Consider the following 72,089-nt stretch of genomic DNA (forward strand, 5'->3'; position numbering starts at 1 on the left):
TAAGACTGATCACTCACTGAGCATGCTGTCCTAACAAATATGTATCCTATATCAGAGGCATGGAAGGCTAAGCAACTGTGGACAACACACACTAATCCCACCAATGCCTTCCTCCATTCCCTCTGGGTTTCTGGGTTTCTGGGCACATCTGGACACCACAGGCAGCAAGAGCTTTTTGAGAGACATCTCAAACTTCGGAGAGCTAAAAAGTGAAGATCGTTTCTGTTCTAATTCTCTCACTCAAGATGAGAAACAAACCTTCTACAGTAGGCATGCTTTGGGCATTCAACCTTAAATATCAGGATTCCCTTGACCTTCTCCTTAGAGCTTTATAAAAAATGCTTGATCTGGTTTTTGTACCACAGCATGGCCTGCTTACAAGCAAGGGAAGTGTTGGCCTAAATGGGAAGTATTTAAATAGTTTTGATCGAATTGACTCAGCTAATTTTCTGGCCCTACCTCTATGATGATTACAAAATAGACTTTCTGAATACACCTACTGCCTTCCTTTTCTGTTTCACTTATAGCTGATGTCTCTTGGCTACACCCACGCAGGCCCTTTCGGGAATATCCAGCAAGAGGTGGGAGTTCATTCTTTGTCTCTGCTCCCTTTGCTATTGTTTAGAATGGAAGGGGGAATGCCTATAGCTACAGCTTGCCAAACTTGTTCCCCACCTTCACTAGAGAAAGACCTAACTCCATTAACCCGTTCTAGCCTGGGGGACATTTTCTCCCTTCTCCGCAGTTTACACTGGCATCTTCCCTTGGTTCTTGACCACAGGAATGTGATTCTATGCTCCTTTGTCTCATGGTATATTTCACCATCATAAATAATGTTCATTTAATGAATCATATTGTGTGTTATTGCAAATGACTTGGATAATGAGAGATTTGACGTTTCTTAGGTTTTGTACATTTTTCTGTCACTTTTATTGAGGATTTTTTTTATTGCATTTAATTTTATAACAACATTTCATAGGCTCTGATGTTCCCCCTTCCCCTCCCTTTGCCCTCCCCCCATGGTGGATTGCTCCACCTTATTGCAGTATTACAGATCAAATCTAGTCTTCTTTCTTTCAGCGCAAGCATGTGCCTTGTATAGTGACCAGTATCTTGTTGCCCAGCTAAATGCAACAGTTTCTTGAGGAGACTAACTCTGGTCTGGAGACGTAGCTGGCAGATTATCATTCTGACCAATTAAATGCCATAACATAGCATCAACAACCATTTCCAACATTATGGGGCTAATTAACAATGTAATACTACATTTCACAGGTACCCTTTTACAAATTGACAACATTTCAACTTAAATTAAAGCAAACATGTGGTATCTGACCTTTTAGGATTGACTCATTTCCCTTAGCATGATGGTTTCCAGTTGGGCCCATTTGGCCACAAACAACTGCTGTTATTGAATTTTAAATGAAGTTAACGTTATCTGTTTAACTGCATATTTTTTATGGTAATCTTAAACTCTTACCACATCTGGCCTGAAGTGTTTGTTAAAATGCTTGGTAAAATGTATTATTTTGGAGGGTCAAGATGTGGGAAAATGGTAAGGATACATTTAAGGATACATTAAGGATACATTTAATCAGAGACTCAATAGCCAGGGTGATGCGGAGAGGGCATGTTTCAGGAAATAGTAGAGAACAAGCCAATGACAGAGATTGATAGACACAGAAAAGCATCAGAGACAACAGAATGGTGTTGCAGTGACCAGACAACCCAGCAGCATTCAGCAAGCCATGACATTAGCTCCACTGGCAGCTGGAGCTCCAGTGGCAGCAAGGTGGGCAGTGAGTTCACTGGGAGCTGAGGCGGTAAATCCAAAGAACTGCCTACCCTGCTGATTTGTTTGATTTGACCAGGAACATAGACAGAGCAGCAGATCCCAAACAGGCAGTGCAGGAACAGGGTGGATCTCATAGTCCAGACATACCCCACATCTGCATCCAGTGCTATTTTGTGTAAGGATGCAAAAGTTACAGGGACAGGACTGTACATGCACTGTGCTTGGAATGAACTCATTTCTGGCTCAGTGCATTGCACTGACATGAAAAAGTATAGGATCTACCCACAATAGGTCCAGGTAGTTCCTAGACCTAATGGCCAGCAGATTCAGAACCCCACCAGTGGCATATCAGGTACCATTCTGTACAGTGTAACAAAAGCTGTGTGCATGTGCTGAGCTGGGAGTGAACTCACTTCCAACTCAGTGTATTACACTGGTCCCACAGGGAAAACAATACCAACTTTAGCATCTTACAACTCAAAATAGGTCCATGTGGTCCTCAACCTAACACCACCAATAACCTAGTTATTTGGGACACCTGATGTCTTCCTAATCCTGGGAACTGCCAGAAGCAGAATTGGGAGAAAGGTTATAAAGACAATGGTGCAAGCACAGCACAGGGTCACAGGGAATGGAGAGTGGTGATCCGGTTGTTGGGCTTTGGCGACTCACAGCTGATCTCACACAGGAAACCACTGGCCAGTATGGTGTGACATACTCCAGATTCTAAAAGCAAAAACTTGTCAGCACAGAAATTGTATCCAGCAACGCTTTCCTTTGTCTTTGAAAATTCAATAAAAATTTTCCACAGTAAAGAAAGCTCAAAGAATACACCTCTTCTAGGTCTGCCCTACAAATGATACTTCAAGTTGTTCTCTTGGGATGGGCGCTATAGCTTAGTGGCTAAAGTCTTTGCCTTAGACGCACTGGGATCCCATGTGGGTGCTGGTTCTAGTGGCCACTGGTTATAGTCCTGGCAGCCCTGCTTCCAATCCAGCTCCCTGCTTGGGGCCTGGGAAAGCAGTGGAGAACAGCCCAAAGCTTTGGGACCCTGTGCCCATATGGTGGCTTCTGGTTTCAGATTTGCTTAGATCTAGCTTTTGCAGCCACTTGAGATGTGAATCAGTGGACAGAAGAACTTTCTCTATGTTTCTGTTCCTCTGTGTATCTGACTTTCAAGTGAAAATAAATAAATCTTTGAAAAAGTATTAATGAAGAATTGCATTTTAATGAGCAGTGAAGCAGGTATTAATGAACAAACAGCCAATAATGAAGCAAGTATCTATGAATGGTCTAATAGATATTAATGAACAAATAAGTATTCAAAGGCAGTTAAGTATTAAGAAGAGCGAACAAAATTATCCAGAACATACAAATGGGTACTTCAGAACAGAAAATGGTTACTTTTGAAAAGTCAAAAACATATGAACACATGAATATTAAAGAACAATCAAGAAGGTATTACTGAACACACAAGATATTAATGTATATACAAATAATATTAATAGGAAAAAACTGTTATTAATTCATATATAAATACACAAATCAATAGTAATGAAAAGCCATACAAGTGTTCATGAGTATTAGTGAGCAGTCGAATATGTATTTGTGAACTGGAAAATAGGTATTACCGTATTGACAGGTACTAGTAAACAAATAAATATCAATGAACAAACAGGAATCAGTATGGAAACAGATACCAATGAACAACTAGGTACTAACAAGTAAGCAATTAATTGTCAGTGAATGGGTAAATAGATATTAGCAAACAGACATTATTGTCTTGGTTTGCATTGAGCAGCCTGGGGTGGTGGTGCTGCTGTTACCACGGCAGTTAGTGCATGGCCTCACGTGCGCTCTGCAGGTGACCGGCGGTTTGTCTGTTTCTTTTGAGCAGCACGTGGTGGTTCTAATGGTAACGAGTACCTGCAAGTGAGGGAGGGAATGCCCAACGCCCTTGCCAGAGTCCCAAAGCGGCCATGCAGTAAGTGAGCAGAGTGCCTCAGGCTGGGACCTGCGCCCTGCCCCGCCCCTGCCCTGCTCCTGCCCCGCTCCAGCCGCTCACACCTTCCATCTGGTTCCCTGCCCCATGCAAGTCATGAGCTTTCTCTGGCGTGATGCCGTGGGTGAAGGCGGAGACCAGGGGGCGAGGACGCAGGGAAGCTGAGCTCGGTGCTGTGGATCTTGGCCAAGCCCTCGCAGGTAATGCTTCCCGGATAGCCAGGCCCTGGACATGTAGAATGTCACAGAGGCAGGACTAGGGCGTGGGGGCCTGGCATGCCGATATGCTGCCCAGGCTACCAGTGGCCCAAGGATCAGGCCTCTTAGGACCCTTCTCGTGGTCGCCCCCTGGAGCTGTGCGATGGGCGTGGGCAGGCAAGGGGCAAAAAGCCAGGAGGCGCCTCCCAGGACCCAGCCTGTTTCCTGCACAGTTCTAAAGTGTGCCACCTGCTGCCCTCTCGTGGTGGCGTCCGCACACTGCTTGCTCCAGGGACTGGCCTTTGTGGATGCCTCAAGTGTGCTTGCCAAAAAGGGCTGGAGTCCCACCAGGGCCCAGCTGACCGCGGACCCCCCTGCAGTGAGGCTCCTGGAGAAGGCTGTGGTCCCCAGGGCCCACAAAGGGCAAGACTTGACCTCATCTCCTCTCTAAAGCGTCTCTGTCATCCTCTTTCCATGTCTGTGGAAAGCCATGAGCTCAACCTCCAGAATAGAGAGCTGTAACTAGCAAAGCCCTCGTGGGGCCCCCACGCATGCAGGAAAATCCAAGCTCTTGTGCTTGGGTACAAGATCTGAGCTGCCCCTTGGGAAACTGCTGAATGCTGCAGCTAGTCCGACAGGCTCTCATTCTCACTCTCTCCCTGTCACCCTCCCCTCCTTCTGCTTTCACTCAACACCCCCTTTCTTTTTCTCCATCCTTCCTTTCCTTGCCTCATTCCTTCCAATAAATGCATTTAGTATTTTTTTTTACAAATTTTTCTTCGAAGAGCAGATTCACAGAAAGTGAGAGACAGAAACACAGCATGTGAAGAGCGAGAGCAAGTGAGAGAGGGGGGAATCCATCCATTTTCTTGTACACTTGTGACATAGCTAGTGACCCAGGCTGGGTGAGGAGCCTGGAACTCTAAGCTCATGGGCCATCCTTCACTATCTTCCCAGGCCAGAAGCAGGAGGCTGGATCAGTAGTGAGGCGGCGTCAACTAAACCCAGCACCCATGTGGGAAGCTGGCACCTTCCGGGGCAGGCTTAGCCAGTTGTGCCACGGCACCAAACCCAACCCTCTGTTTGAGTTTCAGTTTACATGAGCTGTTGAAGATGCCCATGGACAGCCTGGTTGTTAGCCAAGTGCCTGACGAGTCTTGGTTCTCGAGTGCTGTCGGCTAAGGAGTTAATACTAACGCTCATTAAGCTGAGCAGTAACAGTACCTGGGCTTGCGGCTACAGCAGAAGCACAGACTGAAAAACACCTAGACTAATTGGAGTCAGCTGCACCCACTTGCTTGGCTAAAGGACTTTGGAGGAAGAGTATATAAGGAGAAGCAAAGGCGTAATCAAGAGGAACTTTGGAGCAACTTCTACCATTACTGGTCTCCTGTTGGTGCTTCATCCCCAGACACTCTCCCTGTCCACATTGCTGGCTCTACTGGCCAGAGCAAATGGTGTCCAACGTGGGGCACAGCACAAGGGACAATCTGAGGGACCCCTGGAACTTCAAAGGTAAGCTTAGAATTTAAAAAAAAAAAATTGCAGGGGCATAAGTGATTTCATCCCCAGACCCTCTCCCTGACATGGGGCCTGAGGGATAATGTGAGGGACCCCTGGAACTCAGGAGGTAATTTAGAATTAAATATTTTTGCAAGGGCATAATAAAAGTTATCATGGAGCAAGAGCTCACTATAGTGCAGGTGATTAAGGGGATCTGAGATCTGCTCCAACACAAGGCACCGACACTAAGCCTAAGACAGTGCAGGAGTTCATTAAAACGGAAATGTTCCCATGGTTTGCTCTCCTTGTAGCCACCTTTTTCCTCTGGTGCTTGGTAAAAAGTGCTTTGTCTTCTCCTCAAGCAGTGGTGCAACCCTTCCTTGAAAAATTATCTGTAAGAAGAGGGAGGGAACCACAAACCAGAGTAAGAGACAGAGGGGACCCCAAATCAGAGTAAAAAAGGAGAAGGAATCCCAAACCAGACTAAGTCTGGAGAAACTGTGCAAAGAAGATCCATGATTTTCTGAGGAGGAGGAGGAAGGGAAAGAGGATGGAAGTAAGTTTGTTGAGGATCCCCCACCTGTAGAGCAAGTGCCCATAGAATGTGTGCCAAGCAAAAATCTCTGTTGGCCAGGCACAGAGCCCTCTGCGCTGCCTGTGTAATCGGTGCCATTAAATCTGGACACAGCTGTGAAAGATTTACAGGAGCAACTTCAGCGTCCCTCCCTTCAGTTGAGGCTGGATGAGCTATAGCCCCCAAAATACGTCTTGTTTCTCTGTTTCATTATTTCGGATTTCAACTTTTTCAGACTTGTATTAAACCCCCCAAAATGTCCATATCCACAGTGAAGTTGCAAACTCTTAATTTTCAAAACTTGTTGGGGGACATAAATTGGATGAGTTTGAAACTCACTAATGCAGATTTGAAACCTTTGCTATCTTAAAAAGTGACTCCTCTCCAGCTGACTGTGGAAGGATGTCAGGCCCTATGCAAGGCTGAGATGGTCATTGAACAAACCCATCTGACCAGAATCGATTACAGTGCCCTGCTTTTATTTATTGTTGTACCATCCTCATATATGCCTACAGGGTTATCAATAGGGGCCAATAGTATGAGAACATTTACACATCTCGCCTGCTAAGACAATTGTGTCTTACTATTTGGCCATAACAGAGTTGATACAGAAACCCATTTAGAGCAGCCTAAGACATTTTGGGAAGGTGCCAGATACCATTATCACTCCATACACTTGGAAGCAGCTTTTATGCTTACAAAATATGGAAGAGACCTGAGCAATACTTTTGAGCACTTTAAATGTTAATTTTGAAACCACTACCGCAAGGATCCCAATGTACAGCTTTTTATTTTACATCCTGTTTTTCCACTTGTAACCTCTCTTCCACCATTGCCAGAAGCATTACCTGTTTTCACTCCTTGGTCATCTAATGGTCAGGTGGCTTTAGTAATAAATGGCCAAGTGACCCCCACCTTCACATCCTTTGTCTCCACACAAATTGTGAAATTGGTGGCAGTTTGTGTGGCCTTTCAAACATTTTTCACGCAGCCTTTTAATTTGTATACTGAGAGTGGATGTGTTGCCCATTCCCTTCCCATGATGGAGATTGTGGGCCAAATTACTTCACACTCTACAGCAGTGTCCCAATTTGCAAAACTGAAAACTGTATTTGGGCCCGCAAAAAAAATTTCTTTGTGACTCATATTTGAGCCCATCCTGGTTTGCCTGGGCCCTTGACAACAGGAAGTGCAGCTACAGATACTGCCACAGCTATTGGTGGCCTCGGCCCTGAGGAAGCACAAAATCCAAAATGCAATGTATCAATTAAATTCCAACACCCTTCGTTTATGCTTTAGGTTCACAAAGGAACAAGCAAAAACCATCAAGGAGCAATGCTCAGTGTGTCCTCCATTTTTGCCTGTTCCCCATTATGGCATAAATCCACAAGGACTGTTACCTGATTATGTCTGCCAAGTAGATGTTACACACATCCAAGAGTGTGACACTGAACTATGTCAGTGTTACTGTCACTACGTCATCTGGATTTATTCCAGTTACTACTCAGAGAGGGGAACAAGTCAGGCACGTTGGCCCACTGCAATGCGTATTTTTCCATCTTGGGAATACCAAAGTTATTAAAACTGTAAAGACCCCTGCAAAGCCAAGAGTAGGTTTTCTGATTCTGCAGCCTCCTAACATATACAAATAATACAGGAATTCGATACAATCATCAAGGACAAGGTATTGTGAAACATGCTTACTGTACATTCAGGATGCCCTTTTAAAACAAAAGTAGCTTAGCACAGAATCAGATGATTTAAACCTTGTATTCTTTATCTCACGTTATTACCATTGGATGCAGAATGACAACAGCTACACATGATCATGGCAACACTAGGAAAACGAAGGGTTACCTGATGTACACAGCTCCAATGACTGCTCAGGAGAAAGGGAAAGATGCATTCGAATTTCTCTTTCAAAATAGAGAAATATACCTATCAAACAAATGCTGGGACTAGCACTTATACAGGAAAACATAAAATAATTCCATGGTGGACAAGATATCAATTGTGCCTTAATAAACCATTGAAAGATACAAGAGTTTACTCTGTCATAAACACAGTCCTTATCACACTGTCCTCCCACTGCCCTCCCTCCCCTCCCCTCCCCACCTCTCTTTTTCCCTTTGGCCCATCCTTCCTTTCTTTACCACCTCCCTCCTTGCAATAGCTCATGGAAAGCTCCTTTTCACATAAGATTTAGTCAAAAGGTAGGCAGAGAGACAGACACAGAGAGAGAGAGAGAGAGAGAAAGAACGGGAATTGTTGTTGTTTTGGCTTGCACACCAGTCAAATGGCTAGAGTGAGCCGGGCTGGGTGAGGTCTAGGCCAGGAGCCTGGAACTCTAAGCACAGGGGCCATCCTGCAGTAGCTCCCCAGCCCATCAGCAGGAAGGTGAATGGGGAGTGGGGCAGCAGTGACTGCAAGCGGCACCCTGTGGGGCAGGCTTAGCCAGCCCTGCCCACAGCGCCAAGCCCAAGGCTGTCTTTGAGTTCCATTCTCCTTGGGCTTTGCAAAGTCCCCCCAGATGCTCTGGTGTGGAGGCGAGTGCTTGGTCAGTCTTGGTTGTCAGGGTGACCCTGGAGGAAGCCCCTGTTAGGTGAAAGTCAGCGGGTGGAGTGAGAGCAGGTGCTGGGCTGGTAGGAGACCTGTGCCAGGAGGGCTTGGTGCGCTGGTGCTTCCCTCTGGGCGGGAGGCAGCGTGCAGCTTGGCGTGTTTGTGCTGACACTGAAGAGCGCGTCCCTGCCCTCTGCCTTCCCAGGGCAGTGAGTGCCCAGACGCACGTGCGCCCTGCAGGCACAGGCAGAGCAGCGGTTGGTCTGTTCCCATTGTCCAGCACGTGCTGCTGGTTGCCAGCGTTGCCATGGCAGTGAGTGCGGGATGGCGGTGGTACTGGTGGTTGGTGTGTGTTGCCATGGAGCTCCTAGTGATGCGACCCTTGGTACTGTGGTCAGTGCGTGGCAGTAAGAGCGTGGAGGCTGGTGTGTTCAGTCGCGGAGCCGCGGAGCTGCGGAGCCGCGGGCCCCAGCCCCGCCCGCGGCTTGTATTTGTTTGCATTGAGCAGGGCGCTTTTGGTGTTGGCGGTGCTGCTGTGGTTGGTTCCCAGGGCAGTGAGTGCGTGCGCCCTGCAGGCCAGCTGCGCTTGGTCGGTTTGCATAGCGTGGCACTGAGTGTGAGTGAGTGAGTGAGTGATGGTCGTTGCCCAAGTGCAAAAGCGCCCATGACCATGAGAGGCATGGGCGTGCCCAATGCAGGGAGTGAGTGCGTGCCTCTGTCCTGGCCCCGCCCACCGTTCCGCTGGCTGCCCAGAGCACACGCATGGCACATGGGGAGGGTTGGCGTGGTGCCCTGGGTTTAGGCTGGGGGGACGAGGACGCAGGAAGGGTGGTGCTGGTTGGTGGTGGAGGTGCTGAGCTTGAAAGCTGTTGATGTTGGCTAAGTGCTGGGAGGTAGCGCTCAGCCGCTGGCCATGTCCGAGAAAACCAGCCAGTGCAGAGGCGCCTCTGCCTCCTGGGCTGGGCAGGGGGGCGTGTGATAGGCAGCCTGCCCACCCGCCCGCCTGTCTGTGCTGCCTGAGCTGCGCTGCGCGGGGCTGTGCTGTGCGGCTGCCTGGACTCCCTGTGGGCCGAGCCGCAGGCCCCAAGCTCCCCTTCCTTGCTGGTGGTTTCCCTGGTGGCCGCACTGTGGGCAAAGCCGGCAGGGGGCAAAGGGCCAGGGGGTCTGTCCCAGAACCCAGCCTGGTCCCTGTCCAGTGCTGGGAGCTGGAGGGTGCCACCTGGTGGCCACGATGGCGCCTGCAGAGCAGGGCGTTGCACGGCAGAGCTGGGCCTGTTCCTCTGCTGGTGAGGGGCTGGCTGGGCACCTGCCCCCCTGCACTAAGGCACTGGGGTCCAGCCAGGCCCTGCTGACCTCGGGCGAAGCTCCCTGGCGAGGGCGTGAGCAGAAGCTGAAGCTGGCCACTTGGGAGAGTGTTGAGGGTTGGAGCTAGTCTGGCTCTGTCTCACTTGTCTCTCTCTGTCCCCCTGTCCTCCCGCTGCCCTCCCTCCCCTCCCATCCCCTCCCCACCTCTCTTTTTCCCTTTGGCCCATCCTTCCTTTCTTTACCCCCTCCCTCCTTGCAATAGCTCATGGAAAGCTCCTTTTAACATAAGATTTAGTCAAAAGATAGTCAGAGAGAGAGAGAACGGGAATTGTTGTTGTTTTGGCTTGCACACCAGTCAAATGGCTAGAGTGAGCCGGGCTGGGTGAGGTCTAGGCCAGGAGCCTGGAACTCTAAGCACAGGGGCCATCCTGCAGTAGCTCCCCAGGCCATCAGCAGGAAGCTGGATGGGGAGTGGGGCAGCAGTGACTGCAAGCGGCACCCTGTGGGGCAGGCTTAGCCAGCCCTGCCCACAGCGCCAAGCCCAAGGCTGTCTTTGAGTTCCATTCTCCTTGGGCTTTGCAAAGTCCCCCCAGATGCTCTGGTGTGGAGGCGAGTGCTTGGTCAGTCTTGGTTGTCAGGGTGACCCTGGAGGAAGCCCCTGTTAGGTGAAAGTCAGCGGGTGGAGTGAGAGCAGGTGCTGGGCTGGTAGGAGACCTGTGCCAGGAGGGCTTGGTGCGCTGGTGCTTCCCTCTGGGCGGGAGGCAGCGTGCAGCGTGGCGTGTTTGTGCTGACACTGAAGAGCGCGTCCCTGCCCTCTGCCTTCCCAGGGCAGTGAGTGCCCAGACGCACGTGCGCCCTGCAGGCACAGGCAGAGCGGCGGTTGGTCTGTTCCCATTGTCCAGCACGTGCTGCTGGTTGCCAGCGTTGCCATGGCAGTGAGTGCGGGATGGCGGTGGTACTGGTGGTTGGTGTGTGTTGCCATGGAGCTCCTAGTGATGCGACCCTTGGTACTGTGGTCAGTGCGTGGCAGTAAGAGCGTGGAGGCTGGTGTGTTCAGTCGCGGAGCCGCGGAGCTGCGGAGCCGCGGGCCCCAGCCCCGCCCGCGGCTTGTATTTGTTTGCATTGAGCAGGGCGCTTTTGGTGTTGGCGGTGCTGCTGTGGTTGGTTCCCAGGGCAGTGAGTGCGTGCGCCCTGCAGGCCAGCTGCGCTTGGTCGGTTTGCATAGCGTGGCACTGAGTGTGAGTGAGTGAGTGAGTGATGGTCGTTGCCCAAGTGCAAAAGCGCCCATGACCATGAGAGGCATGGGCGTGCCCAATGCAGGGAGTGAGTGCGTGCCTCTGTCCTGGCCCCGCCCACCGTTCCGCTGGCTGCCCAGAGCACACGCATGGCACATGGGGAGGGTTGGCGTGGTGCCCTGGGTTTAGGCTGGGGGGACGAGGACGCAGGAAGGGTGGTGCTGGTTGGTGGTGGAGGTGCTGAGCTTGAAAGCTGTTGATGTTGGCTAAGTGCTGGGAGGTAGCGCTCAGCCGCTGGCCATGTCCGAGAAAACCAGCCAGTGCAGAGGCGCCTCTGCCTCCTGGGCTGGGCAGGGGGGCGTGTGATAGGCAGCCTGCCCACCCGCCCGCCTGTCTGTGCTGCCTGAGCTGCGCTGCGCGGGGCTGTGCTGTGCGGCTGCCTGGACTCCCTGTGGGCCGAGCCGCAGGCCCCAAGCTCCCCTTCCTTGCTGGTGGTTTCCCTGGTGGCCGCACTGTGGGCAAAGCCGGCAGGGGGCAAAGGGCCAGGGGGTCTGTCCCAGAACCCAGCCTGGTCCCTGTCCAGTGCTGGGAGCTGGAGGGTGCCACCTGGTGGCCACGATGGCGCCTGCAGAGCAGGGCGTTGCACGGCAGAGCTGGGCCTGTTCCTCTGCTGGTGAGGGGCTGGCTGGGCACCTGCCCCCCTGCACTAAGGCACTGGGGTCCAGCCAGGCCCTGCTGACCTCGGGCGAAGCTCCCTGGCGAGGGCGTGAGCAGAAGCTGAAGCTGGCCACTTGGGAGAGTGTTGAGGGTTGGAGCTAGTCTGGCTCTGTCTCACTTGTCTCTCTCTGTCCCCCTGTCCTCCCGCTGCCCTCCCTCCCCTCCCATCCCCTCCCCACCTCTCTTTTTCCCTTTGGCCCATCCTTCCTTTCTTTACCCCCTCCCTCCTTGCAATAGCTCATGGAAAGCTCCTTTTAACATAAGATTTAGTCAAAAGATAGTCAGAGAGAGAGAGAACGGGAATTGTTGTTGTTTTGGCTTGCACACCAGTCAAATGGCTAGAGTGAGCCGGGCTGGGTGAGGTCTAGGCCAGGAGCCTGGAACTCTAAGCACAGGGGCCATCCTGCAGTAGCTCCCCAGGCCATCAGCAGGAAGCTGGATGGGGAGTGGGGCAGCAGTGACTGCAAGCGGCACCCTGTGGGGCAGGCTTAGCCAGCCCTGCCCACAGCGCCAAGCCCAAGGCTGTCTTTGAGTTCCATTCTCCTTGGGCTTTGCAAAGTCCCCCCAGATGCTCTGGTGTGGAGGCGAGTGCTTGGTCAGTCTTGGTTGTCAGGGTGACCCTGGAGGAAGCCCCTGTTAGGTGAAAGTCAGCGGGTGGAGTGAGAGCAGGTGCTGGGCTGGTAGGAGACCTGTGCCAGGAGGGCTTGGTGCGCTGGTGCTTCCCTCTGGGCGGGAGGCAGCGTGCAGCGTGGCGTGTTTGTGCTGACACTGAAGAGCGCGTCCCTGCCCTCTGCCTTCCCAGGGCAGTGAGTGCCCAGACGCACGTGCGCCCTGCAGGCACAGGCAGAGCGGCGGTTGGTCTGTTCCCATTGTCCAGCACGTGCTGCTAGTTGCCAGCGTTGCCATGGCAGTGAGTGCGGGATGGCGGTGGTACTGGCGGTTGGTGTGTGTTGCCATGGAGCTCCTAGTGATGCGACCCTTGGTACTGTGGTCAGTGCGTGGCAGTAAGAGCGTGGAGGCTGGTGTGTTCAGTCGCGGAGCCACGGAGCTGCGGAGCTGCGGGCCCCAGCCCCGCCCGCGGCTTGTATTTGTTTGCATTGAGCAGGGCGCTTTTGGCGTTGGCGGTGCTGCTGCTGTGGTTGGTTCCCAGGGCAGTGAGTGCGTGCGCCCTGCAGGCCAGCTGTGCTTGGTCGGTTTGCATTGAGCAGGACATTGTGATTAGTGTGGCTCTTAATGTGTGAGAGAGTGAGTAAATCCGCTGTCTGTGAATGAGTACAACAGTTTTATGTTTGTGTCATCTGTTATATTTCCTCTGCTGATCCTGGCTTATTGTTTATTTTCTTTTAGCAGGTTGTGGTTATTTCCTTATGAGCTAGTACTTGTGCGTGAGGGCATGCTGCTCTCCCTTACGATAGCCCCAATGAGTGATCGCAGTAAGTGAATGAGTCCTTTCCCTAGCCCTACCCCTGCCATGCTAGCTACCCTAGCTGTAGCTCTCTGTTGAAGCAAGTGGTTAGGTCTAATGTGGTGCCATGGGTTGAGGTGTTTACCTTGGTTCAAAGTATCAGGTAGGCTGGAGTTAATGGTTCTGGGTTTGATGCTTTGGAACCTTGCTGAGCCCTTGTAGGTGGTGCTCCTCCAATGGCCAGGTCCTTCAAAAAACCATGCGGAGCGCCACTGAAGCAGTGCAGGGGAATGTGTGGCAGACAGTTACATTGCCCAGCCTGCCATTGGCCCGAGCCTCAGTCCTCTTCTAACCATTATCATGCTGTGCAGTGCGCATGATAATGGTTGTGGGCAGGTGAGCGCAAAGTGCCAGGGGGAGCTGCTCCCTGCAATCAGCCTGTTACTCTCCCATTCCTAAAGTGTGCCACCTGCTGCCTTCTCGTGGTGGAGTCCTGTCACTTCTTGCCCCAGGGACTGACCTTTGTGGAGTCCTCCAGGGTGCTTGAGTGATTCCTTAGGTGCTTGGAATAAAAGGGCTGGAGTCCCACCAGGGCCCACTGACTGCGGAGCCCCCTGCCGTGAGGCTGCTGGAAGAGGCTGTGGTCCCCAGGGCCCACAAAGGGCAAGACTTGATCTCATCTCCTCTGTAGTACGTCTCTGTCATCTTTCCGGCTCTGTGTACAAGCCATGAGCTCAGCCTCCAGAATAGAGAGCTGTAAGCAGCAAAGCCCTAGTGGGAACCCCACGCATGTAGGAAAACCCAAGCTCTTGGGCTTGGGGGCAAGATCTGAGCTGCCCTTTGGGAAACTGCTAAATGCTGCAGCTAGTCCAACAGGCTCTCATTCTCACTCCCTCTCTCCCTGTCACCCTCTCCTCCATTTGCTTCCATTATCATTCTCTTATTTCTTTTTCTGCATCCTTTCTTTCCTTCCTTTCCCTCCTTCCAATAAATGCATTTTCTGAGCATTTTTATTTACATTTACCAATATTTTATTCAAATGGCAGACTTACAGAAACAGAGACAGAGAAAAAGTGTGGAGAGAAATAGAGAAAAACAAGAGAGAGCGAGCGAGTGAGTAAGCGAGCTGGAAGCATTCTTCCATTTTCTTTTTTTTTTTTTTAAAGGATTTATGTATTTATTGGAAAGTCAGCTATACAGAGATGAGGAGAGACAGAGAGAAAGATCTTCCTTCCGATGATTTACTCCTCAAGTGAGCACAACGGCCGATGGTATGCCAGTCTGAAGCAGGGATCCAGGAACTTCTTCTGGGTATCCTACACAGTTGCAGGGTCCCAAAGCTTTGGACTGTCCTTGACTGCTTTCCCAGGCCACAAGGAGGGAGCTGGATTGGAAGTGGAGCTCCGGAATTAGAACCGGCGCCCATATGGGATCCCAGCTCGTTCAAGGTGAGGACTTTAGCTGCTAGGCCACACCGCCGGGCCCTATTCTTCCATTTCTTGTACTCTTGTGAAATGGCTAGTGACCCTAGCTGGATGATGTCAAAGCCAGGATCCTGGAACTCTAAGCTCAAGGGCCATCCCTCACTACCTTCCCAATTCATAAACAGGAGGCTGGATCAGAAGTGGGATGGCATCAACTGCACTCATCAACCATGTGGGAAGCTGGCACCTTCCGGGGCAGGCTTAGCCAGCTGTGCCACCGCACCAAACGCAAGCCTCTCTTATAGTTGCAATTTCCATGAGCTGTTGAAAATCTCCACGGACAGTCTGGTTGATAGCCAAGGGCCTGGAGAGTCTTGTTTCTGGAGGTGCTTTTGGAGCAAGCTTTGATTAGAAGGCAGTCAGCGGGTTCAGTGAGCGACCACAGGTGTTGGAGTGCCAGGACACCTTGGCCATGTTAATCCTTCCCTCTCAGCTGGAGGAAGCAGGGTTTGTTTGTGCTTCCATTGAGGAGTGGGTCCCTGCCACCTCCCTTGCCATTGCAGTGAGTGCCTAGATACACGTGTGCTCTGGTGGTGGAGCATGGCTTGTGTGAGCATTCCTACGTTCCATCAGGCTGTCTGCCCCAAGCAAGGGGTGATGTCTTGTGTGGTGCCAAGGGTTCAGGTGGGGACTAGGAGTCAAGGTCGCAGGGAGACTTGATCTGGTGGTGCTGAGCTTGGTTCTGTGCATCTTGGCTAAGATTTGTCCTGTGCTTGTGAGGAGCAAATGGCCATGGGATGACTTCCAGGACCCAGGCTGGTCCCTGCCCATTCCTAACGTGTGCCACCTGCTGCCCTCTCGTGGTGGCGTGCGGACACTGCTTGCTCCGGGGACTTGCCTTTTTATGCCCCAAGTGAGTTTGTTGGAGTCCTTGGGTGCTTTCAACAAAGGGCTGGAGTCCCACCAGGGCCCAGCTGACCTCCGAGCCCCCTGCTGTGGCGTTGCTGGAGAAGACTGTTGCTCCCAGCATCCTCAAAGGGCAAGACATCTCTTGGCTTCCTTCTCAAACTTCTCAGTCTTCCTATTTGTGACTGTATGGACAGTTTGTTCAGCCTCCACAATATTTAAATGCAAGTAGCATATCACTGCGATATATGTGATGTTGAAGACTAAAGTTACATGTAGTTGAATAAAGTAACCTAAATGAATGTGCTAATTTTTGTTTTCCTGGTTTTACCTTCGAATAGTACTCTTGATTGAATCCGATATTTCCCTCGTAAATTGATCACATCTTCAAATACTGTTTTTGTTTACATGTTGCATTTGATTTATCGTCTGTAATTTTACCACTCCTTTGTACTGTTAGTCTGGTTTTAATAACTATTTCATTTGTTATTGCAATTTTTGGAAACATTTTATGTTTGCATCCTTTTACTTTCATCATATCCTTGTTCCTGCCATGTTATGAATGTATGTGGCTGCTCACGCTAGCACTACATTTTATGGTCTATGAATATCTGATTAATTTTGTCCATCACTCTGACTTGCATTGATTTCTTTTTTGTTGCTATTAATCCTGATTCACCATTATTAAAACTTAGCGTCTTGATGTTTACAATTACCTATTTTATATTTTGTGATTTTTCTACCTAAAGACTTAAAAAGAAACGCTTTTTAGAAAAAGTGTCCATTATGAATTTGTGACTAAGACTTGAAAGTGTAATAGACAACAACAACAAAAATGATGATTTAGCAGATCAAACATGTTTGTACAATTTTGCTTGGTAAAATGAACAGCCGCTATTGATAAGTCAGCAATGAACTGTCCCCTGCAGTGCTGGTGAACTGGTCACAGCCAGAGAGGAGGTGTTTGAGGAGTGCACGTGGGACCAAAACAACAGATTCGTCATTGAAGCTGATGTATCTGTGACTTCAGCCCAGACTCCACACAACAGTATGTCAGTTCTGATTGTGTATTTGTGTTACAGGGAAGATAGCACAAGGGGTGTGCAAGGTATTAGTGCCACGTGCATGTTCAAGTTGGCAGAGTCTTTGTGCATCACCATTTCAAAGAACTTCATTTTCAGAAGAAAACCTCTGCCTCACTTGATATTTTTCTTCTTATCTTTTTTTCTTTCCTTAGATTTATTTTTGTTGGGAAGTCAGATATACAGAGAGAAGGAGAGACAGAATGTAAGATCTTTGTTTGTTGATTCCCTCCCCAAAGGTCCTCCATTGCTGGAAATGAGCCGATCACCCATGTGTGATCCTAGTGGATGCAAGGCAAGGATATAGACAGTAGGCCTGTGTTATTATCTCTTGTTAAATATCACATTCTACAAGAAATAAAACAGTAAATGAAATAGGTATACAATTAGTCTCTGAAAGAGATCACTTAAGATTCATGCATTATGGGCAGGGCCCAGTAGCCTAATGACAAAAGTCCTCATTTTGCATGCGCCAGGATTACATGGATGCCAGTTCCTATCCTGGCTGCTCCACTTCCCATCTAGCCTGTGGCCTGGGAAAGCAATGGAGGATGGCCCAAAGCCTTTGGACCCTGCACCCATGTGGGACAACTGGAAGAAAGCTCCTGGCTCCTGGCTTCTGGCTTTAGAACAGCTCAGTTTTGGTCATTGCAGCAAGTTGGAGAGTGAACCAGTGGATGCAACATCTTTCTGTCTCTCCTCTCTGTAAATCTGATTTTCCAATTAAAAAAAATTGCATTATTTGTAAAATGTAGCTTACTATTATTTGAGATAAAGTATTATCTTAATAATGTAGCTTTATGATGCCATCTGGTGTATCTATGCTTACATATTTTAAAAACATATTGCGTATTTTATTTAAGAGTGTGTGTGAGAGAGCAAATGAGAGAGAAACAGAGAGAATTGTCTATCCACTTATTCACTCTCCACATTCTGCCAACTGTATAACTGGACCAGGAAGTAATGGCGTGAGTCACCTACATAAGAGTCGAGAAGCCAGGCACTTGGGTCATCATCTGCTGCCTCGCAGGTACATTAGCAGAGAGCTGAATTGTAGAAAAGGGCACAACTCAATCCCAGACACTCCAGTAGAGGTTGTGGACATCCCAACTGGTGGCTTCCTACACTCACCACATATGTGTTTTGCTCTAAACGTTTTGTTTTGCTGATATTTTTAAAGTTCTTCAGGATTACCTGAAGAAACAAGCATAAGAGTTTAATGTTCATAGATTAGACTAAATTTATGGGGTTCTAGTGATCATGAATTCCACGTTTTATGATTTATGTGAATGGTAACTTCCTATTACATGCCTATCACTGTGATAAGAAACTTGCCCACATGTAGCCTGTTTTCCATCTGCTTGGATTATGGCAGTAGCTGAGCCTAGGATCCATGCTTTGTCTTCGCTCAAGAAAATGTAGTGACGCCAATAGGCAAAATGCACTGTGTTTTACCTACCCAGTCTGAGCAATTTTCCATTACCACAAAATTGAATGGGATCTTTCCTTAACTACCTAAAGCTCACTTTATATTTCCTTAAAGATATCATCCAATTGGTCATGTAGTTGTTTCAAGGTTAGTCTGTACAGCACTGCTCTTTACATATTGCAGCGGTCTGAAAACATTACCTTGCACACTTTCACAAGAATTTAACTAATTTTTCTGAAAAGGACAAATATGATCCATATAAATATGTTCAGTCAAATATATGGGTATTTCTGAATATGCACACACAAAATAAGGCATTTTCTTAACTCTAATAATCTGAGTTTTCAGTGGGTCTTGTTTTGTATTTTGTTTTATAGAATTATATTAGTATGACTAAGTCAGCATTAAAATAGAACTGTATGAAAATTTCTGTAATTAGCCTTATGTATTCCTCAATGTTTATTTGAAGCTTAAATAGATCAATAAATCAAGAAGGCACACTTCTCATAAAACATGCAGCAAAAAAACTTGCCACATCTTGATCTCTAGAGCATGAATTAAACTCAAGTATCATCTGTCAGACACTTGCAATGTGAAAGAACTCTTAATCACTCTTTTTCTTCTTTTCTGTCTTAACAAGCTTTTGATAAACAAACAGAAAGATTTTTATGGCAAGATAAGTAGGAATTGTCACACAGGCCAGCAGGAACCCAATCACATCCAGAGAGTGGTACTGGTACCAGGTGAGGTCGTGGGCTGCAACCCGCAGGTGTTTGGCTCCTTTGTGGCGCATGACATGCTCGATCCAGAAGGCTGCTCGATCCAGGGGCTTCATGGGCTGATCGTGGTGAATTCTTGATAATGTCAGGACATTCTCTTTATAGCTGAAAGAAAATTAAGCAAACAAGAAGTTGAAGGACAAACCAAGGATAGATATCTGGAAACGTCATAGACTGTTTAATGAATGACACATAAATGAGGAAAACAATTATTCTGTGCATATCCCATATAGGTGTTAGGCCTAATCCTGGTGGCCCTGTTTCCCATCCAGCTCTCTGCTTGTGGCCTGGGAAAACAGTTGAGTACGGCCCAATGTCCTGGGACCTGCACCCATGTTGAACACCTGGAAGTGGTTCTGGATCGGCATAGCTCTGGCCATTGTGTTCATTAGAAGAGTGAATAAAGAAACAGAAGATCTTCCATTCTGTCTCTCCTTCTCTCTGTATATGTGACTTTCCAATAAAAGTAAAATAAATCTTTAAAAAATAGATAAATCGTGAAAAGAAATATAGTGGTAACAGTTTAACTGAAGTTATTATATATGTTGAAACTATATAAATCTATTTGTTATTTTTAAAAAGCATTATTATTCAGGAAGTTCCAGGTTAATTTTTAGTCAATATTTACAGTTTTATAGCTTTTCTGGAAACAAAACATATATATGAAATAAGAATATGCTTGCATGCATAAATAGCACTCTTTCAACAGCTTTGAGAAAATGAAAAAGTTTCACCTGTTTACAAATATCGCTGACAAGATCACAATATTAGCATTGAAATCTAACAAAAAATAATGTAAAGAAACAGTTGATTACAGGTTGTTGTTTTATGGCAAATAAAATAAAACATTTGAGAGATGTCTAATAAAACAATCTTAACAATGTGAGATATTTATATTACTTAGCATCACTCTAGGAATCTCTTTACTGTTTACATATAACCCATAAAATGTTGTGTCTCTGAACTGCACGTGAACAATTTCATCTTAAAATATGACATGAGTGCTCAGGCTTTAAGGAACCCATAGTGTGCTGAAAGTAGGTTAGCACTTTTATATGTTGATTGCTTGATTCAGTTGCATTCTTAATGCTTTCTTTTAGTCATTTTTCTTTTATTCTTTTAGTCCTCTTGTGGTCATCTTCAGGGACACATCTCATTCAATTTATACACTGCTTCCCAATCTGTGCACCATCCAGACAACTCTACTGAAATCAATGAGAAATCATGGCAAAACTCAGAAGACGTAACTCACAGTTGCCTTCCAGCCTTAAGGGAATCTGTGCTCAACATTTGTTCTTGCTTAGACTCAACTGCTACCCTCTTGGCCTTCATCTGATAACTTCTGGGTAAACGCTTTCTAGTCTTAAAGAAAGTAATACTCACGAAGGATCATGAATGACTGTCCTCAAGGCATTGAGCAAATCTGCACTTGACATGGTTTTCCAGTTCAGTCTCACAGCTGCTCCCTTGGCTGTCATGTGGGCAATGTTATCAGGTTGGTCTCCAAACAAAGGAAGACCCACCATAGGGATGCCATGGTGGATTGCCTCATAGACGCCATTGGCTCCACCATGAGTTACAAAAGCTCTGGTTTTTGGATGACCTACGGTTGAAGAATTTTTAATAAAATTATTCAGCAGAAATCTTAGAATGAAAAGGGGAAATTCACAGTATGAGATGATAAGTGGACAGAGCTGTCAGGTTGACAAATCACTGACAGACATAAATCTGCATGAAACTGCTTTCAGATCTAGAGAAATTGGCATGTAAATCCATTGGGAAAATAAGTGAAGGTGAAATTGTGGAAGAAGTTTGGTAATGCTTGACCAGTGAACACAAATTCACCTCATGGGCATAAAGAAACAATCCTGAATAAAATAAGTGTCATACACAAAAATAGAAGCTGAGTGCAAGTTGGAATATTGTCCTTTAGAAATACAGTGCATTCGGCCCGGCGGCACGGCCTAGCTGCTAAAGTCCTCGCCTTGAAGGTCCCAGGATCCCATATGCGTACCGGTTCTAATCCCTGCAGCTCCGCTTCCCATCCAGCTCCCTGCTTGTGGCCCGGGAAAGCAGTCGAGGACGGCCCAAACTTTGGGACCCTGCACCCGCGTGGGAGACCTGGAAGAGGTTCCTGATTCCTGGCTTTGGATCGGCGCAGTACCGGCAGTTACGATCACTTGGGAAGTGAATCATCGGACCGAAGATCTTCCTCTCTGTCTCTCCTCCTTTCTGTATATCTGACTTTGTAATAAAAAATAAATGTTTTTTTAAAAAAGATAATATAGTGCATTTGGGGTCCAACACGGTGACTCCACTTGCTAATATTCCACCTTGCAGTGCCACCATCCCAAGTGGGCAACAAGTCTAGTCCTGGCTGCTCCACTTCTTAGCCAGCTCTCTGCATATAGCATGAGAAATCAACTTGGAATCACTCAAGTTCTTGGAAACCTGTGCCATGTGGCAGATAAGGAACAAGCTCCTCTCTCCTGGATTCAGGTCAGCTCATCTCTAGCCATTTGGGGATTTAACTAGTGTACTAAAAATCCTCTCTCTTTTTCTGTAATCTGCCTTTCCAATAAAAATAAATAAACAATTCACTAGGTCTTTAATTTGGGGTTTCCCACAAAGAAGGTTGTGTTATCCAGCAGTTTTGAAAACACAAAAATGATAGTCAACACTCATTTTGAAATCTGATCACACATAAATATGCAGGTTCACTCATTAAACAGTTTATGACTCTTTTAATACTTTGGTAACCAATGATGTTAGAGGAAAGCATGGAAATAATGACTGAATTAGGAGACAGGCAATGCAGTGCATTATTGAGAGTTCTCTGTGGGACAAAACTGTATTGGGAGCTTTTGATTCCAGACATAAACAATGTTTATGTGTTTAAAAGTATTCCATCTGTTATGAATTTTTATGTCTTGTGGTGCCATAAGGTAGAAACATACATGTCTTATGATGATTTTCTCCATAACACATGGTCATTTTTTCCCATTGCACTGTTATTATCTGCATTGACTATTACGTTTTCAGCAGGTTTTTTGTTTTGTTTTTAAGCAAGTTCTTACCAAGAAGATCATTCTGGGGAATCCACTTATAGATCTGAGTGTTGGGCCCTAAAGTTTCTGGTTTCTTTCCATCAAATCTCCACAAAACCTGTTAAATAAAGAAAATATCTTACCCATGGTTGAATTTAAAAAGAGCACATCACAAATCTAAAATGATTGGCACATCCACAGCTAAATGTTCTCCATACAAAAGATAAGGAAAGGATTGTGTTAATGGAACACCTTTTCCTGTGCTGATATTTTATATTTGATCAGATGTTAAATCTAATATTTTCCATAGAAAGAGCCTTAGCGAGCGAGCTGATGAGTAACAACTTGAGCTGTTTAATTCTCATGCAAAAAATGACGCATTAGCAGTGAACTATTTATTTTTCAAATATGTATCTTTTGATGTTAGCATTATCTTTCAAATCTAATACTAAAATTTTCCTTTTAAAAACTAAAATGAGATATGTCCACATTTTCCATAATTTCATTAGAATTTGTCATCTTTTAAGTGACAAGAGAACAATTCCATATGATCAGAAAAGCATGAAAAATTGTTTACTTGCTCTCAGGAATTATATAAAACTTATTTTACAATGCCAAATAGCACACACATTCTAGGAAAATTTGAAGTTGCATTTTTGAAATCACTTCAATGTGTTAGGATTTCTATAGTTGGAAATATTGAAAAATAGAGTGCAAGCTGTTTCATAAATAGTATGGCAGTTGAACAAAGTACAAAATTCTGATGTTCCTAAATTTCCTCAGCTGAATTTAACTCTCCCAATTAACTGTAAAGCATTACAAGACATGATAAACATGCTCTTCTCTACTCAGTCATCATGTCCACTATAAGGTACAGCACTGACTTTGAATTTCAGAGTTTTCCTAAACTAGAATACAAACCACACGTGTTACTTTTCTATATAATCTGTGCATGTTAAAAGTAAATTCAAGGCCTGGAACAGTAGTCTAGTGGCTGGGTTCCTTGCTTAGCATGCACCAGGATCCCATATGGGTGCCAGCTCTAATCCCGACAGTTCCACTTCTCCTCCAGCTCCCTGCTTATGGTCTAGAAAAGTAATGGAGGATGGCCCAAAGTCTGGGGACCCTGCACCTATGTGTGATACATATAAGATGCTCTTGTCTCCTGGCATTGAATCAGCTCAGCTCCAGCCATTGTGACAACATGGGAAGTGAACCAGTGGATTGAATATCTTTCTGTCTGTTCTCTCTGAAAATCTGATTTTCCAATAAAAACAGATCCTTTTTGTTTCAAGTAAACTCAGTTTATTACACTGAACAAAAACATACAAGTACGTGATTAATAGAAGCTTATATTAAATAAAAATTCAAAATATACAATTCAAAATAATTCAAAAATATACAATGATAATATTTATATGCAGTGGCATATTAATTCCTACAGTATTATACAGAATTGTGAACATTAAGCCTCTTCCCATCCCACCCCTATTAATCTTAGATTCCATATATTCCTTTCTTCTTGCTCAATACAGAAAAGGTGCTAATAAGACAGGTTAAATACTAGTCCTCCAGGAGCCACATTTATATTGGACAAAGTCAAGCTCCAGGTGTCGAACCCCCTCTAATGCTCCTCTTGCGTGCTATGGGGTTGTGATTTAGACCCTGGCAGAGTCCATTCCCATGAGGCAGGATAAACCTTTTCTTTTTTGAAATCCACATACCCAAGTGAACAACAACCTGAACTCAGTACTAATGAGACCTGGTCCTCCTTTAATATAGTTGTGGATAACACCCCAAACACACCTAGTCATGTTAGGGGAAACAGCAAGCTAGAATTACAAGAGAAATCTAACTACATGAACCACTTCAGAATTTCTTCAACACCCACTTGCATTCACTCTGCAGAGACAGTTTGAAGCTAAAATATACCCTGTTTATAAATTTAAGTAATGTCTGATAATATCTTTAGTGTATACAGTAGCCTTGTCAGTCTTAGAAGGAAAGGCTCAAAGGACAGGGTCAGATCAATAATTTCTAGATGATGATCACTTAGTTACTTAATATTAAAACAGTTACTGTGCTTGTTAAGTATATTTTTAATCACAAAAGTGATACCAAAGTCAATTAAAATCAAAACCCATCATCAGTGTTTTAGCATCTTTGAGGTCTCTTCTTAAACTTACATCTTAGAATGATATCTGAGAAGAAATGGATCTACTATAATCATTTACTTTTCATACAAGATGTTTCTGAAATCAACTCTGTCCAGAGTTGAGCACACACTTCAGTACCTCCCACCATGAAGCAGCTTTTCTGACCTTTTGTGGAAGCTGGGCAAGGGCTGATGCGATCACATTGGCCCTCTCTTCTGACATGTTACTGACCATTGAACCCAGAGAAAACACCACAACTCCCTCTTCTCCAGAGCTCTGCACAAAGTCTTCCATGTCCTGTGAAGAGAGAATTAGCTCCATGACAAAATAGCAACAGCAAGTCACACACTAATGAAAGGCTTGGTACAAATAAATGGAAGAATGTTGAGTGTGATTAGGAATGAGAGAGGAGCACCTGTGGAAAAAACATACAATGCAAAATTTGCCACTTCTCATTTTCTAGTGTACAGGGAACAGTATCAAATGTAATCACATTGTTATGCTAATCATGTTTTAAATGATTTTTCTCCTTATTAAAAACTTAGTATACAATGTTCATTCTGTTATATAATTTTTAAAAATCCAATCTTTTTTTTTTAATTTTTTTCATTGGAATGGCGGATATACAGAGAGGAGAGAAAGAGAGGAAGATCTTCCTCCCCAAGTGAGCACGACGGCGGATGCTATGCTGGTCCGAAGCCAGGAGCCTCTTCCGGGTCTCCCACGCAGGTGCAGGGTCCCAAAGCTTTGGGCCGTCCTCGACTGCTTTCCCGGGCCACAGGCAGGGAGCTGGAAGGGAAGTGGGGCTGCTGGGATTAGAACCAGCGCCCATATGGGATCCCTGGTGTACAAGGTGAAGGACCTTAACCACTGCGCCACCGCGCCGGGCCCCAAAAACTCCAATCTTAATGTACATTTCTTACTAATTACATGAAAAGAAATAGGTCCCTGTTTCCTCTTTTGTTCCACCCATTTTAAGAAAATGTTATTTTGGACTAATTTAATGGTGTTAAGTATTCATGTATAAAATAAATGCCTTGGCATAGACACAAATATATTATTTAACTATGCCTCTATATTACTGGATGTTTTGTTTCTTTACAATGTTTACCTTTATAAATATTTGATATGTATAATTTTTTGCATTTTTGTTTTTCTATGAATAGTTTCTTATTAGTGTCCGATTTAGCAATGTTATAAGCTATTTTAATGTGTCACCTGTCACATTCATTTCTTTAAAAAAGAGTATGTGAAAATGTTATAGTTTGTGGAATATCAACATATGGTGTGGAATAAAGATGATATTAACATTGAGTAACAAGATAAAGTTTGAAATTATTAACTTGGATTTAAGCCTCACACTGACATCATTAGGATTATCATCATCATGTTATTATCTATAGTTCTGGTTTCCTTGTTCTAAATGTCTTAATATTATTTCTCATAAAGCTTGATTATGCAAACTAAGAGAACATTCAGCAGTAGAGTTGTTAGGAATCACACTTTCACAAGTATTGACATGACTTTTAGGCCTGTGAAAGTTATTGCACATAGTGTAAAAATTTATGATCAAAATAGATACCATCGTGTAATAGTTTCATAAGACATTATGTGACTGCTATTTAGAAGGTGGATAAAATACAGCTTGGCATATCATGCAATACAGATGTAAAGAATTCTTATTTTCTACATAACTGAGAATTGCATGGAAAATGGGATTCAAAGCTAACTTTATTTGGTGTCAGGCTTACTTGAGACCTACTCACAATTTCCCCGTGATCATCTTAAAGATTCATACCTGCATTTTAAGCTTTTTGACAAGTATTTTTTATATATATAGTGAATCACCTTTAATAAAAATGAAATCATTTACAGAAAGTAAATTAACATATGTAAGTTGGTTACTGGTATGAGAATGTGCTTCCAACTGAAAATTATTTTCACAAGTTTCCAAAAGCAATTTCACCTGCATTGAGTCACAGTATGAGTGAGGATCCTGGATTTTAAATTTTTATTTGCTTTCTATTAAAGTAATAGCTTAGAATAAAAAAGAAGAGGAAAAAAAAATGTTACACGATGTGGCAGTACACTTGTTTACAAAGAGTGAATGAGGAGAATCATTACATTATATCTACAAAATAAAATTTTCCAGATTGAAGCAACACACAGATCAGATAAGCCAAAAAAGAAGGAAAACTGTCTTCAACAAATTAGCACAGATTTAAGGCCAAATACTGGGTAATTCACACATTATCAGAAACCTTTTATTAACGTTTTACTGTAAATGAGTTGTTAATTACAATGGCTTGAGAAACATAAAAGGAAGAGTAGGTAAATTTGCAACTTAATTGCTTACTTCCATGAGCAAAAAGTAACCCAACAGATACAATACATAATATAAATGATTTTCTTAAAGAAAAAAGTAAACTTTCAGTTATACTGAGTAAATTCACTAAAACTAAACATAACCTCGCTACTTAGATGCCAAAGCAGTGAAAGTTATAAACATAATATATAAACATTTATATTTTCAAAAATAACAAACTTTTAACTCCATTTTTCATCAACTTTTGAATCATGTTGTGTGCACCTTAAAATGCGATATGAATTTAACACATATTTAGTTTTTGTATTTCTTCATAAATATGTCATTCTTAAAGCTTTAGTAACTGTAAAGTGAAAGGCCTTTCTCAGACACAACATGTAAGAATGATAAGCTCTTCATTCCAAATGCATTGAGCATTTTCTCTGTATTCATTTTCAGACAGCTATGAGACTGAAACCAAATTCCCCAAGGTGGCATTACTGCTGTGTCCACTCTCAGTATTAAGCAGAAAGAGCAGCTCTGTAGTGAAGCCACCACTGCTACTCTCTTGGCTCTCAGTCCTGTGAATCTCATGTGCAATGAGGTAATGCTATGGTGAGAGCAAGTGAATTTGGCTGTAAATCTTATGGGAGCACACAATTACTTTGTTGAGAAATGACTTTCCTTTTAAGCTAGAATATTGCTGAGGAGCCTCCGCATGTATAGTAAAACTCAACACTGGGTCAGATCTTGTTCATCGTATTGCCAAAGCCTGTATGTTTAATTTTCATTGACTCGGTAGCAATTCTGTTTTCTAAGATTTTTTTTTATGTTCATTTTTATTGGCAAATCAGATTTACAGAGAGGAAACAGAGAGAGGAAGCCAAGAGTCAACAAAGGATCTTGTTCCTGGTCTCTCATGTTGATTCTGGGTCGCAAGGCATTGAGCTATCTTTGACTGCTTTCCCAGGCCACAAGCAAGGAGCAAGATGACAAGCAGAGCAGCAGGGACATGAACTGGTGCCCATAAGGGATCCTGGTGCATGCAAGGCAAGGACTTTAGCCACTAGGCACCATACCTGGCCCTATTATGACTTTTAGAATAAAATAATCTGTTAGAAATCCAGGTCCTACAAAATAAATGTATACCTAAATAGTTTGGCACATTTGATGTTACTAGTACCACTAAAATAACACCAGAAATATCAGCAAGGTCAACAGTCAACATCAATTCTGAATAGCTACATTACAAACATTATCTATTTTATTTTTATCTGACAGAAAAAATTATAGGGTACCACATCTTGTTTTGTAACCCAAACATATTACATAATGTTCCAATCTGGGTAAACATGTTTCCCTGAAATTTATCTTCTCTTCAGGATTTTTTTTTTTTGAAAGAAGTATTTTTTGTACAGATTTATTGCCTGAATTACCCCACTATCCATGGAGTTCTTGCTCTTCTGTAACTATCAGTTAGTCACAGTGCCAGAATCTCCCACTTCAGGTAACCCCCAGTCTGCCTTTAACTGGTATGGGATCAGCATTTCTAAATTGTACATATAGGTTTCATCATAAGATATTTGTTTTAATGTGACAGTAGCTTCCACACATACATGTTTCTGAAAATGACAAGATTCCATCCTTCTTTAGTTCTCATGAGTGTTCTGTGTATGTGTATCATATTTTCATTGGATGAACACACAGGTTATATCTATTTCTTGGATAACTGAAAAGTGTACCAGTGCAAATAAGTTCAGACACATGGTAATAATTCCATACTGGTTTCAAAGACATGTTCCTTTTTTTAGTTTTAGTTTTTGTCCTTGTTGTTATTTATATTTCCCACAAAGCACAACAAGAGATAATGTCATGTCATGTCAATGATTATTAAAATATCTTTCTACTGTGGTGAAACTCCCTGCCTTTTAAGGATGTATCTATGTACTTAAAAATCAGAGTTACAGAGAAAAAGGGAAAGATAAATATTTGTCTTCCATCTGCTGGCTCACTTCTGAAATGGTGCAATAGTCAGGCTAGCCTAAGGTGAAAGCAGAAGCTATGGTGTTGAACAGAAACTCAACAGATCTCCCATGTTACTAGCAAGGGATCAAACAGTTAGGCCAGCATCCATGGCCTTCTCAGGCCAATGCTGGGTAGATGAGCAGAAAGTGGTGGTGCAGTTGGTCTGGCACAGGGAAGCAATACAGCATTGTGCAAAATGTCTTACCTTTAAATAGGACAACACCAGCCCTTGTCCCTGAACCTCTACAACAACCCCCAAAGGATCCCTCTGTCCATAGTCAAGGCTCTGCATCTTGAAGGCTTTTTTGATAACTCTGATTAGAATGCAAGTGGATATTTCATAACAATAATTTCCTCATTTGGTCTTAACTTTCCCCAGCTCATCTTTACTCAAGACTTTCTTTATCAGGGCTTATAACTTCCCTTTTTGCCTTTAAAATATTCAGCCTTCATGTTCAATTTCATTTTCTTATACTGAACTCTATCTTCCTTCTTTTCTTGGCAAGAGGGCCCTTGGGTAGCCCAGAAATTCTCAATGGCAGAAAAGTCAGATACTTGTATTGTATAGAAAGAAATATGATTCTAAATGGCAAGCCAGTATATCTCACTTTCCACAACACTGCCTTCCTGTAATTAAAATATGCTAAAGATGCAATGCATGGACATTTCCAATGAAATGGACAATAAACACAGTGAAGGAAACAGAAACTTACTTACCTTGGGCAGAGGTTTGGCAGGTTTACAGTGGAGGCCTCCAACAAAATGGACATTTGGCAAGGTGGGACGAGGAAATTCCAAGTCCCAATAGCTTCGAATGAGCCACATGTCAGCTTTTGCCACCAGCTCATGGAATGTAACGGGTCTTCCTGCAAAGTGAAAGGAAAAGGAAAGAGAATGGTCACGTAAAGTGTATCATGTCATGCTCTTAGAGCTTTTGAAGTGAAACAATTCATATGCAAATGCCTGTGAATCCATAAAACAAATATATTTATTTTGAAAAATTTGATTCATGAGCACAATTTACACAATCATACACACACTTGAGTTTTGGAGATCTCTTCGTCTGCTTGTTCATTTCCCAAGTGGTTAAAACATACTAGGTGAGGCTACTCTAAAGCCAGGAGCTCCATCGAGGTTAGTGGAACAGAGACACAAGCCTCAGTCATTCTGGTTCAACAGCCATCAGAACTCTCAGGCACCAACAGCGTCCCTAGGGCCTCTTGCATTGTACTTCAAGGCTGGTCTGGCCCTTGCCCTGTATTGTTCCACACCTGCTCCTTTGAATATCTGTCCAACAACCCAGACCCTTCGAGCAAGGCCTCCCATATTTGACATGACCATGAATATATACCACAGTTCCACCTCTCCACTATCTCAACACCCAAAGCTACAAATGATCTTGTCTGCTGAAGAACATGGCATCTGCCACAGAGTCCCTCATCTACACAGCAGCAGTTGTCCACCCTCGGAGAAGTTATTAACCTTTGATAAATTCAACTGGGCTGTGAATTGACACCCCGTTTCCTCTCTGGTCTGTGTCTTTTTCCCAACAGGTTTGCAAATAGATGGTAGAGATTCAATTCCTTGGATAACCTGTACTACTTTCTAGGCACATAGACTAAAACTTAAAGCAGTCATTCTAATGGGAGTACAAGTGGTTGCATAACTCAGTCTACCATACCACCTGAACTCAGTCTACCATACCACCTGCTCCAAACTGTAGAGTTTTTAATGAATGTGATGGAATTGCATGATCTTACTGCTGTTTTTACCTTATAATAAAAGCAGACTAATACTTACTTATACATAAACATATACACAGCATATATCAATATATAGTATAATTGTTACTTCAAGGCTTTTCATAAATTGTAAAAATATATATTTGTCTTCATCCTTATTCTGAGTTATTTAAGTCAAGAAAGACAATTTTCAAAAAGATGAGACTGCCAGATAAATGTTAACTTCTTAACAGTTTTCTCAGTGTTTCTCAAATCATTGGACTAGAACATGTAACACTTTGACCTTCATAGCTACATTCATTTAGGAAGCATCACCTACCTTAGCTATACCATGACAGATGTTTGATAAAATGGACATGTAATTCCTTTAGAGAAATGCTCAGTGCTTCATTTGCAGTTGGAATGCCCTATCCTAGGGATGGGCCACTGACCATCAACTGAAACTTCGATGTAAAAGTTACATTAATGTAGAGCCTTTGCATGATATTGGATACAATCTTTTCATTCTTTAGTTTTTATTATTAGTAGTATTATTTTAAATAATATTACTCAGTTGACTAGGGTACAAATGGTCAAGAGCTACAGGAAGTGGGGAATAGCATTGTTTCCACATGAATATCAATTTTTTCCCAGTATCTATCTGGGATCAGGGAAAAAAAAATGGGAGAAACCGCATCCAGCCTCCCACCCTTTCCAGGTCCACATTGTGAGGCACATTTCTTGCATACAGTCTAAAACCACTGTATTTTTTTTATTTTAGTTCAATCTAAGAGGCTAATTGACCTGTTTTCTCATTCATACAAGTTCAGCTTCACAATCACAGGAAAATTAGATGTCCACATTGCCAATGAAAACCATGACTTACCTAATACTTCACTGTAAAACTGGTCCCATCTCTTCTCATTAAATGTTTGAAACCAAAAGTCAAAATAAAGCATGAACAGCATATTTTTTACCCTCTCCATGAATGTCATTCTGACACTTAAATCAGACAGCATCATAGGGACATAGGAAGGAGGCACTGAAAGTCCTCCACCGTACTTTTCCATAGTGTAGCCAGGAGAGAAGCGAACACTGTACACAAAGGGGATTTTAAATAGCTCTGCCAACAGTTCACCACATGGACCAATAGTATCTGCAATAAGGATGTCAAACTTTGATTCCTGTAGTTTTTTCATGAGTTTCTTGTTCAAAACTGCTGCTTTACACAGAAATTCACGATCATCAGAGTATCCTAGAAAGACTTTTTGCAATGCTGGAAGATATTCCCAATATGAGTCCTGCAGTGCATTTGTCCACGTATTAACAAGTTGTGTAAAAAACGCTTCTGAATCCTCTTTAGTGGTATCAATAGGAAAAGTTTCAAATTGAATGCCAGTTTGTTTGCTAGGATCAAGGAAAATGGAAGCTGAGTTTCTCAGAACAATCACCTCATGACCTCTCCGGACAAGTTCATCCAAAATTACATTTAAATTCAGCCACAGACTGTACTCCATAGGCCACACCAGCACCTTTCCACAATTCCCAAATCTGAAGCAACAGCTCAGCTGTAGCAGCAGCAGCAGAACTGAAACGGGTTTCACAAACATTCTGGTAAAGTTAGTGCTTCCTCTCCAACTGCTGTCTTCTAGCTTCCTCTACCCAAGAAATTTAATCAAAAGTTAAAGTATAACCTGTGATGTTCAAATTGTCTACCTCTTATGAACCCTAGAGATAAGGACTAGGACAGCCAGTGAAAAAGCAGATAAGCAATTGTATTTATACTAGTGAGTCGATTTGCTTCTCTAATTGCCTGTACATATCAGCTATGATAAAAAAAATGTTTGAAATAGTGCCAAGAACAGTGGCATAAGTGAGAATATTGCATAATACCCAAGTGCAAATATAGTAATTCTGAAACTTTTTCACATTTCTTGAACACTTTGAACAGTATAGGTCAAGAGATTATTTGTAAAACTCTATAAAAATATAATTATGTACTTAAAGTTCTGAATACATAAACTCAAAGTGTATGCTACAGTCTTATACAGTATGTTTTATACATGTGCAACAATGTTCATATAAATACACATATACATGTGTAACCACCATAACGCATTTCAGGACATTTTATTACTTCTTAAAGAAATGTTGTGGCAAGCATGTGATGTAGCCATTAAGACATTACATGGCATATGTGCCTTTTGTGTCATATTACCAGGTGCAAGCATTCCATCAGACAAAAATCAGATACCTGGGAAGGAGGCAGTCAAAGTCCTCCTCTACACTTGCCCATGGGTAGCCAGTAAGATGAAGACTGGACACAAGGTGTATTTTATGGACTCTAGCTTCTTGCCAATACCTAACTTTTGAAGAACCAGATAATGTCTCAGATTGTTGAGTTTCTGTCTGTTATGTGGAAGACCCAGATTGATTTTCAAATTCCTAGCCATGACCTGGCCTATTTCTGACTGTTTGTGATATTTGGAGAGTAAAAGAGGTGATGGAAAAATATTTCTGTGTCTCTACCTTTCAATCAAAATGAAAATAAAATAACAATTCTGAAAGAAGTCCTGTATCTTCTACTTTTGTGCCTCCTACCCTACACCTCTTTTTGATTACTCCAGTCCTCAGAAAGTACTTATTCTCATTATGCCTCTACAAAGTCAGTTCTAGTGAGTATTTTATGTAAATAGGATACAATGACACTTGGAATAGAGTTAGTGGCATTTATCCTTGTGTACATCCCCAAAACGGGTCTCTAATTCTCCCACTATGGAAGCCTCAGCCTATGAGAGGAGCTGGGGCAGCTGGGTACTTACGTTCGACTAAAGCAATCTCCTGTATTAGGACACTGAATAGATAGAAAGGATACACTTCTTGGATAACCAGTCTGGATGTTAAACTGGCGTAAAAACAGGATCATATAAGAAAGAATGGAGCGGGCCCGGCGCGGTGGCACAAGTGGTTAAGGTCCTCGCCTTGCACGCCCGGGATCCCATATGGGTTTCGGTTCTATCCCAGCAGCCCCGCTTCCTGTCCAGCTCCCTGCTTGTGGCCCGGGAAAGCAGTCGAGGACGGCCCAAGGCTTTGGGAACCTGCACCCACGTGAGAGACCTAGAAGAGGCTCCAGGCTTCGGATCGGCATGGCATCGGTCTTTGTGCTCATTTGGGGAGTGAATCATCGGACGGAAGATCTTCCTCTCTGTCTCTCCTCTCTGTATATCCGCCTTTCCAATAAAAAATAATAAAAATAAATCTTAAAAAAATAATAATGGAGCAATTGTACCTTCAAGGTTTACCAGCCACATAATCTAACTTTCAGCTATGGGCAGAAAGAGTCTGGTGGTCTAGCAACACCAAAGTACACTGCTCTTTCCCGAACCCAACATTGCGGGAAAGGGAGTGGGTCATGTTGAACTGCCACAGGGTATCACTGTTTTTATGAAGACTTTGAACGTTTCATTTTTCTGTTTGCTGTATGTTAGTAAGAAAATCCCAACATCTGTCCAATACTGTGCATTTTAATAATTGTCAACAGTAATCCTTGTTACATTTGGAGATACTTCTGCTACTATATGAGACATGACATTGTGTCAAGATTTTCTTGTCACGTTTCCTTCTGCTCATAAAAATTACACAGACATAGGCCTTTTCAAGTTTTGAAATTATTCATAATTTTGGCAAGTAATTTAATCATTCATGGTGAAAATATGAAATAGATGACTTGAAAGAGGTTCCAAGGTGATTGCAGTGGTAGTATGTGAGTTTCTGTTCATGTTTTCTCAAGGATAATTACCCACTGATTATATAATATCAACTTATGGAAATTATTCTTTAAAACAGTGCATCTTTTTGCCAAGTAATTTTTATTGGAGTCTCTAAATAAGGATTTAAATGGTCTCTGTCAAGTAACTCTGTATATGACAGAGAAATGATGGATAAGCAGACCAACGACATGATCAGGCTCTAGACAATTATACCATACATGTCTTTTCCCCCAGTTACAATTTTAAGTGGCTTTTCAGAAACCCTGTCAGCTCTGCCTAGAGCCAGGACCAGCTGATACCATTGAGACACCAAACAGCAGACTAAACCCCAGTGCTATCTCCTTCCAGCCTGCCTCTGGCCACAAACAACCAAAAAGAGTTTCACTAGCCTTGATGCCACCCTTATCAGAAATGTTTCTAGTCTGTTTGTTTGTTTCCTTTTTCCTATTTCTTTTATTTGCTATTTTTTTCTTAATTACATTGCATTATGTGACACAGTTTCATAGACTCTGGGATTCCCCCAACTCCTCCCGATGCCCTCCCACATGGTAGATTCCTCCACCTTGTTGAGTGTTACAGATAGAATTCAGTTGAGATTCTTTCATTGCAAGCATATACCAAGCAAAGAGTCCAGCACCTCATTGTCCAGATACATTCAATGGTTTCTTGGGGAGACCATCTCTGGTCTGAAGGTAGAACTGGCAGAATATTATCTTGATCAATTAAAAGCCCCAACATAACATCAACAACAATTTACAACATTATGGAATTAATTGACATGGTATTGATTACCCAATACGTTACAAGATGCAAGTTCTTAACCACATCCTGTGACTAATTCATTGACATTTTGATTTTAGTTTATATACAACCAAGTTCTATGCACATTATGATGGCTATGGGGTACTATTCAGCTCTCTCGTGTCTATCCTCATTTTAGTATTTAGCAGTCTATAGCGTTGAGGCATGATTTAACTGAACTTGACAGAGTTTAGGATATTCTAAACTGGCTTATAACTCTAGCAAGGCATAGTTGAGGTGTAGAACTGTTTTAGGAGGGGTGTGCAGAGAAATCTTCCATTCCCCAGTGAGGAGTATCTAATCTCTGTGTCCCACCTAGTAAGGTATATGTGAATCCATCCTGACCATTTCCTGTCTGGTTCTAAGCTTTCCTTGTTGTTCTCTATCTATTCTGATTTTGTTTGTTTGTTTGGTTGGTTTTTTTTGGGAGGGGTGGGGGCTCCAGTGCGACCCTGATGGTCATTACAAGAGAGGATAGGGATCCAAATTTGGAATTAAGTAAGGACCAGAGAAAGCTCCTCTCCCTAGTCCCGAAAGAAGTTTACTGTTCTGATTCTGCGGACCACGCAGGGCTTCTGGCTGTCTGTCTGATGACCTTGGAATCTGCGAGGAAGGATTTGGGCTTCTCCATCTCATGTGGGAGATCCCTACGGGGGTGGTTGACCTCAGAGTTCTTGGCCTCTGAAGGCACTCCAATTCCCCGTGCTCTCCTTGGCAGTTGGGATTAGGCTTTGTGCCCATACTGATATCTTCGGTGAGGATCTGTGAGTCTCAGGGTTTGGATACAAGTCTCCTCCTGTCTACTGGCTCTACTCTGGGGTCTTCCACCTGCTCTGTGTATATGACCTCCAGCTTATCAGAACTATTTTAAAGGCTGAGTCTGTACAGAAGGTCAACACCTGCCATGATGACACATCACAAGTATATCTGCTGATCTGCCCTCTACTACCCCAAACAGGATTCAAGCTACTTTCCAAAAGGACTCCTGATAAGTAACTTATCCCTCCCCTTTCCTTGCCCTTATTGAGGGACCCTTAGGCTCACCCTCCTTTTCCCAAAATAACTATGCTGTAATTTGCATTAAGTGTATTGTTATGAATTGTCTTGGTTTTCCCCTGATGCCTGGTACTTCTATTATGTTTTTAAAAAAAAAATAAGGTCCTCATAAGTAATGCTACTTGCAAATATTACTGAACCATTAGGGGATGATGCTGCTCTTTATGCCTTGGAATTAATTTCTATGGCTTTCTCTCATCCTAGATGCTTTGTGGTTTCTTATCTTTGGGTCTCACTGAATTTGTTGACCTTATTGGATCTCTTACAGCTTCAGCGACTGCCTTGGTGCAATAATTTCATATACCTGATCATGTTAATTCTCTTTCTTGTAGTGTTTTCTTGCTTTATTTACTTAAAATATTGATAAAAACTTACAGACCCAAATTAATTCATTAGAACAAGCAATGATTTATATTAGTGATGAAATTATACACTTAAAAATTAGAGTTAGTGCCACTTGCCTTAATAATTACAAGTGGATTTGTATCACTCCTCTCCCTATGATTCACACATCTCTTGGAATGATGTTAAGACTCATCTCCAATGTATACATGGAATAGCACTTCTACTACTTGTAGCATCCAGAAATTACATACTCAAATTTCTGCCATTTCTCATTCTCATCTTCAGGCCTTAGGAGGTGTTGCTTTTCAGTTTTTATAATCCCTTTCATCTTTTGTTTCTGATAAGACCTTTTCCTTGTTTTTATTAATTAAGAAATCACACTGTTTTCCTTTTGGTATTGTTTCTTGGCCCAGTTATCTTCTGGCAATTGATCTTCATGATTCAAGCCACTCACAGAGAACTGAACATCCTTCAACTTAATGATAAAAGAGGGGGAAGTGCTGGGGTCCATGCTGTGCATGTGGAAACACAAAGGTGTTAAATGAACAGCCCCCCCTGTTGGCAAGGCCTTGCCAGAAGCCTCCAGCTGCATGGCAAGGCCTGGTGGATGTCTCTCCAACCATCTCAATGCAATTTCACCACTTTGCATGGACACTCAACCACCCTGACAAAGAATTCTGTAATCTCTTGAGGTATTGTTGTTTGCCCTTGTGAGATGGTTTTTGCAACCAATGTGAGCTTGGGAGTTAATGCTGTTGAAAATGTCTTGGAGGGTGGGTCTTTAACAATTTCACCCAGGGGTTCTGCACAGTGGCCTAGCAGCTAAAGTCCTTGCCTTGAACTCACTAGGATCCCTAATGGGCACTGGTTTTAATCCCAGCAGCCTTGCTTCCCATACAGCTCCCTGGATAGTGGCGTGGAAAAGCAGTCCAGGACAGCCCAAAGCCTTGGGACCCTGTACTCGGTGGGAGACCTGGAAGAAGTTCTTGGCTCCAGGCTTTAGATCGGCTCAGCTCAGCTGTTGCAGTCACTTGGGGAAGGAATCCTCAGATGGAAGATTGCCAGTGTCCAGCTGCAGCTGAGTTTAGAACTTGAGAAGGGTGCGTGGATGAGGCATAAAGAGGAAAGAAATACACCACTACGATTTCATGATCATAATGGACAATGCGGGAAACCTGTCCGCTTTTTTTATACAGAAACAGTCAAACTCTGGCTCAGACTTTTTACGTCATGATCAAGTGGGTGTTTCTAAGGATAATTCTGCCATTTGTTTCACCTTAAAGCAGGATGTTATCCATCCTGACCCTGTGGTCAGGAAGTTCTCAGTAAATGGTGCATATCAATCAGTAACACATTCCTACTACAATCCTCATTCTACAACTTAGTCTTGAATAGGTTAAGGGAGGAAATGCATCACAGAAGGAAGGACCTGAAGGTCAAGCAAAGAGGGAAAGAATATATTTCTAATACACCAAGGGACTTTACACCCTTGATTAGCATATGGTCAATGGAGGCAGCAATAATAAAAGGCCCTTTGTGTAAAACGTATCAGCAACATCAACTTCCAAGCTCACATTGGTAGTAAACATTAACTCCGCAGAAGCAGACAATGCCTAAATAGATTATAGAATTCTCAGCAGGATTGTCCAATGTTCATGCAAAGGGAGAGGGAACTGCATTCAGGTGGTTGTAGACACATCCACTGGGCACTGCCATACAGCAGGAAATTCCTTGCGACCCTGCCTGCGATGGACAATACTGTTCACACCTTCCTGTCTTCCACACACACCACACGGACCCCAGCAGAAGATATTCCTTGCTGTCTCTCCTCCTCTTTGTATATCTGACTTTGCAATAAAATAAATAATTAAATATATCTTTTTAAAAATATACACACAAGAGTAGAATCAAACTCATGCCATTACTGGATACTTTATTGTGTGCCTAACTATTGCCCCACAATCTGGTCCATACATGTAGCACACCTTCTGGGAAATGGCTTGATAAGTACCCTAAAAATTAGTGAAAGCAATAGGAGTATAAGCTGAAATTATTATGGCCATAAACATAGTTACTGTGACTTTAAAGTTTAGCCTGTCTTTGCAATTCCTTGAAACATAGAAAATGTATCTGTTTCAGCATTTATGCCTTTTGGCTAGAAGAATTAAAGGATGCCTTTATTAATATTATAGAAATACACGTTTAATTATTATTTGAGTGTTTATGAGGTTGTAAATCCTATAGCTGTAGAGGGATTTAATGTTTAAAAATTTTACTTTGACTTTTTTGTTTTTTCTTAGGACATGTTTTTCTTAGTACATGACAAATAAATTTTAAAAACAGAAGTGTTTTTTCTTTTAACATATTTTCCCTTTGAGTGATAGCTAAGTTGTAGAAGTAGAAATGTAGGAGTGTATTACTGACGAGTTGGTAACCACATGTGTCTTGGTCTTCGAGTCTGGCTGCTGCCCAATGGCTGCTGCTGAAGAATGAATAATGGCTTGCTTTAAAGAAAATGAATATAGTGTTTTTCACAGTTATCTTTAAGAGCACCTGCTTAGTTATGAAGCAAAAATAGAACAATTAAATGTTTGTGCGGAAGCTTGTGATTAGTCTGAGTAAATAAAAATGATAGCTTGTTGAGTTGTTGGTAGAGGGCACAAGTAGCTGTGTCTGTGTCTCTCTTTTCCTGACTGAATGCTCACGTTTTTCTTGAGCTCTGAACTTGGCTGGAGCTGGCCTCCTGCAGTCCTGCCTCCCACACATCTCTAGATGTGCTTGCCTGAGCAATCCACAGTCCCCATGCCCATAGATCCACAAGCCTAGTCCTCTTGTGCTGTGCTCAGCCAGCCTGGGACCCTGCTGCCTACCCAGGGCTCATGCACAGTCATATGCTTGTCCTCAGACCCTGTCTGTTGGCATACTGGCATCTTTCTCCCTTCCCATATCTTATGAGAAAAAATAAAATAGACAGCTATGGTGGCACACTGGTATAGTTAGCACAGATCTGGCTTTAACCAGGTCCACAGTGTCTGGCATTTATTAGCTCTTTTCTCCTGGAAGTATAACACTTGCCTAGGTACAAAGCAATCTAGGTAGTTGTCTATAGCTGGGGAAGTAAAGTTCTGCAGGCCAAAAGCCTGTGAGTACCCAGGATCCATTGGGCCTGGAACACCTTGAATTCCCTTCAAAATTAAAAGATCATGAATTCCTCGGGGAAGTCAGGGCTGTGATCTCCACTTTCTTTTTTTTTAAACTGTGCAATTGTCATTCAGGAAGAGGCTATTCTGCTCATGTTTGTCTGACTAAGCTTTTTCCTGGATAAATTGATTGGAGGGAAAGAATGAATGAACTTTGGCTCTTGGGAAGCCTTGTTTGCGATATGTTGCAAGCTGTTATTAGCCTGCTATTAGTTGTACTGACAGAATCATTTGTGCAGTGTATTTTCCCAAGAGGCTTAATTACCCATCTACAGCTTATATTAAGTGATAATTTATGTGAGTATTTTACCAAAAAACTGAAGGAATAGTTGTTATATAAAAAAAAAAATGCACTGCAAAAAAATGTACTGCAAGGCAAGCTTGTAATCTAAGGATTTCAACAGAAAATGAGAATCATGGAGACTGAGGGCAATGAGAAAAGTACAAATCTGTGAAAAATTATCAAAATTTGCAATAATACCATCTTATTCTAATGTACAAAGCAAAAATTTTTGATTCTTAAAACTATTTCGATTATAATTTGTATGTGGTAAAACAATAGAAGCTCTCTTGAAAATTCTCACATTTTACTTTGAAAGCTTGCAATTTTAGAATAGTGCAGTTTCTTTTATTCATTGTATACTTCCAGAACTTTTATTAATATAAAGAGAACAGATTTTTGCATTTCTTGGCTAAGTAAACACAAACCTCCTTCATTGCCTTGCCTCCTCATTCCCTTCTTTCCTCTTATCCTTCATGAGTACTGACAAAGACATAATATTTATCTAAACCACTGCAATTCTACTTGTGTCTAGTCTTCAAATGTGAAAAATGCATATAGAATCACAATTTTACCAGATTTAAACCAAAATATACTGTAATATGACACAGAAGGAATAGCAATGGGGAGAATTCCTTCTTGTCCTATTTAGAAAGAACAGTTCACCAATTCAGAGATTTGTTCATATTGTAATAAACACTATAATGAAAAAGTTATATAATGCATGGAAAGAACTACTTCAATATGAGTTATAGCACATGAATTCAGCATGTATCACCACTTAAGAAATTCTTAGATTCTAATTTTGAAAAGCAATTATACATTATGAGTCAATGCACTTTAGTTTAAATCAACAAATGAAAGGTATATTCCCAATAAAAGGAAACACGAAGGTGGTTCTCGTGTTGCTTTTTGATGGATGATAGCTGTAATAAAATGGAAGAGACCTGCATTCTAAAACTAATAAACTTTTTTTGCTTATCAATGTTTCCAATCAAAATCCGTGGGTTTTTAAAATTTCAATTCACTTTGAAGCAAAAGAGGGAACCATATAAGGTGTGTCATTGAAGTCAAGAACATAGCAGTAAAATTTTACTACAATTATTGTGTATATTGAAAATACTTACAAATAAATGATGTGTTACTTCCATAAGTGTCATTAGAGACAGGAAGGCTCAATTTACCTTTAAGTTACTTTTTTATATTTTAAGTTCTTCCAGAAAAAAACAACAACCATATGAAATAAAAACCTGGCTGCATTTGTAACTAGCCTTCTGTTCCAATAGCTGTAACTGGGTAAATTTAAAAGTCCCAGTTGTTAACCAACATGAATGACAAGACAAAAACATTAGGAAGGAATATTGCCAAAACAATAAATGTAATTCCAAGAATGAGTTGGTTACAGCATGCTGTTTTATGGAAAGTCAACCATTTGAGAAGAATCTAAAACAAACATAACTATCAATGTGTGGTCATGTCTATGTTAATGAGCATCACTCTAGGAATCTCTTTACTGTTTACATATAACCCATAAAATGTTGTGTCTCTGAACTGCACATGAACAATTACATCTTAAAATATGACATCTAATGAGTGCTCAGGCTTTAAGAAACCCATAGTGTGCTGAAAGTAGGTTAACACTTTTATATGTTGATTGCTTGATTCAGTTGCATTCTTAAAGCTTTCTCTTAGTCGTTTTTCTTTTATGCTTTTAGTCCTCTTGTGGTCATCTTCAGGGACACATCTCATTCAATTTATACACTGCTTCCCAATCTGTGCATTATCCAAAAAACTCTGAACCACACTTCTATTAAAGCCCATGAGAAATCATGGTAAAATTCACAATTGCCTTCCAACCTTAGGGAAATGTGTGCTCAACATTTGTTCTTGCTTAGACTCAACTGCCACCCTCTTGGCCTTCATCTGATAACTTCTGGGTAAACGCTGTCTAGTCTTAAGGAAAGTAATACTCACGAAGGATCATGAATGACTGTCCTCAAGGCATTGAGCAAATCTGCACTTGACATGGTTTTCCAGTTCAGTCTCACAGCTGCTCCCTTGGCTGTCATGTAGGCAATGTTATCAGGTTGGTCTCCAAACAAAGGAAGACCCACCATAGGGATGCCATGGTGGATTGCCTCATAGACGCCATTGGCTCCACCATGAGTTACAAAAGCTCTGGTTTTTGGATGACCTAGGGTTGAGGAATTTTTAATAAAATTATTCAGCATAAATCTTAGAATGAAATGGGAAATTCACAGTATGAGATGATAAGTGGACAGAGCTGTCTGGTTGACAAATCACTGACAGACGTAAATCTGCATGAAATTGATTTCAGATCTAGAGAAATTGACATGTAAGTAAAGTAAGTGAAGGCCACATTGAAGGCGAAGTGTGAGATTTAAAACTTATCCAATGATGGACATAAAAAAAGAAAATTCTGAATAAAATACTTGTCATACACAAAAATAGAAGATAAATGCACTTTGAGACATTTTGTTAAAAAATAGAGAATTTGGGGTCCAGTGCAGTGTGCTCTCCATGCTAATAATCCACCTTGCAGTGTGCTGGCATCCCATGAGGGCAACAAGTCTAATCCTAGCTGCTCCATTTCTTAACCAGCTCTCTGCGTATAGCATGAGAAATCAACTCAGAATCACTCAAGTTCTTGGAAACCTGCACCAATGTGGCAGACCAGGAAGAAGCTCCTGACCCCTGATTTCCAATCAGTCAACTCTAGCCATTGCTGCCATTTGGGCAGTAAACAAGTGGATTGAACATCCTCTCTCTTTCTCTGTCAATCTGCATTTACTGGGTCTGTTATTTGGGGTGCCCCACAAAGTAGGGTTCTTCACATGGCAGTGCTGAAAATCAAAATATGACTCGCAGCACCTCATTTTGAAATGCAATCACACATAAATATGTAGATTTTTTATCAAGCAAAGTGGAAGTAATGATTGAAATAGGAGACAAACAATGCAGAAAACTATATAAGGTCTTTGTAGGACCTAATTACTTTGGAAGATATTTTTATTCCAGCCATAAACAATGTGAATGTGTTTAGCACTCTTTCACCTGTTATGGTTATTATTTTTCTCCTAGGTTTGTAAGGTAGTTGTATGGATATTTGATGTTGATTTTTTCATTAATACAGAATCACCCAATTTCCTACTGCACTGTCATTATCTGCATTGACTATTACTCATGTTTTCAGCAGTTTTTTAATCAAGATCTTACCAAGAAGATCATTCTGTGGAATCCAGTTATACACATGAGTGTTAGGCCCTAAAGTTTCTGGTTTTTTCCATCAAATCTCCATAAAATCTGTTAGGTCAAGAAAATATCTTACCCATGATTGACTTTCAAATGAAGGCCTATCACAAATCTAAAGGGAAAGTGAGGATACCTGGGTAAATGCTGTCCATAAAAAGAAGAGGAAAGGAGAAAATGGGGTTAACAGAAGACCTACATTTCCTGTATTCATTTTTATATTCAATCAAATGAGGAAATTAGCCATGACCTCTCATATATAGACCCTTCACTAAGTGAATTGATCACTGACAAAGTATTCAATTCTTGTGCAAAAACAATAAAACATAATACCCATGAAATATTGATTTTTTAAAATATGTACTTTTTGATATTATCATTTTCCAAATTTAATACTAGGCATTTTGTTTTTTTAAATTAAATGTTTATATAATTATATATACATTCTTCATAGTTTCTTTAGAATTTACACTTAATCTTAGCCAAAAGGCCAAGAAGCGATTCATTAAGATTTGACATCTTTTAAACAACAAAAAAGCAATTCCATGAGAACAGATGTGTATGAGAAGCAAGTTAATTCCGATTAAGAAATATATATAACTTATTTGACATTTCAAAGTCCTGAGAACTATTTCTAGAAAAAATTTGAAGTTGTGTTACACAAGGAATTATAAGTACCAGAATAGCTAGAGTTGGAAATATTTTAAAAGTAAGGGGAAGCAGGTTCATAAGCAGCATAGCAGTGGGACAAAATCCAAACTTGTGACATTGTGAACTTTTCTTCAACTGATTTTTAACTCTTGCAATGAACTATAAAATATGAGAAATATGATTAATATGCCTTGCAATGCCCAATCATTATGCTCAGTGTTAAAGCAGAGTATTGACTTTGGAATTTCTAAGAAATTCTAGTAAGCTGGAATATATGTGTTTTTTTAATAAAATCAAGTTAACAAGTTAAGTAATAAAATAACTAATTAAGTCATTATTGCAGGCCTTTAACAGTTTAAGAAACTAGTTTATAAATGTCCAAAGATAACATTTATTATGCATACCTTGGAGAATTTGTCCCTACTATATTTTATGAAGTTGGGATCATCTGAATCTCTTCCCACATCATCCCTGCCTCTGATTCCTTTTATTACTTTTTCCCTCTTCAATCCAGAAAAAGTGTGAATATGACAGGTTAGAAACCAATGCCTGAGGAGCCAGGCTTTATGTTGCACAGGGTCTCACTAGAGGTGTGAACCCTGCTTCACACTTTGATCTACATGTCATGTGTGCTTGATTTAGACACTGACAAAGTCCAGTCTCAGAGGACAGGTTAGACTTTTCTCTTTTGCTAAGTCTGTGCGCCTAAGTGAATGACAACCTAAACTCAGGTTAGTGAGACCTGGTCCTTCTTTCTCTATATATTTTTGTGATTAACACTCCAACATCTTTCCAAGTTAGGGGAAAAACATACTAACATTACAAGGAAAATCTGAATTGGATGAAGCATGTCAGAATTTCTTCAAGACCCACTTATATATTCATTCTGCCAAGACATTTTGTAACTAAATTTTAAATACTTTCTAGTCATATGTTTTGTGTATGCAATAGCTTTGATAGTGCTGGAAGGGAAAGGAGCAAAGAATATGCCAAATTTGGTGATTTCTGAGAATTGCATAATATGGATAATAATAAAACATTTACTGTACCTAGTAAGTATATTTTTGAATCAAAGTTATCAGATTATTTGAAATCAAGAGCTTTCAGTACTGTTTTAGCATCTTTGAAATATCTAGTCTTAAATTAGTATCTGAGGATAAATGGAGCTATCTTAACGGTTTGCTTTTCATGCAAGAAGTTTGTGAAATCAGACTTTGCCCAGAGTTGATTACACTCACTTAGTACCTCCCACCATGAAGCAGCTTTTCTGACCTTTTGTGGAAGCTGGGCAAGGGCTGATGCAATCACATTGGCCCTCTCTTCTGTCATGTTACTGACCATTGAACCCAGAGAAAACACCACGACTCCCTCCTCTCCAAAGCTCTGCACAAAATCTTCCATGTCCTGTGAAGAAAGAATTAGCTCCATGACAAATAGCAACAGCACAGCATGGATTTCTTTGTTCTTGAGTCTTTGACTTAGTTCTCCTGACCTTTTGTTATATAAACTGAGCAGACACGGCAGCATAGACTTATGGTACCACACTTTCACCAATATTGACCTGGCATTTGGATCTGAGAGAATTATCCTAGAGTATAAAACTGTATACAAAAAATTGATACTGTAATGTAACATTTAATAAAATCTCACCTTTATATGAAAGCTATTTGGAAGGGGACAAGAGTATCTTTCTAGTATGCCATACATTACAGATGTAAAAATCTTCACTCTCTATATAACAAGGCAATTTTTAAAACTGTATAGAAAAAATGAAATTTAAAATAAATTCATTTGGTACAATTTTTTAAATCTATGGAGAGATTTTCCCCATGAGCTTTTTGAAGATTCTTCATATGCATTTTAACTTTTTTAGCAAAACAAGATTTTAACTTCATTTTTCATGACGTTTTGAGGTATGGTTTATTCCCCTTAAAATGTAATGTGAATTTAGTACGTATTATTTCTTCATAAAAGTGTCATTCTGGGCCCGGCACGGTGGCACAAGTGGTTAGGGTCCTCGGCTTGCACGCCCGGGATCCCATGTGGGCGCCGGTTCTATCCCAGCAGCCCTGCTTCCCATCCAGCTCCCTGCCTGTGGCCCGGGAAAGCAGTGGAGGATGGCCCAGAGCTTTGGGACCCTGCACCCACGTGGGAGACCTGGAAGAGTCTCTTGGCTTCGGACCGGCATGGCGTTGGCCTTTGCCCTCACTTAGGGAGTGAATCATCGGAAGGAAGATCTTCCTCTCTGTCTCTCCTCTCTGTATATCCGCCTTTCCAATTAAAAAAAAAAAAAGTGTCATTCTATCTGCTGAAAGAATTCTGTCATAACTGTAACTTGAGAGGGCCTTCTCAGACATACCGTGTAAGAATAAAAGCTTTTCCTTCCAAATGCACTGAACATTTTCCCTGTATTCATCTTCAGACAGATAATGAGACTAAAACCAAATTCCCCAAGGTTCCTCAGTAAAACTCAGAAAACAGTAGCTCTGCAGTGAAGCCACTACTTCTATGTTGGATCTCAGCCCGGGGATCTCGTGAGCAATGAGGTAATGCTGTGTTGACAGTGACTGGATTTGGCTGCAAATCTCTGGTGCCAAAAGTCCACATTGTTGAGGAATGGGTTTCCTTTTAAGCTAGAATGTTGCTGAGGAACCTCAACACATAGAGCAAAACTTGACACTAGAGGAGGGGATATGGTTGGATTCTGGCTCTTGGGAATCTTCATTTGTGTTACTTTCCAGGCTTTTATTTCCCTCCTACTGTTTACTTTGTTTCACTTTCACAGTGTGTTCTCTCAAAAGACTTAACTGCCCAACTGAAGTTTATCATTGGGCTGATGGTTTGCCCCAGTGTTGTACCTAAAAACAAACGAACAAGCAAAAACACATGAGGAAAGTAAAAACCAACAAAAAACACTGTAATTTAAGCTTGTAACCTACGGTTTTCAACAGAAAAACAATGACTAGGAATAATATTAATAGCCTAATAACCTCTGTCTAATTGAGAGAATTATCAAAACAGGATAATTGTTACAGAAAAACAATAAAGGATGTCACAATTCAGTTTATTTTTGAGCAAGGCCAAATGGACACATTTAATTGTTTTTTCATTTATTAAAATTGAAATATTTTACTATTAATATTTTCCATTTTTCTTCCTATTATGTGCCATTTTAGTATCTTTTTGTATGAATTTTATTGGTGCATATGACTCACATAGGTTAAATCATACCAATTTAGTATTTTTAAATTGACTTATTTGTAAGGCAAATAACTACACAGAGCGAGTGAAACACACACATGGACAGAGAGAGAGAGAAGAAGAAAGAGAGAGAAAAAGAAAGAGAAAGACAGAGAATGAGAGAGAGGGAAAGAGAGAGAGAGAGAGAGTACATTGGTTCATTGCCCAAATGACCAGATCCAGGAGTCAGGACATTCATGAAAGACTCCCACGTGGGTACAGTTTCTCAAGGTTCTTGACTGCTTCTGCTTTCCAGGCCATGATCAGGAACACTGGTTGGAAATGGAGAAGCCAGAACTCAAACCAGTGTCCTTGTATAATGTCAACATTGAGTGCAACAGCCTAACAAGCTACACTACAGTGCTGGGCCAGTATTTTTCTTTTTTAAAACAGATTTGATTTAGGAAAGTTTTAAATTTACAAAACAAAAATTGTGAAGAAGTACAAAACACCTTGTATAAGCTCGTTTCCATACTGAGGTGGTTATCACGTTCGCCTCACAAAATATCTTGTATAACTCATTACCAGTTTTTCTGTTTGTTGTTTTTATTAATAATGTTCATATTATGTTATATTAATATATAATATAATACTCTATAACATATTATAATACTTTATATTTATTAATCATTAATTGTTCAATTATTATCTATTTTATTATATGTAATAACTAAGACAAAATATATAAATAATATATTTGAATAGATAAAAATATATGTAATACATTAATATATATAATATATATGAAAAATATATATAAAATCCAAACCACATTCTGTTTCCAATATTATTAACATGCATTATTTTATACAGATAAATCTGAGTTTTTAGTAAACTGTATTTTCTTTAATTATGAATTTTATAAGTATGTGAAAATCAAAAAGTCTGGCTTATCTCCAAGTTATGCTGACATTATGTACGTCATTTCCTCTGTCCACATTTGCTACCAATAAGTAAGTGCTTCATTTTCCTCATGGCCCTCCCCTAATTCTACTCAAACTTTTGTGAATGTTTAAATTTGTAATCTTGTAATCTTTTTGAATGCCAGCAGTTACTAGTTCTCAGTTTAATCATAAATGAGATTGTTATTCAAATTAGCAGAGAGAAATCTAGCTCCCAAGTTCCATTTAATTTGTCTATGTTTCTAGAGCCATCACTAAGACAAGCTCTCCTACACTTTCCCCGCAGAGAGCAGAGCCTGAGAGAGATTAGAACACTGGATTATGCTGAGAAAGGATCATGGGATGGAGGTGTACAGAACAGGGAAACTGGAAAGCTGTAGACTGAGATGTCTCAGGGATGTAAGGAAGTCTGGACATCCATGGTGGGATGTAAGGAAGTCTGCATCCAGAAGATGAGAGATTGTGTCATCAAATCAGGACTGATTGCTCAGCTTTGTGTGTGTGCACACCTATGTGTGTTTATTTACTGTGTCCTGTCATTGCATTCATTCATGTGCTTCAGAGGTTCACTGGCCTTTGACTGTCCTTTTATATTTAAAAATGTGGAAACAGAATGACTCAGCATCATATTTATGTATCTTGGAAAGATATGCCAACAGATGGACCTTGTTTTTTACACAGAGTTCAATATTTTTTTTACCTAAAGTGAATCCTGAATATTAAAATGAGAAAAATCTTATTTTGGTTATATTATTATCTCTGATAATCTGTGTAAAATAATATGTGTAAATTTCTGCAGTGTCAATATATTTTCTTTTTCAAATAAAAATGCCTTTTGAGAAGATTCTTTGAGATTATGAAAATGTCCTACTCCAATCTCCCCATTACCCTGTAATTTTTGCTCCATCCACAGATAATTCTTGCCTGAAACAAAATTACTATGGAATTTGCCTAATGAGTTCTGGCTCCAAATTTTTTTTCATAATGATTATTTAGGATTATGCCATACTGGAAAATGAATTTCTTCATATTTAAATTCTCATTGTTTTCAATTTATTAAAATTCTGTTAAAAACTAACTCAAAATTAAAATAAGAAAGGGGAATATATATAAATGCTTTACATATTTGGTTTTTAAGGTTCATTATATTATTATGATCCATAGTTATTATTAATTTTTTGCTCAAATTAATGCCAACTTGACTGATTGTTGCTCCCTTCCATCGTGTCTCATATCTTTTTGATCTTCCCCAGAATTTGAGCGCCTCACTTTTAGGTATGAGATGCTACACAGCCTGGATCTTTCTTGATCCTGGACCAATAAAGCTCTTTTGAAGCTGTAGTTCTTTTTATTGAAGAAAAGTCTTTACAACAAAGATTCACACATCAGATGTGCTTATTGATTGCCATATATCATTGTTTCTAGATACCTGTGGAGAGAGATTTGAGAAAAGCCTGTACTTACAACTTTGGATTGAAAGCTTACAAGAGTAAAGTGCTTCAATCACTGTAATAAAATATAAAAAAAGAATGTGGTAAGAAAAATATGTGTAAATCTTAAAGTCTGATAGATTCATGTGAGTTAATCACATATAATACACATATTATGTTTAAAGTAACAAATAAAAATTACATTAATTTAAACATGAATTAACAAACTTTTTGAGACAGGTTATCAGATATTTTAATTCAGCTGTTATTTTATTTTGAAAAGAAGCCTAATATGAAATCCAGGCACTGAATGTATTAATTCAATAGAGTTAATTATTGATGCATGTACCAAACTAGAGTACATACATTCCTTTCAAGTGTTCCTATACTAGTGAATAAAATTAATTCTAGGCAAGCTATCAGATGAAGTCTCAACAAACTCCAAAGTATTTCTATGAGACAACTATGGTTATTGAGCAACAAAATCTTAAAACTCATTAATTATAAGCAACATCATCTCTCCAGGCACACTTATAAAATGTTTCATTGAGTGTAATAAGGAGCTGGGTGGATCAGTAAAAAACTAAGCAAGATCAGCTACTGAGAGAAGCAACAAACGTCCTGTTTTCCTAAATGGAATCTTGACAAAGGCTGCAAGAGGAATCACCTAAATCCTTTCAGATTTCAGAGTGAATTGATAAAAACGCAGCAGAGTTGCTTATAACATGTCAGGAGGTCCTGATTCTGAGTGTTCTCGTATCTGTAACCATCCATCTTATGCCATACTTAAATATTTGTAGATCAATTCAATCTTTTTGTCTCAATTTCAATTCCATCCCATCCTGACCCTTGCAATCTGTATATTATTAACATTATTGCTCTTTAACCTAGATTTTCTGATTAATTTTTAACTAGTTAGTTTGATCTTAAATGATCTCTGCTAGCTATCTCAAACCATGGTTATGACAATTGTTTTATTCAAAATAAGTTTAGAGCAAACTTTCCCTTGATGCCTACAGAAGGCAATTTGAAACACACACATGCACATATACTAGAAAGTAAGGGCAGGGACTGGCACAATGCCCCAACCGACTCCTGGCATCCCATATAGTACTGATTCATGTGTGGCTGTTCACTTTCTGACCTAGCTCTCTGTTTATGACCTAGGAAAGTGTGGAAGGATGGTCCAAGTTCTTGGGACCCTTTATTCAAGTGGGAGATATTGAGGAAGCTTCCGGCTCCTGGCTTCAGTTCACCTTAGCCCTGTCCATTGTGGCCATGTAGGGAGTAAGCCAGCAATGGAAACTTTCTCTTTGTCTTTCTTTCTGTAAATCTGCTTTTTAATAAAAATAAATAAATTTAAAATGGGGGGCAGTAGTAGGGAAAAAGAAATAAAGAAAGTCATTTATGCATAAAAAAACACAAAATGATCATTCAGGTTAACGATTAAGGATTTTGCTGCTGAAGAACACCCCACACTGGTTTATGGCAGTGTTATAAAACCCTTTAACGGCTGCATTCATGAAATGCACAGAAAAACAATCAATGACATCCGGGTAGTAGAAGGAAGTATCTATTGTAAAGCACAGAGCAAGGGGAGGGGCAGGTAAAGTTTAATCTCTGGGCTCAACAAAAAGAGGGAAAGGTTCTTCTTTTTCAGATAATTATTTTTATTTTGGATAATTTTTACACAATTGATTAGGTTACAAAGGCTCAAGGGTTATGGGAAGGTGGGTGAGACCGTCATTTCCACATGCTCTTTTTTTCCTTCCTGTATCTAAGAGATGAGGGAGACAATGGGAGAAGCCACACCCTGCCTCCCAATCATTCCAGGGTCTCCAACGTGGGGTATGCTCCAGGGTCTTGCTCATCCTGTAAATACCCAAAGCTTACCTAGCATGACCCAAAACCCTGCCAGTGCCTCTTGGTATCCGGCGGGGTGAAAGCTCGCCATCGCGGACCCAGGCTGCCCTCCCTCCCACCAGCCAGCACTACATGATGCTGGGAGGTGATGGAGCTTCGGTTGGTGAGCCTAGTGTGACCCAAAGGCCCACCAGTGCCTCTCGGCATCTAGCAGCGTGAAAATCTCCGATCCTGGACCTCGGCTGCCTCCCAGCAACCCCAGTCACCTCTACTTGCTGCCGGGGGTGAAAAGGGGTGCGAGGGATGGAGCTCCTGTTTGGTGTGCCTAGTGTGAACCAAGGTCCTGCCAGTGGCTCTCAACATCTGGCGAAGTGAAAGTCCCTGGTTGCGGATTTAGGCTGCCTTCCCTCTCTCAGCCAACATTACATGCTGCTGGGGGAGAGGGGGAGTCACTGGTGACATATTAACATATCAGCATCATACTGAAGGAACATAAAAGTGTAACCCAGTAAGACTGTGAAAGTTGGCAATGTTTAAATGGATTTTATAAATGTTTTATGGCAATGGATAATATATGAATATACCAGGGAAACTCTTGCCCTATTTAGTATTATGAAACCAAAACGTGATGACAAAGTCCAAATGGAAGTTCTAGTTAGGAATGTGTATGTTTTGAGAATTAAGATATCTTTATAGCAGAACTATATTCTTTTTTTTTTAATTTTTTTAAAGATTTATTTTTATTATTTTTTATTGGAAAGGCGGATATACAGAGAGGAGAGACAGAGAGGAAGATCTTCCGTCCCATGATTCACTCCCCAAGTGAGCGCAACGGGCCGATACTATGCCGATCCGAAGCCAGGAGCCTCTTCCGGGTCTCCCACGCGGGTGCAGGTTCCCAAAGCCTTGGGCTGTCCTCGACTGCTTTCCCGGGCCACAGGCAGGGAGCTGGAAGGGAAGCGGGGCTGCCGGGATTAGAACCGGCGCCCATATGAGATCCCGGGCGTGCAAGGCGAGGACTTAACCACTTGTGCCACCGCGCCGGGCCCAGAACTATATTCTTTAACATACTTCATGTAGTTTTGTCTATTACTTGCTCACATTATGTGGTGGGAGTTTCAGTTTTTCTGAGGACTGTTTCTTGTATTTAATGTTATGGATTAGAAGACAGGCAAATCTACCCTCTCTTCTGAGCTGATATAACTTATTAAATTAGAACCTGGACAATTGTCTAACCACTTCCTCCCCCCAGAAAAGGTTCAGAACAAAAAACAAAAAACAAATGTGGCAGAAACAAATCACCTGCTTGATAGACCAGAGCTTATGGCAATAAGGTTATGAGCACCCCCTAGTGACAGCTACTGAGACTGCGGTTTCTGAAATTTTTTTCTTCTTGGAGACATTACTCCTTGCTATAGGGCAGTAATTGAACACTCAGGTATGTATGTGGTAAAAAGACACTTGATGTGCACATGTTGTAGCTAGCTATATCAGAGAGACACTCTAATGGGGTTGAAGACCTCTATGTAGAGAACAGTGGTGTTATTATCATTTTAATTATTGTTTTACAGGTTCAAGCCAGTTCAGGATGCAAGGCAAATCCACAACCAGAGAGTTTCTTGCCATTTGCCACTTTTCACTGATTTTGAGCAACTTCTATATTATATAGTTCTCCCAAAACCACTCTCAATTGACACAGAAAGTGCTACTGTTTTTTTTTTTTGGCATGGTAGGGAAAAGGCAACAGCCTGTTTAGAAGGCTGGCTTTGTGATCAAAGAAGTTAAAAATAAATCAACACAGAGGTTTGAATCATGTCCTGTTTTTTTTTTTTTAGCAATGATGGAAAACAAAAACCAAGTGAACAATAATAAAATCATTTTGCATTTGTGTTTTTACTGGTTCGTATACAGTGGTTCATATTTTGGCCCATAGACTCAGCCGAAGGGGAAATGGTAATCATTCTATTAAAGACAGAGAAAAATCCTGAGCAAATGCTGTGAAATTTTCAGGGATGCATCCAAACAGAGCAGGTTCCTTTAGATTGGGAAAAGCAGAATGCTGGTCTGAGGCAGAGTTAGAGTGAGCCATAGTGGATCATGGAGGGCCTATCTCCTAGGGAGTGGCTGAAATGCCACTGAGGACGCACTCAGGTCGTGTGTCAGCCCACCAAGATGAGCATCCTGTGCTGCAGCTCACCCGCATGTGCGAACAGAGAAGCTGCCACCGACCATTCCCACACCTGTTACGTATAAAAACCCTGTGCCATTTTCCCTGAGTGGCCATTTCGCTCAAGTGGTCACCCTGCCTTGTAGACGTGGTCACGGGCTGTCTCCTACCCAGGAGCAGTCTGTCAGACAACTCGTCTAATAAAACTCTTACAGTTCATGTCAATCAAAGACTACATTCTAGATTTGTAAGGTGGTCAGCACTGTGAAGCGGATGTTTGGCCACATTCATTTCAAGGGATGTTTACCTAAGAGATCAGTGGATATGGGGGTATTGCAGCAATGTAACATGGATAGAACACAGATATAGTATAGATAGACTATTTTTCCCTTCTCAAACATGTAATAGCAGTAAAAATCTATTGTGTTTGCCAGTAAAATGGACATCAAGGTGTTTATGCAGCACATTTTCTGGTTTAAAGACATGTACTATAGTTTGCAAATGAGATTGATAATAATATCCTGGGTTTGGGGCTTGCCAGTGGTCACTGAAGGAATAAAACAACAAGAGCTAGAGTGACAAGCATGAATTGAAGATCTGGGAGAGGTTTCCCATGGTGATGCTAAGGGACAAGTTCCAAGGTTAACAAAGCCAAGCCAAAGGGAAGTGTTCATTACATAGCAGACACACTTCCTGTTCTTCCTCCCTTGTGTTGTCAGATGATCTCCAGGTGGTTTCTTGGATACACATCAACATTAAGTCTCATAACGTTTAGTTAGTAAACAAAAGCTGCTGGGTAAGGCTCAGTCAGTGTTTCTCTCTGCTTTCACTTTATCTTGTCTGGCTCTCCTTTTCTTAATTTCAAGTTTACACCACATAGGTCAAAGTAAGGATTACTACAAATGGCTCCTAATAGAAATAGACACTGATTCGAATTAGACTTTGCTTATATCCATGGAGGATTCAAATGTTCAGAGTGCTAATAGAAAAGGCAGAACTGAAAATACTATCTAGATTTAGTTGTTTCTTTAGACAAGAGAACATGCTGTGTGGACTGGAATATCCAATATGAGAAGAGAACCCATAGATATGCACTTTTATTGTCCTGCCCTACCTAAAGTGGAATAAAATAGAGGTGCTTGTTAGATTAGTATTGTTACCAACAACATAGACAAGCATAGTGTTTATTTTTAAAGGCAGAAAATTTGGGGCAAAATGGAGGCAGAAAGAGGGAGAGAAACATCTTCTACCAAAGTGGCAGGAGGGGATTGCAAAAGGAAGGAGGAGAGAGGGGGCAGCAGGAAGAAGGTGGGAGGGCAGCATGCATGTAAGAGTGTGCCTTTAAATGGGCAGAGGTGGTCATCATGGGACTATTTTCTCCCTTTTATGGATTCTTTCTTTTTTTCTGCTAAACTTCGGCTTACTCTGCCGTTGATTTACTAGCTCCTTAAGATGTGTGGTTAGCTCTTTTTTGCCTTGTGTCTTTCTTGTCTCTTGATGCGTACTGACTGTAATGAACTGTCCTTAGCACAGCCTTGTCTGTGCCCCTCATTGTTTGACACATTGCGTTGATGCCTTTATTCATTTCAAGCACTTTTAAAAATTTTTTTCTTTGATTCCTTCTCTAACCATTGTTCATCAAAGCATTTCCAAGTATTTACGTATCTTTTGGACTTTTTTGACTTGTTGGTCTCCAGTTTCACATCATGGTGGTCTGAGAAGATGCTTGATTCAATCTTAATCACAAGACTAAAATAGACCAACTATTGTCTAAAAGAACAATACAGGAGATCAATGTATCAAAGGGCTGATTCTTTCAGAAAATGAACAAAATAGATTCCCTATTCACTAACAAGTCATAAAAAGTAGGGATAGGATAAGAAATAAGAGTTAAAGATGAAAAAAATAAACAATAAATAACTCAGACATACATTTAATAATCAGAAACTATTACAAATACCCATGTACCACCAGATAACAGAAGGAATGGATAGATTTTTGAGCACACATCATTTACCAAACCTGAATCACGAGGCAGTTAATAATCTAAATAAACCTAAAACAACATTACTAAGAAAATCCTTCCAAACTCTTTCTATGAAGCCAACATTATCTAAATACCAAAGCTAGACAGAGACCTAGCAAACCAAGAGAACTACAGACCAATACCTCTGATGAACATAGATGCAAAAATCCTCAAAATACTAGCCAACAGAATCAATAGTATTTCAGGCAATAAATGCAATATACCATATTAACAAAAATTAAGAATAAAAATATGATCATCTCAATGTATGCAGAGAAGGCATTTGTCTGTTTTCCTTACCCTCAGAATAAACCTTATCACTTGCTTCAGATGTGTCACAGTGTCTGTACTTAAAATATTTTTTTAAGAGGCAAGAACCTAAGAACTAAATAATAGGTCCAATCTTAGACCACAACATTAAAGACACAGGAGTCTGGAGAAATCAGCTGGGGTTAATTACTAATAAATATATTCTGTTCTTTTCTTGGCAATTGATTTGTTGGAGAACTGAGCACAGTTCAGGATGAGTCCATGAGTTCTGTGCTGCATTCTTCAATCAATTCCCAATCTGCTCCAGACCCAGACTCTCACCCTCTGTCTCATCCCTTTCTTTTTGTCACTCCTAAATGTTCTCTTTACTCTGCCAAATCCCCCTCAGTTCATGCAGACTTGGACTCCTGGCCCCACTATCTAGCATTAGGCAGACGTATCTTGAGTTCTGGGTCAGACCTCAAATAACCCCTTCACAGTCAGGTGCCTTGTCCCTCTGGACTCCTCACTAGCATCTTCTGTGGTCCACACTTCCTCCATATCTCTCCCTCTTTTGGGTTCCCTTTCTCAGGTCTTTTCCATGTAACCTATGCCTCAGAGAAAGCTTGCTGGGGAGAATTTTTATTCTCACACTGTGCTTCCTTATCCTTTCACCTGCCGAGTTGTTAATCAATGTTGCAGCCAGAACTGGCACAAACTATCCAAACTCTAGTTCAAAGTATCTTTGCTAAGACTCTTGCCAGCAAGGGTCGTTATTGAAATCAGGCTCAATGTCAGGGCCAACTCAAGGTGAGAGGGCAGAATGATTATATACATAATCAAATATACATAGGGGGAATGCCTATATGCCTGTATGCTTATATGTATTTGACCTGGCAGAGACCCAGTTCTAGCATGCCATTGGTATCACTTCCTGCACTTGCTGTTCTGTTAAACATGTATCCTAAGCAACAGTATATGTTTGACCAAGCAGAGGCCCAGTTCTTGCATACTGCTGGTACATAAGACTGATCACTCACTGAGCATGCTGTCCTAACAAATATGTATCCTATATCAGAGGCATGGAAGGCTAAGCAACTGTGGGCAACACACACTAATCCCACCAATGCCTTCCTCCATTCCCTCTGGGTTTCTGGGTTTCTGGGCACATCTGGACACCACGGGCAGCAAGAGCTTTTTGAGAGACATCTCAAATTTCGGAGAGCTAAAAAGTGAAGATCGTTTCTGTTTTAATTCTCTCACTCAAGATGAGAAACAAACCTTCTACAGTAGGCATGCTTTGGGCATTCAACCTTAAATATCAGGATTCCCTTGACCTTCTCCTTAGAGCTTTATGAAAAATGCTTGATCTGTTTTTTGTACCACAGCATGGCCTGCTTACAAGCAAGGGAAGTGTTGGCCTAAATGGGAAGTATTTAAATAGTTTTGATTGAATTGACTCAGCTAACTTTCTGACCCTACCTCTATAATGATTACAAAATAGACTTTCTGAATACACCTACTGCCTTCCTTTTCTGTTTCACTTATAGCTGATGTCTCTTGGCTACACCACGCAGGCCCTTTCAGGAATATCCAGCAAGAGGTGTGAGTTCATTCTTTGTCTCTGCTCCCTTTGCTATTGTTTAGAATGGAAGGGGGAATGCCTATAGCTACAGCTTGCCAAACTTGTTCCCCACCTTCACTAGAGAAAGACCTAACTCCATTAACCCGTTCTAGCCTGGGGGACATTTTCTCCCTTCTCCGCAGTTTACACTGGCATCTTCCCTTGGCTCTTGACCACAGGAATGTGATTCTATGCTCCTTTGTCTCATGGTATATTTCACCATCATAAATAATGTTCATTTAATGAATCATATTGTGTGTTATGGCAAATGACTTGGATAATGAGAGATTTGACGTTTCTTAGGTTTTGTACATTTTTCTGTCACTTTTATTGAGGTTTTTTTTATTGCATTTAATTTTATAACAACGTTTCATAGGCTCTGATGTTCCCCCTTCCCCTCCCTTTGCCCTCCCCCCATGGTGGATTGCTCCACCTTATTGCAGCATTACGGATCAAATCTAGTCTTCTTTCTTTCAACGCAAGCATGTGCCTTGCATAGTGACCAGTATCTTGTTGCCCAGCTAAATTCAACAGTTTCTTGAGGAGACTAACTCTGGTCTGGAGACATAGCTGGCAGATTATTGTTCCGACCAATTAAATGCCATAACATAGCATCAACAACCATTTCCAACATTATGGGGCTAATTAACAATGTAATACTACATTTCACAGGTACCCTTTTACAAATTGACAACATTTCAACTTAAATTGAAGCAAACATGTGGTATCTGACCTTTTAGGATTGACTCATTTCCCTTAGCATGATGGTTTCCAGTTGGGCCCATTTGGCCACAAACAACTGCTGTTATTGAATTTTAAATGAAGTTAACGTTATCTGTTTAACTGCATATTTTTTATGATAATCTTAAACTCTTACCAGATCTGGCCTGAAGTGTTTGTTAAAATGCTTGGTAAAATGTATTATTTTGGAGGGTCAAGATGTGGGAAAATGGTAAGGATACATTTAAACATACATTTAAGGATACATTAAGGATACATTTAATCAGAGAATCAATAGCCAGGGTGATGCGGAGAGGGATGTTTCAGGAAATAGTAGAGAACAAGCCAATGACAGAGATTGATAGACACAGAAAAGCATCAGAGACAACAGAATAACCAGATAACCCAGCAGCAGTCAGCGAGCCATGACATTAGCTCCACTGGCAGCTGGAGCTCCAGTGGCAGCAAGGTGGGCAGTGAGTTCACTGGGAGCTGAGGCGGTAAATCCAAAGAACTGCCTACCCTGCTGATTTGTTTGATTTGACCAGGAACATAGACAGAGCAGCAGATCCCAAACAGGCAATGCAGGAACAGGGTGGATCTCATAGTCCAGACATACCCCACATCTGCATCCAGTGCTATTTTGTGTAAGGATGCAAAAGTTACAGGGACAGGACTGTACATGCACTGTGCTTGGAATGAACTCATTTCTGGCTCAGTGCATTGCACTGACATGAAAAAGTATAGGATCTACCCACAATAGGTCCAGGTAGTTCCTAGACCTAATGGCCAGCATATTCAGAACCCCACCAGTGGCATATCAGGTACCATTCTGTACAGTGTAACAAAAGCTGTGAGCATGTGCTGAGCTGGGAGTGAACTCACTTCCAACTCAGTGTATTACACTGGTCCCACAGGGAAAACAATACCAACTTTAGCATCTTACAACTCAAAATAGGTTCATGTGGTCCTCAACCTAACACCACCAATAACCTAGTTGTTTGGGACACCTGATGTCTTCCTAATCCTGGGAACTGCCAGAAACAGAATTGGGAGAAAGGTTATAAAGACAATGGTGCAAGCACAGCACAGGGTCACAGGGAATGGAGAGTGGTGATCCGGTTGTTGGGCTTTGGCGACTCACAGCTGATCTCACACAGGAAACCACTGGCCAGTATGGTGTGACATACTCCAGATTCTAAAAGCAAAAACTTGTCAGCACAGAAATTGTATCCAGCAAAGCTTTCCTTTGTCTTTGAAAATTCAATAAAAATTTTCCACAGTAAAGAAAGCTCAAAGAATACACCTCTTCTAGGTCTGCCCTACAAATGATACTTCAAGTTGTTCTCTTGGGATGGGCTCTATAGCTTAGTGGCTAAAGTCTTTGCCTTAGACGCACTGGGATCCCATGTGGGTGCTGGTTCTAGTGGCCACTGGTTATAGTCCTGGCAGCCCTGCTTCCAATCCAGCTCCCTGCTTGGGGCCTGGGAAAGCAGTGGAGGACAGCCCAAAGCTCTGGGACCCTGTGCCCATATGGTGGCTTCTGGCTTCAGATTTACTTAGATCTAGCTTTTGCAGCCACTTGAGATGTGAATCAGTGGACAGAAGAACTTTCTCTATGTTTCTGTTCCTCTGTGTATCTGACTTTCAAGTGAAAATAAATAAATCTTTGAAAAAGTATTAATGAAGAATTGCATTTTAATGAGCAGTGAAGCAGGTATTAATGAACAAACAGCCAATAATGAAGCAAGTATCTATGAATGGTCTAATAGATATTAATGAACAAATAAGTATTCAAAGGCAGTTAAGTATTAAGAAGAGCGAACTAAATTATCCAGAACATACAAATGGGTACTTCAGAACAGAAAATGGTTACTTTTGAAAAGTCAAAAACATATGAACACATGAATATTAAAGAACAATCAAGAAGGTATTACTGAACACACAAGATATTAATGTATATACAAATAATATTAATAGGAAAAAACTGTTATTAATTCATATATAAATACACAAATCAATAGTAATGAAAAGCCATACAAGTGTTCATGAGTATTAGTGAGCAGTCGAATATGTATTTGTGAACTGGAAAATAGGTATTACCGTATTGACAGGTACTAGTAAACAAATAAATATCAATGAACAAACAGGAATCAGTATGGAAACAGATACCAATGAACAACTAGGTACTAACAAGTAAGCAATTAATTGTCAGTGAATGGGTAAATAGATATTAGCAAACAGACATTATTGTCTTGGTTTGCATTGAGCAGCCTGGGGTGGTGGTGCTGCCGTTCCCATGGCAGTTAGTGCATGGCCTCACGTGCGCTCTGCAGGTGACCGGCGGTTTGTCTGTTTCTTTTGAGCAGCACGTGGTGGTTCTAATGGTAACGAGTACCTGCAAGTGAGGGAGGGAATGCCCAACGCCCTTGCCAGAGTCCCAAAGCGGCCATGCAGTGAGTGAGCAGAGTGCCTCAGGCTGGGACCTGCACCCCTGCCCTGCTCCTGCCCTGCCCCAGCCGCTCACACCTTCCATCTGGTTCCCTGCCCCATGCAAGTCATGAGCTTTCTCTGGCGTGATGCCGTGGATGAAGGCGGAGACCAGGGGGCGAGGACGCAGGGAAGCTGAGCTCGGTGCTGTGGATCTTGGCCAAGCCCTCGCAGGTAATGCTTCCCGGATAGCCAGGCCCTGGACATGTAGAATGTCACAGAGGCAGGACTAGGGCGTGGGGGCCTGGCATGCCGATATGCTGCCCAGGCTACCAGTGGCCCAAGGATCAGGCCTCTTAGGACCCTTCTCGTGGTCGCCCCCTGGAGCTGTGCGATGGGCGTGGGCAGGCAAGGGGCAAAAAGCCAGGGGGCGGCTCCCAGGACCCAGCCTGTTCCCTGCACAGTTTTAAAGTGTGCCACCTGCTGCCCTCTCGTGGTGGCGTCCGCACACTGCTTGCTCCAGGGACTGGCCTTTGTGGATGCCCCAAGTGTGCTTGCCAAAAAGGGCTGGAGTCCCACCAGGGCCCAGCTGACCGCGGACCCCCCTGCAGTGAGGCTCCTGGAGAAGGCTGTGGTCCCCAGGGCCCACAAAGGGCAAGACTTGACCTCATCTCCTCTCTAAAGCGTCTCTGTCATCCTCTTTCCATGTCTGTGGAAAGCCATGAGCTCAACCTCCAGAATAGAGAGCTGTAACTAGCAAAGCCCTCGTGGGGCCCCCACGCATGCAGGAAAATCCAAGCTCTTGTGCTTGGGTACAAGATCTGAGCTGCCCCTTGGGAAACTGCTGAATGCTGCAGCTAGTCTGACAGGCTCTCCTTCTCACTCTCTCCCTGTCACCCTCCCCTCCTTCTGCTTTCACTCAACACCCCCTTTCTTTTTCTCCATCCTTCCTTGTCTCATTCCTTCCAATAAATGCATTTAGTATTTTTTTTTTACAAATTTTTCTTCGAAGAGCAGATTCACAGAAAGTGAGAGACAGAAAAACAGCATGTGGAGAGCGAGAGCAAGTGAGAGAGGGGGGAAGCCATCCATTTTCTTGTACACTTGTGACATAGCTAGTGACCCAGGCTGGGTGAGGAGCCTGGAACTCTAAGCTCATGGGCCATCCTTCACTATCTTCCCAGGCCAGAAGCAGGAGGCTGGATCAGTAGTGAGGCGGCGTCAACTAAACCCAGCACCCATGTGGGAAGCTGGCACCTTCCGGGGCAGGCTTAGCCAGTTGTGCCACGACACCAAACCCAACCCTCTGTTTGAGTTTCAGTTTACATGAGCTGTTGAAGATGCCCATGGACAGCCTGGTTGTTAGCCAAGTGCCTGACGAGTCTTGGTTCTCGAGTGCTGTCGGCTAAGGAGTTAATACTAACGCTCATTAAGCTGAGCAGTAACAGTACCTGGGCTTGCGGCTACAGCAGAAGCACAGACTGAAAAACACCTAGACTAATTGGAGTCAGCTGCACCCACTTGCTTGGCTAAAGGACTTTGGAGGAAGAGTATATAAGGAGAAGCAAAGGCGTAATCAAGAGGAACTTTGGAGCAACTTCTACCATTACTGGTCTCCTGTGTGCTTCATCCCCAGACACTCTCCCTGTCCACATTGCTGGCTCTACTGGCCACAGCAAATGGTGCCCAACGTGGGGCACAGCACAAGGGACAATCTGAGGGACCCCTGGAACTTCAAAGGTAAGCTTAGAATTTAAAAAAAAAAAAATTGCAGGGGCATAAGTGATTTCATCCCCAGACCCTCTCCCTGACATGGGGCCTGAGGGATAATGTGAGGGACCCCTGGAACTCAGGAGGTAATTTAGAATTAAATATTTTTGCAAGGGCATAATAAAAGTTATCATGGAGCAAGAGCTCACTATAGTGCAGGTGATTAAGGGGATCTGAGATCTGCTCCAACACAAGGCACCGACACTAAGCCTAAGACAGTGCAGGAGTTCATTAAAACGGAAATGTTCCCATGGTTTGCTCTCCTTGTAGCCACCTTTTTCCTCTGGTGCTTGGTAAAAAGTGCTTTGTCATCCCCTCAAGCAGTGGTGCAACCCTTCCTTGAAAAATTATCTGTAAGAAGAGGGAGGGAACCACAAACCAGAGTAAGAGACAGAGGGGACCCCAAATCAGAGTAAAAAAGGAGAAGGAATCCCAAACCAGACTAAGTCTGGAGAAACTGTGCAAAGAAGATCCATGATATTCTGAGGAGGAGGAGGAAGGGAAAGAGGATAGAAGTAAGTTTGTTGAGGATCCCCCACCTGTAGAGCAAGTGCCCATAGAATGTGTGCCAAGCAAAAATCTCTGTTGGCCAGGCACAGAGCCCTCTGCACTGCCTGTGTAATCGGTGCCATTAAATCTGGGCACAGCTGTGAAAGATTTACAGGAGCAACTTCAGCGTCCCTCCCTTCAGTTGAGGCTGGATGAGCTGTAGCCCCCAAATACGTCTTGTTTCTCTGTTTCATTATTTCGGATTTCAACTTTTTCAGACTTGTATTAAACCCCCCAAAATGTCCATATCCACAGTGAAGTTGCAAACTCTTAATTTTCAAAACTTGTTGGGGGACATAAATTGGATGAGTTTGAAACTCACTAATGCAGATTTGAAACCTCTGCTATCTTAAAAAGTGACTCCTCTCCAGCTGACTGTGGAAGGATGTCAGGCCCTATGCAAGGCTGAGATGGTCATTGAACAAACCCATCTGACCAGAATCGATTACAGTGCCCTGCTTTTATTTATTGTTGTACCATCCTCATATATGCCTACAGGGTTATCAATAGGGGCCAATATTATGAGAACATTTACACATCTCGCCTGCTAAGACAATTGTGTCTTACTATTTGGCCATAACAGAGTTGATACAGAAACCCATTTAGAGCAGCCTAAGACATTTTGGGAAGGTGCCAGATACCATTATCACTCCATACACTTGGAAGCAGCTTTTATGCTTACAAAATATGGAAGAGACCTGAGCAATACTTTTGAGCACTTTAAATGTTAATTTTGAAACCACTATCGCAAGGATCCCAATGTACAGCTTTTTCTTTAACATCCTGTTTTTCCACTTGTAACCTCTCTTCCACCATTGCCAGAAGCATTACCTGTTTTCACTCCTTGGTCATCTAATGGTCAGGTGGCTTTAGTAATAAATGGCCAAGTGACCACCACCTTCACATCCTTTGTCTCCACACAAATTGTGAAATTGGTGGCAGTTTGTGTGGCGTTTCAAACACTTTTCACGCAGCCTTTTAATTTGTATACTGAGGGTGGATGTGTTGCCCATTCCCTTCCCATGATGGAGATTGTGGGCCAAATTACTTCACATTCTACAGCAGTGTCCCAATTTGCAAAACTGAAAACTGTATTTGGGCCCGCAAAAAAAATTTCTTTATGACTCATATTTGAGCCCATCCTGGTTTGCCTGGGCCCTTGACAACAGGAAGTGCAGCTACAGATACTGCCACAGATATTGGTGGCCTCGGCCATGTGGAAGCACAAAATACACAATGCAATGTATCAATTAAATTCCAACACCCTTCATTTATGCTTTAGTTTCACAAAGGAACAAGCAAAAACCATCAAGGAGCAATGCTCAGCGTGTCCTCCATTTTTGCCTGTTCCCCATTATGGCATAAATCCACAAGGATTGTTACCCGATTATGTCTGCCAAGTAGATGTTACACACATCCAAGAGTGTGACACGGAACTATGTCAGTGTTACTGTCACTACGTCATCTGGATTTATTCCAGTTACTACTCAGAGATGGGAAGAAGTCAGGCACTTTGGCCCACTGCAATGCGTATTTTTCCATCTTGGGAATACCAAAGTTATTAAAACTGTAAAGACCACTGTAAAGCCAGCAGTAAGTTTTCTGATTTTGCAGCCTCCTAACATATACAAATAATACAGGCATTCGATATAATCATCAAGGACAAGGTATTGTGAAACATGCTTAGTGTACAATCAGGATGCCCTTTTAAAACAAAAGTAGCTTAGCACAGAATCAGATGATTTAAACCTTGTATTCTTTATCTCACGTTATTACCATTGGATGCAGAATGACATCAGCTACACATCATCATGGCAACACTAGGAAAAGGAAGGATTACCTGATGTACAAAGCTCCAATGACTGCTCAGGAGAAAGGGAAAGATGCATTCGAATTTCTCTTTCAAAATACAGAAATATACCTATCAAACAAATGAAGGGACTAGCACTTATACAGGAAAAAAAAAATAATTCCATGGTGGACAAGATATCAATTGTGCCTTAATAAACCATTGAAAGATACAATAGTTTACTCTGTCATAAACACAGTCCTTATCACACTGTCCTCCCGCTGCCCTCCCTCCCCTCCCCTCCCCACCTCTCTTTTTCCCTTTGGCCCATCCTTCCTTTCTTTACCCCCTCCCTCCTTGCAATAGCTCATGGAAAGCTCCTTTTCACATAAGATTTAGTCAAAAGTAGGCAGAGACACACACAGAGAGAGAGAGAGAGAGAGAGAGAGAGAGAGAGAGAGAGAGAGAGAAAGAACGGGAATTGTTGTTGTTTTGGCTTGCACACCAGTCAAATGGCTAGAGTGAGCCGGGCTGGGTGAGGTCTAGGCCAGGAGCCTGGAACTCTAAGCACAGGGGCCATCCTGCAGTAGCTCCCCAGCCCATCAGCAGGAAGGTGAATGGGGAGTGGGGCAGCAGTGACTGCAAGCGGCACCCTGTGGGGCAGGCTTAGCCAGCCCTGCCCACAGCGCCAAGCCCAAGGCTGTCTTTGAGTTCCATTCTCCTTGGGCTTTGCAAAGTCCCCGCGGATGCTCTGGTGTGGAGGCGAGTGCCTGGCCAGTCTTGGTTGTCAGGGTGACCCTGGAGGAAGCCCCTGTTAGGTGAAAGTCAGCGGGTGGAGTGAGAGCAGGTGCTGGGCTGGTAGGAGACCTGTGCCAGGAGGGCTTGGTGCGCTGGTGCTTCCCTCTGGGCGGGAGGCAGCGTGCAGCGTGGCGTGTTTGTGCTGACACTGAAGAGCGCGTCCCTGCCCTCTGCCTTCCCAGGGCAGTGAGTGCCCAGACGCACGTGCGCCCTGCAGGCACAGGCAGAGCGGCGGTTGGTCTGTTCCCATTGTCCAGCACGTGCTGCTGGTTGCCAGCGTTGCCATGGCAGTGAGTGCGCGGATGGCGGTGGTACTGGCGGTTGGTGTGTGTTGCCATGGAGCTCCTAGTGATGCGACCCTTGGTACTGTGGTCAGTGCGTGGCAGTAAGAGCGTGGAGGCTGGTGTGTTCAGTCGCGGAGCCGCGGGCCCCAGCCCCGCCCGCGGCTTGTATTTGTTTGCATTGAGCAGGGCGCTTTTGGCGTTGGCGGTGCTGCTGCGGTTGGTTCCCAGGGCAGTGAGTGCGTGCGCCCTGCAGGCCAGCTGCGCTTGGTCAGTTTGCCTAGCGTGGCACTGAGTGTGAGTGAGTGAGTGAGTGAGTGAGTGATGGTCGTTGCCCAAGTGCAAAAGCGCCCATGACCATGAGTGGCATGGGCGTGCCCAATGCAGGGAGTGAGAGTGTGCCTCTGTCCTGGCCCCGCCCACCGTTCCGCTGGCTGCCCAGAGCACACACATGGCACATGGGGAGGGTTGGCGTGGTGCCCTGGGTTTAGGCTGGGGGGACGAGGACGCAGGAAGGGTGGTGCTGGTTGGTGGTGGAGGTGCTGAGCTTGAAAGCTGTTGATGTTGGCTAAGTGCTGGGAGGTAGCGCTCAGCCGCTGGCCATGTCCGAGAAGACCAGCCAGTGCAGAGGCGCCTCTGCCTCCCGGGCTGGGCAGGGGGGCGTGTGGCCCGCCTGTCTGTGCTGCCTGAGCTGCGCTGCGCGGGGCTGTGCTGTGCTGCTGCCCGGACTCCCTGTGGGCCGAGCCGCAGGCCCCAAGCTCTCCTTCCTTGCTGGTGGTTTCCCTGGTGGCCGCACTGTGGGCAAAGGCGGCAGGGGGCAAAGGGCCAGGGGGGGTCTGTGCCAGAACCCAGCCTGGTCCCTGTCCAGTGCTGGGAGCTGGAGGGTGCCACCTGGTGGCCACGATGGCGCCTGCAGAGCAGGCCGTTGCAGGGCAGAGCTGGGCCTGTTCCTCTGCTGGTGAGGGGCTGGCTGGGCACCTGCCCCCCCTGCACTAAGGCACTGGGGTCCAGCCAGGCCCTGCTGACCTCGGGCGAAGCTCCCTGGCGAGGGCGTGAGCAGAAGCTGAAGCTGGCCACTTGGGAGAGTGTTGAGGGTTGGGGCTAGTCTGGCTCTGTCTCACTTGTCTCTCTCTGTCCCCCTGTCCTCCCGCTGCCCTCCCTCCCCTCCCCTCCCCACCTCTCTTTTTCCCTTTGGCCCATCCTTCCTTTCTTTACCCCCTCCCTCCTTGCAATAGCTCATGGAAAGCTCCTTTTCACATAAGATTTAGTCAAAAGTAGGCAGAGACACAGAGAGAGAGAGAGAGAGAGAGAGAGAGAAAGAGAGAGAGAGAGAGAGAGAGAAAGAACGGGAATTGTTGTTGTTTTGGCTTGCACACCAGTCAAATGGCTAGAGTGAGCCGGGCTGGGTGAGGTCTAGGCCAGGAGCCTGGAACTCTAAGCACAGGGGCCATCCTGCAGTAGCTCCCCAGCCCATCAGCAGGAAGGTGAATGGGGAGTGGGGCAGCAGTGACTGCAAGCGGCACCCTGTGGGGCAGGCTTAGCCAGCCCTGCCCACAGCGCCAAGCCCAAGGCTGTCTTTGAGTTCCATTCTCCTTGGGCTTTGCAAAGTCCCCGCGGATGCTCTGGTGTGGAGGCGAGTGCCTGGCCAGTCTTGGTTGTCAGGGTGACCCTGGAGGAAGCCCCTGTTAGGTGAAAGTCAGCGGGTGGAGTGAGAGCAGGTGCTGGGCTGGTAGGAGACCTGTGCCAGGAGGGCTTGGTGCGCTGGTGCTTCCCTCTGGGCGGGAGGCAGCGTGCAGCGTGGCGTGTTTGTGCTGACACTGAAGAGCGCGTCCCTGCCCTCTGCCTTCCCAGGGCAGTGAGTGCCCAGACGCACGTGCGCCCTGCAGGCACAGGCAGAGCGGCGGTTGGTCTGTTCCCATTGTCCAGCACGTGCTGCTGGTTGCCAGCGTTGCCATGGCAGTGAGTGCGCGGATGGCGGTGGTACTGGCGGTTGGTGTGTGTTGCCATGGAGCTCCTAGTGATGCGACCCTTGGTACTGTGGTCAGTGCGTGGCAGTAAGAGCGTGGAGGCTGGTGTGTTCAGTCGCGGAGCCGCGGGCCCCAGCCCCGCCCGCGGCTTGTATTTGTTTGCATTGAGCAGGGCGCTTTTGGCGTTGGCGGTGCTGCTGCGGTTGGTTCCCAGGGCAGTGAGTGCGTGCGCCCTGCAGGCCAGCTGCGCTTGGTCAGTTTGCCTAGCGTGGCACTGAGTGTGAGTGAGTGAGTGAGTGAGTGAGTGATGGTCGTTGCCCAAGTGCAAAAGCGCCCATGACCATGAGTGGCATGGGCGTGCCCAATGCAGGGAGTGAGAGTGTGCCTCTGTCCTGGCCCCGCCCACCGTTCCGCTGGCTGCCCAGAGCACACACATGGCACATGGGGAGGGTTGGCGTGGTGCCCTGGGTTTAGGCTGGGGGGACGAGGACGCAGGAAGGGTGGTGCTGGTTGGTGGTGGAGGTGCTGAGCTTGAAAGCTGTTGATGTTGGCTAAGTGCTGGGAGGTAGCGCTCAGCCGCTGGCCATGTCCGAGAAGACCAGCCAGTGCAGAGGCGCCTCTGCCTCCCGGGCTGGGCAGGGGGGCGTGTGGCCCGCCTGTCTGTGCTGCCTGAGCTGCGCTGCGCGGGGCTGTGCTGTGCTGCTGCCCGGACTCCCTGTGGGCCGAGCCGCAGGCCCCAAGCTCTCCTTCCTTGCTGGTGGTTTCCCTGGTGGCCGCACTGTGGGCAAAGGCGGCAGGGGGCAAAGGGCCAGGGGGGGTCTGTGCCAGAACCCAGCCTGGTCCCTGTCCAGTGCTGGGAGCTGGAGGGTGCCACCTGGTGGCCACGATGGCGCCTGCAGAGCAGGCCGTTGCAGGGCAGAGCTGGGCCTGTTCCTCTGCTGGTGAGGGGCTGGCTGGGCACCTGCCCCCCCTGCACTAAGGCACTGGGGTCCAGCCAGGCCCTGCTGACCTCGGGCGAAGCTCCCTGGCGAGGGCGTGAGCAGAAGCTGAAGCTGGCCACTTGGGAGAGTGTTGAGGGTTGGGGCTAGTCTGGCTCTGTCTCACTTGTCTCTCTCTGTCCCCCTGTCCTCCCGCTGCCCTCCCTCCCCTCCCCTCCCCACCTCTCTTTTTCCCTTTGGCCCATCCTTCCTTTCTTTACCCCCTCCCTCCTTGCAATAGCTCATGGAAAGCTCCTTTTCACATAAGATTTAGTCAAAAGTAGGCAGAGACACACACAGAGAGAGAGAGAGAGAGAGAAAGAGAGAGAGAGAGAGAGAAAGAACGGGAATTGTTGTTGTTTTGGCTTGCACACCAGTCAAATGGCTAGAGTGAGCCGGGCTGGGTGAGGTCTAGGCCAGGAGCCTGGAACTCTAAGCACAGGGGCCATCCTGCAGTAGCTCCCCAGCCCATCAGCAGGAAGGTGAATGGGGAGTGGGGCAGCAGTGACTGCAAGCGGCACCCTGTGGGGCAGGCTTAGCCAGCCCTGCCCACAGCGCCAAGCCCAAGGCTGTCTTTGAGTTCCATTCTCCTTGGGCTTTGCAAAGTCCCCGCGGATGCTCTGGTGTGGAGGCGAGTGCCTGGTCAGTCTTGGTTGTCAGGGTGACCCTGGAGGAAGCCCCTGTTAGGTGAAAGTCAGCGGGTGGAGTGAGAGCAGGTGCTGGGCTGGTAGGAGACCTGTGCCAGGAGGGCTTGGTGCGCTGGTGCTTCCCTCTGGGCGGGAGGCAGCGTGCAGCGTGGCGTGTTTGTGCTGACACTGAAGAGCGCGTCCCTGCCCTCTGCCTTCCCAGGGCAGTGAGTGCCCAGACGCACGTGCGCCCTGCAGGCACAGGCAGAGCGGCGGTTGGTCTGTTCCCATTGTCCAGCACGTGCTGCTGGTTGCCAGCGTTGCCATGGCAGTGAGTGCGCGGATGGCGGTGGTACTGGCGGTTGGTGTGTGTTGCCATGGAGCTCCTAGTGATGCGACCCTTGGTACTGTGGTCAGTGCGTGGCAGTAAGAGCGTGGAGGCTGGTGTGTTCAGTCGCGGAGCCGCGGGCCCCAGCCCCGCCCGCGGCTTGTATTTGTTTGCATTGAGCAGGGCGCTTTTGGCGTTGGCGGTGCTGCTGCGGTTGGTTCCCAGGGCAGTGAGTGCGTGCGCCCTGCAGGCCAGCTGCGCTTGGTCAGTTTGCCTAGCGTGGCACTGAGTGTGAGTGAGTGAGTGAGTGAGTGAGTGATGGTCGTTGCCCAAGTGCAAAAGCGCCCATGACCATGAGTGGCATGGGCGTGCCCAATGCAGGGAGTGAGAGTGTGCCTCTGTCCTGGCCCCGCCCACCGTTCCGCTGGCTGCCCAGAGCACACACATGGCACATGGGGAGGGTTGGCGTGGTGCCCTGGGTTTAGGCTGGGGGGACGAGGACGCAGGAAGGGTGGTGCTGGTTGGTGGTGGAGGTGCTGAGCTTGAAAGCTGTTGATGTTGGCTAAGTGCTGGGAGGTAGCGCTAAGCCGCTGGCCATGTCCGAGAAGACCAGCCAGTGCAGAGTTGTTGGAGTGCCAGGACACCTTGGCCATGTTAATCCTTTCCTCTCATCTGGAGGAAGCAGTGTTTGTTTGTGCTTCCATTGAGGAGTGGGTCCCTGCCACCTCCCTTGCCATGGCAGTGAGTGCCTAGATACACGTGTGCTCTGGTGGTGAAGCATGGTTTGTGTGAGCATTCTTACGTTCCATCAGGCTGTCTGCCCCAAGCAAGGGGTGATGTCTTGTGTGATGCCAAGGTTTCAGGTGTGGATTAGGAGTCAAGGTCGCAGGGAGACTTGATCTGGTGGTGCTGAGCTTGGTTCTGTGCATCTTGGCTAAGATTTATCCTGTGTTTGTGAGGAGCAAATGGCCATGGGATGACTTCCAGGACCCAGGCTGGTCCCTGCCCATTCCTAACGTGTGCCACCTGCTGCCCTCTCGTGGTGGCGTGCGGACACTGCTTGCTCCTGGGACTTGCCTTTTTATGCCCCAAGTGAGTTTGTTGGGGTCCTTGGGTGCTTTCAACAAAGGGCTGGAGTCCCACCAGGGCCCAGCTGACTTTCGAGCCCCCTGCTGTGGCGTTGCTGGAGAAGACTGTTGCTCCCAGCATCCTCAAAGGGCAAGACATCTCTTGGCTTCCTTCTCAAACTTCTCAGTCTTCCTATTTGTGACTGTATGGACAGTTTGTTCAGCCTCCACAATATTTAAATGCAAGTAGCACACCACTGCGATATATGTGATGTTGAAGACTAAAGTTACATGTAGTTGAATAAAGTAACCTAAATGAATGTGCTAATTTTTGTTTTCCTGGTTTTACCTTCGAATAGTACTCTTGATTGAATCCGATATTTCCCTCGTAAATTGATCACATCTTCAAATACTGTTTTTGTTTACATGTTGCATTTGATTTATCGTCTGTAATTTTACCACTCCTTTGTACTGTTAGTCTGGTTTTAATAAGTATTTCATTTGTTATTGCAAGTTTTGGAAACATTTTATGTTTGCATCCTTTTACTTTCATCATATCCTTGTTCCTGCCATGTTATGAATGTATGTGGCTGCTCACGCTACCACTACATTTTATGGTCTATGAATATCTGATTAATTTTGTCCATCACTCTGACTTGCATTGATTTCTTGTTTGTTGCTATTAATCCTGATTCACCATTATTAAAACTTAGCGTCTTGATGTTTACAATTACCTATTTTATATTTTGTGATTTTTCTACCTAAAGACTTAAAAAGAAATGCTTTTTAGAAAAAGTGTCTATTATGAATTTGTGACTAAGACTTGAAAGTGTAATAGACAACAACAACAAAAATGATGATTTAGCAGATCAAACATGTTTGTACAATTTTGCTTGGTAAAATGAACAGCCGCTATTGATAAGTCAGCAATGAACTGTCCCCTGCAGTGCTGGTGAACTGGTCACAGCCAGAGAGGAGGTGTTTGAGGAGTGCACGTGGGACCAAAACAACAGATTCGTCATTGAAGCTGATGTATCTGTGACTACAACCCAGACTCCACCACAACAGTATGTCAGTTCTGATTGTGTATTTGTGTTACAGGGAAGATAGCACAAGGGGTGTGCAAGGTATTAGTGCCACGTGCATGTTCAAGTTGGCAGAGTCTTTGTGCGTCATCATTTCAAAGAACTTCATTTTCAGAAGAAAATCTCTGCCTCACTTGATATTTTTCTTCTTATCTTTTTTTTCCCTTAGATTTATTTTTGTTGGGAAGTCAGATATACAGAGAGAAGGAGAGACAGAATGTAAGATCTTTGTTTGTTGATTCCCTCCCCAAAGGTCCTCCATTGCTGGAAATGAGCCGATCACCGATCCTAGTGGATGCAAGGCAAGGATATAGACAGTAGGCCTGTGTTATTATCTCTTGTTAAATATCACATTCTACAAGAAATAAAACAGTAAATGAAATAGGTATGCAATTAGTCTCTGAAAGAGATCACTTAAGATTCATGCATTATGGGCAGGGCCCAGTAGCCTAATGACAAAAGTCCTCATTTTGCATGCGCCAGGATTACATGGATGCCAGTTCCTATCCTGGCTGCTCCACTTCCCATCTAGCCTGTGGCCTGGGAAAGCAATGGAGGATGGCCCAAAGCCTTTGGACCCTGCACCCATGTGGGACAACTGGAAGAAAGCTCCTGGCTCCTGGCTTCTGGCTTTAGAACAGCTCAGTTTTGGTCATTGCAGC

General features: G+C 43.5%; 1 protein-coding gene across 1 annotated transcript; it reads right to left on the minus strand.

The window, feature by feature from the left end:
* Positions 1–18,737: 18,737 nt before the first annotated feature.
* On the minus strand, positions 18,738–31,776 carry LOC121147067 (UDP-glucuronosyltransferase 2B14-like). Its single transcript, XM_040966767.1, has 6 exons — positions 31,053–31,776; positions 29,163–29,311; positions 24,281–24,412; positions 21,990–22,077; positions 20,296–20,515; positions 18,738–19,017 (listed from the first exon to the last, which is right to left on the minus strand). The coding sequence occupies exons 1-6, from the start codon at positions 31,774–31,776 to the stop codon at positions 18,738–18,740; spliced, it is 1,593 nt and encodes a 530-aa protein (XP_040822701.1).
* Between the last annotated feature and the right edge of the window lie 40,313 nt (positions 31,777–72,089).

This window comes from Ochotona curzoniae, unplaced genomic scaffold (assembly GCF_017591425.1).
Source record: "Ochotona curzoniae isolate NIBS_2020 unplaced genomic scaffold, NIBS_Ocur_1.0 scaffold_4506, whole genome shotgun sequence".
Classification (NCBI taxonomy): domain Eukaryota; kingdom Metazoa; phylum Chordata; class Mammalia; order Lagomorpha; family Ochotonidae; genus Ochotona; species Ochotona curzoniae.

Excerpts from the sequence above, each read along its gene's own strand:
- LOC121147067 (XM_040966767.1), bottom strand. The coding sequence starts at position 31,776 with ATGTTTGTGAAACCCGTTTCAGTTCTGCTGCTGCTGCTACAGCTGAGC. Across the intron at positions 22,078-24,280 it reads TTGCCCAGCTTCCACAAAAG|GTTTTGTGGAGATTTGATGG; the intron begins GTCAGAAAAGCT and ends TTTATTTAACAG. Across the intron at positions 20,516-21,989 it reads TCCCCAGAATGATCTTCTTG|GTCATCCAAAAACCAGAGCT; the intron begins GTAAGAACTTGC and ends CTTCAACCGTAG.